We start from the raw sequence: 63,663 nt of genomic DNA, 5'->3' as shown, positions 1-63,663 counted from the left end.
TACAAGATTAATCATTCATGAAAAAAAATTAGGATATCCCTTAACTTCGAATTGTTTTGGTTAAATATTTAATAGTAGAAATTATTGTAAACATGTCAAATAAGTGCAAATGGTGCCAGAGACATCGCCTGACAGAGAGTGAATGATTTTTTTAGAGTACCTTTATATGTAGTTCCTTACTTATAGGCTAAGTAGTTTTACCATTATAGAACTCTAAATTGATACCCAAACCTAAGCAAAAAAAAGTGGAATCACTCAACCTTAGAAGTTGGTACGCTGTATTCTTAGTGCAACTCTAGTACCTTAGCTGTCAAGACACGTGATGCTTCTCTTGGAACAGTGTTGCATGCACACTTACACATAAATGGCCTCATAATTATACAATTTTTATTATCAGATCATATCTATTAATTAATTTTATATAGTTTTTCACACACCTAAACACAAATTTTAATCGACATCAGCCATCAGATGTGAACATATATATGCATGAAGACCTGAGTGCAAGCAGCTATTATTATTTATTCCAATATTCCTTTTATGCGTGGTGCCTAGTAAATTTAAGTAAATTATATTAACATGTGATATTGCCAAATTTCTTTCGATAATAAGCTGTGTGTAATTTCAAATGTAATTTATTCTAAATTTTTACTGCCCAAGTATTCTGGACCTCCTTTAGAAGCCAATACACTGACCAAATGTTATTAGATTCAATTACTAGATCACAAATTCAACACCCTGTTAGGATTGAAAACCCATAGACCATAGTAGTTGTGGAACACCGGTACCGATACACAAACTGTAAATAACTAATAACGCAAATTGTAGGATTCACCCAAAGGTACATCTCACGCTTTATCACATAAGAACACTATTATGGCTCAAGAGAGTACCAATATAATTAGGCCTTTCTACTTTTACACAATCTCTTCCTGCAAACACGTGTCGGAAGTTTCTGTAAATACACCATCAGAATTTGACTTGTGTGGAATACAAAAAGATTCTACACAAATATTTTATGGCTTAAGCAATTGAGCTGGTGAAGAACATTAAGTATGATAATTCAATGGTCTCTTAAACCCTACGTGATCTCTTCTTACTGCTCACAGCTTAACATCTGCTTAGGGATATATATTAAGGGCAAATAAAACGATAAAAGGGATGTAAGGCCAATTGTATAGAAGCTGATATCCTTCCACTAATTCGTATTTTCAACATTTTTTTTGCAAAACATGCCATTTTAGAGTCTAGATTCAAGTCAAGGTTTCCGTTAAGTCTCTACGTGGCTCTAAAAAAATGAGATGAAATGAGAAACTCATAATATTTAGAAGAAGAAAAATTGTGATAGTTTAAAGGAACAAAAAGTAAACAAAATATAATATATATAGACAATAAAAAAAAAAACTATCTGGAACTACATAGGAAATGAATTTACAAAACTAAATTATAATTTATTTTTTTTAAAATGAGGAATCAAAGGAGAAACTCATAATGTAGTATAATGAGCTTCTTCTTAGTACACTGCTTTGAAGTTCTTACAGCTTTTGAGTTGCCCGTACAGAAAATAAAGTGAAAAAAAAGATACAACTATAAAATGTGTGGTCAAGAACTAAGAGTAGCAGGTATACTCAAATCATTAAAAAAGAATTGGGGCAAGCACATATGAACAAATAGCCAATTTACAAAATTAACATGATATTTGAAAAGATCTTGTTGGAGTTCCATTCACACCTTGCCTTGTCCTATGCTGGCTATGCATCCACAAGGAACACGCTTTATTAGCTTCCCACAGGAAGCTGCATACTCCTTCCTGTGGACTCACAGATATAGCACTCCAGAACAGTATGTGGAATTACTTTCCACATTTTCAAGTGCATGGATTTTTGCCACCTGATAGCCCAGTCAGTGTTCACTAGCAGAGTGGCAGTGTTAAATATTTTGTCCGAGTCGATGTCTGCACGTAAGAGCCCTCCACTCTTCAGTTATTGTATCCTTTCTCTGACAAGCAGGGTTTATTGAACATCAAAGACAGATTCAACGAAGATGCCAAGTGTAACATTTTGGCGTCGATTAATTCCAAAACTTGACATCCTGAACAAAGAAAGATGACAGGAGTATAAGCAGTTGAGTGAAACAGTTGTTTCAACAAGGAAATGCTGCTAACATGACAAACAAATACAAAGTCAGACAGAAAGGTGAAGTGTTGACAAGAAAAGTAAAAAACCAATGCTAAAAGTGAAAGAGTATTAATTCAGAACCCAATGCAGCAGAGGAGGGGAGGGGATAAAGTCTCACTATAAATACAAGCAGGATGCATGCACTCTGACTTTTAAAAAACTCAACATGCATATTAATTTGAATATACTCATGAATATCGGATTAAAAGAATGTGAACTGCCAAAAGCCAAATTAAAATAAAGAATGAGAAGAGAATGAGGGAGCTAGCTAGTGCTGGGTCAAGGAAGAAGGAAAGGCTAATTAATAGTTACTGAGAGACAGTAGTAAAAAAACTGACAAGTTCATTCCGAGTGTTCAAGTATGATTTACAAATTACAAAACATAGGGATTCATGAATCCATGATACAGCATCAAGCACAATAGCTGGCATACATAGAGCTTTGGTTCCCTAATACTTGTTCTGTATATTGTATTAGTTAACCACAGCTTTGCTCCTTTTGTTGCTAGGCTGTATGTAAATCAGTACCACCTGTACTGCTTTCTCTATTATTTATAATATATTTATATTTTTGCCAATAAAAAAAAATAGCTGGCATACTAGAATGCATGTAGCCAAATCCCTCTCAATATGACTAAGGATTGGATGCTATTGGTGAAATCACGTTAGTACTACTGTTTATAAGAATGACAAAATTAACAATATATATGCTGGAAGTATTATCTTTAAAGGTACACAAATATAAATTATCATCCCTCTAAGAGCATGTTTGGAATAGCCTTTTTTGAGAGAAATAATTACTTATTTTTCAAAAGCTCTCTAAGAGATAGGGAAACTGAACCAAAGATGAACAGGTTATCATTGTACCATGCTAACTGCTCATGAAAGTCATGCCATCATCTGAATCTGAAATACAGTGCAAACAATCATTGCTGGTTGCCTCGTAATGGCGGTAACTGAAAAGATGGTCATTAGGTATATCATGATGTATATCTCTTGAAGTATTGAGGCAAGAAATAGAGAAATTTATCCCTTTAGGTTTTTGTTGGTTCATCAAGAACTACCTTGCAAAGATGAAACCACTGCACCAAAGCTTGAAACTGAAGCAAATATCCTAATGGTAAAACATTGAATTCTACCCAAAATTGCAAAGAGCACTATATTTTATGTAAACTTTTGAAACACTTCACCCCTATTATCATGATAATCACATCACAAGATCGTCAACTTTCTTAAAAGATAAAGCTAATAGGTGAAACCACATAAATAGTTTATGTATCTCTAATACACTGTCTCGCATGAAACGCTTTTGGGCATGCTAAGTGGACAATGGGCATGCCTTCTTTAATGTTATGCTGAAATTCAACTTGAATGAGGTGGCAGGTATCAAACTCTTCACCTCTCAGCCACAAAGGTTCTGATATCAAGTCAAGGAACTCTACTAAAAGCTGAATTTACAGAGTGAAGTACATAAATGGTTTTTATATGTGTAACAGTCGCCATTCTTCATGTTAGAAGGTGAGGAAAGCAAAAGAACAGAAGAAAAGGGACAAAGTGGTTTACCACCCAAAGATCAAGTATATTAATAGGTTAACACCACTTGTGCAAGCAAGGGAGGGAATCAGGGGACTAAATGAAAAGACCTATATCTAAAATTCTCAATGTGTCAAAAGCCTCTTGAAAGATCCAATTTAAAGACAACATACAATAGTGAGTGGAAATTACAAAACCTTTGTGTTACATTTGTGCTGCTGCATTCATCCTTCCATCATTTTCTTCCTCTTTGTTTGTGTGGTCCTGGTCATCCTGGTTTGAGCCAACTAGCAAATGCTGATTTCCTACAACACTTTCGTTGCTCCTTACTAAGGACAGCTGGTCCATAGGAAGAGAATTCCTTTTGTAATTCCACACAAGCCTTGAAATATAGTCTTGAGGTGAAACAAGACCTTGTTCTCTGATGCAATCCCGTTGTTCCTCCAAAGTTTTTGGATCTTCCAGTTTTATGTATTCTAGCAACAACTTTTCATGGTCAGGCCTCCAATTACTAGGGAACGGGGAGTAATCTGTCTCAGGCACAAGAGACATCCTCGTATATTGTAGCCCGTCTATTGACTCGGCAAGACCCATCCTCAGCAAATTCTGGTACTCAGGAGACTGTCCTTTTTTCTCCTTCAATGGACGGCTCAGGTTACGAGCACCAATCTTGTACACTTTTGCACGTGACCGAAGCTTGTACTTTGCAGCATACAGCTTAGCAAGGGAGCCTCTTATGATATAAGAACAGAAGTTCACAATCTTCTTCCTATTGTCTGCATATCTATACCACTCAACCATTGTTGACAAAAACTTGTTCATTTGAGCATTGGTATGCGCCTGTGTGGCATGAAACATCCTAAAACAAGGCTGGGGATCCGGATCCCTATCCCCCTTGAGAAAACTCAACTTCCTAAACTGCTTAATACATTGTTTCAAGCTTGCCGTGACCGACAACAACGTCCCTACACCCTTCTCACTTATGATCTTACCACCAGTGGCAGTATACCTAAGAGTTGGATACACAACCCTCCTACACAACACATGATCCAAAAACATTATCCCTTTGGTTATATGCTCTATAGGGAGGCTCTCATTATCAAGCTTGAGCATAAACCTTAGATCACAAAACTCAATCAACTGCTTCCTCAATGCAGCCGCATCAGCCCTAGGCCCTCTAACACCAATCAAGACATGCCCTCCATACCTTAGGAAATCCATCTTCCTCGTCTTATCTGGCCCACTCGTGGGCACGAACTCCGGCCACGATGTGTTCCCCTGCTCCTCTTCAGGACTATTCCATATAACATCACTCTTGGAAGGAACATAAAACTCTTTAATCTTCCCCTCCATCCACCTATCCAACTCGTCCAAACAAACATTCGCCAAAAGCGGACTAAGCACCCCACAGTGCCCCCAATTGGGCACCCTCTCTGCCTCCTCCGGCGCAAACCCGAAAAAAGTATCCAACCAATAAGGATCAGGCTTAGGCTCATCCTCAGCCAACACCCTCTTCTTCTGATACTTCCTCTTCTTCTTCTTCTCCTTCTTCTCCACAGTAGTAACAACCACTGGCGTAACCAAAGCATCCTTTATCAAATCAACAACCAACTTATCCCTAACATCTCTCATAACAGAATTAATCACCAACCCCACCTTCATCCCATCTAACAAAACACTAAAATTACCCTTTATATACCACAAGTACCCAGCAAAGCTTCTCCTAATAACCCTCAAAACAGTGTGGGGCGTCCTACCGGGTCGAAAAGCATACGACTTTGGCGAAAACCTCGGCTCGTAGATCGGTTCGAGGATCATAAGGAGAACTTCATGGACAATTCTGTCCTGGAAGGGAGCCGGCTGCGTGGTGGTGAGGATGGTTTTGATTTTGCGCTTGGAGAGGGAGTCGTAGTCGGTTTTGTCCTTGGGGGATTTGATGAAGAACTTGAGCCTGGCGCCCCACTTGAACTTGGCGTCGAGGACGGCGTTGCGGAGGGCGAGGAGGTCCTGAAGAGTGGAGGCGTGGAGGGAGGAGCGCGGCGTGTAGGAGCCGGTGTCGTCGGTGGCGACCTTCTGGTAGGCGAGGACCCAGAGGTCGAAGCGGCGGAGGAGGGGGGAGAGGTTGGTGACGGCGCGGTCGGGGTGGCGGAAGTTGTCAATCCACATCTGGCAGCAGAGGGAGACGCCGTCGTCTTTGGAGAGGGTGGCGGAGGAGAAGCGGCGAAGGGGGGAAGGAGGAGGGTGTAGGATAGAGAAGATGGGGAGGAAGCGTAGGGGATTGTTGTTATTGGTGGGTTTGGAGAGGATGGAGTGGGAGACGCGAGGGAGGCGTCGACGCATTTCGGTGTTTTGGGTCTCTCAGGGCATTGGGTGGGAATGGACTGAAGGAAGAAAGTTGAAGAGCAAAACCCAACAAAAACCCTGCGGCTAATGTTATATGCTCCTAGGACTTTGAGTTTGCTCTTTCTTTTCTCCATATTTTCTTCTTCTTTATTTTTTTTATTTTTTTAAGGCTAAAATACTATTTTTCTCCCCTCCCTTGTGCTTCAATCTACGGATTCTACCGTGAGGGAAACAAAAGATTTATCGCATTTTACCTAACTATATTTGAATTGTTAGATGCGCTTGAAATCAATGTTTAATATTTTTTTTCTTTCCCAATTTATCCTTAACTACTTTGTTTTTTTAATCCCCTAATCTTCCTATCCTCCGTCATTCCTTCTCTCTCTATCACTAATGCCACTTTTCCACTTATAGAACCATTCCTTCTTCATGACCATCAATGACTTTTAAAAAAATAACAAACAACAATGACCAAACATTGAAAAAAAAATCCAACACAAATCAAATTATAATATTTAATTTTTTTCAAATATGAGAAATAGATACAATCAAATTATAATATTTAATTTTTTTCAAATATGATAAATAGATACAAAAGCTAACGACAGAAATTCAAAATATTAGACTCAAGAAGCATATCTAAATCAAATTCTTTTTAAAAAAAGGCTAAACACAAGCACTGTGAAATCCATTCCCAGACGAAAATGACGAACCACTCTGAAATCTTCCCTTGCATGTGAACACGAACAATCATGTGCAGTTGTTGTCAGCCACCCCCTTCGTCTCGTCTTGATGCCTCATTTCAACCAAATCCAAGGGTGAACGAAACCATATCACCATCGCGAACCACAAAAACTTACCGCGAACCCCATAAATTTCACCATGAACAGTGAAGGAAATCGCAAACCACTACAAATCACATCATAAAAATGGAGAAACTTTTGCCAACTGCCATGTGCCTCTGCATCCATCGAAGCCAAAAGTGAAGGAGGTGTGCAAGATTGATCGTTGGAATAGGGGAGTCTACTCAGATCTGTTTCAATCAAAGCCTAATATTGGGAAAAGAGATTTGTGATAAGGCTTCTTTAGATTCGTAAGATGATGGGCAACGGAGATGTGTGGGAGGGCGGTGTGAAGAAAGATAACAGTGGTTCGCACGCCAAGAAAGGTGGAGATGAAAGTGGTTGGGTCTTTGAGGGGAAGAGATGGAAGGGGTTCTCCAAGGGACAAAATTGATAAAAGGAAGAAAAAAGAAAAAAATGAAGAAAAAAGAAAATTTTGAGTCATAGATTTCACGTTAAAAAAATCTAACGACAAAAAATAATATTTGTATTGTGCGAAAGTTATTTTACTTTTGCACGGTAGAATCCGTCTCAATTCCATCACTCAAGTTTAAAATGTATTATTTGTTATACTAAACTCTCTCTCTCTCTCTCTAAAGCCTTTACTTCTAAAAGGATTATTGGGGGAAAGCAGAATAAACTCTCTAATGTCTCTAATATTCGTTTCTCTAGCAATATTGGGAGATATCTTGGATTTAATATTGTTCATGGTCGGGTTACCACGAACATTTTTTATTCTTTATTGGAGAAAATCAAGAAGCAATTTGCTAGGTCGTCTTTTAAGTAGGGCTGGTTACATGGTTTTGGCTAACTTGGTGCTCTCGTCTATCCCTACTTATGCCATGCACATGCAATGGGTGCCCTCAAAGAGTTTGCCAAACCCTTAATATGATGACGAGAAGATTTTTTTAGAGTGGAAGCATTGATCGTAGAGTTCATCTTGTCAACTGGAATGTGCTCACTAGAAAAAAAAAGTAGGGAGGTATGGGTGTTCGTATTGCTCGTTTTCATGATGTTGTCCTCTTGGGTAAACTGATTTGGGACTTGTGTCACAACCCTAATAAGCTTTGGGTTCATCTCATTTCTACCAAGTATCCTTGGGTCCAATTTGAAGATTTGTTCTTATACAAAGGTCTGTATACCATGACTTCTCTCCCTTATGTTTTCGAGGTAATTAAGGATGGCTTCCAGTTGAAGATTGGAAGGGGTGATAGTAGCTTTTGGTATGATTCCTAGATGAGGGATTCATCTCTGGCCAGTAAAGTTGATTTTGTTAATGTAAATATTAGGGATGTTTATACTATTGATGGATGGGACTTTAGCAACCTCTATATTGAAATCTCGCCTTCTATTAGAGATTCTATAACAGTGATGTGGTTGATCCTTCACCATGCGAGTCCAGTTTTGATTGTGTGGTCTAAAGATATTTAAGGTGAGTACACAACTAGGTCGAGGTATGACAGGTTGCTTAACCAAACCTTATTTGTTACTTCTAACCCCTATTATTGAGTTTGACACTTTTCTCTTTTGGAAAATGTGAAATTTTTTATTTGGTGAGATAAGCATCAAGTTGTTCCTTCTAGGAACTTCCTCTGTATCAGACACATCATCAACAATGACCGTTGCCCCCAATGTGGTGTCATGAGTGATGATGTTGGTCATATCCTTTGGCAATGTGGTAATGTTCACAACGTTTGGAATTTTTTCCATATCAACTTACCTTTTTGTTGATGTCGTGGTGATGAACTGACAAAAGTAGGTTTAGGATTACATGTGTGAGGTAGGGATCATGTTCCCTTTTATGATTTGGGAAATTTGGAAGGCTTAGAATGTGGTTATTTTCCAAAACCGTGAGGTCTAACCTTATGCCATCATTTACCACGTCAACAGGTTGGTTCAAAGTGTCCAATGGGCTTTTCTCTTATATGGTGATATATCGGGGTGTGCCACTAGCCCAAGGTTGGTAACTTGTGTGAAAAGCAATGCTAGTCAAGTGATGCTCCATGTTGATGAGAGTTGCCTTTCATATATAGGGCCTACTGGATATGGATAGTGGTTTCTATGGTAATATTGGTGTGATGGATATTGTCAAAGCAAAGCTTGTGACCATGCTAAAAGGTCTGGAAATGGTGTGGGCCATGAATTGTAAGGATGTTATTTGCATATTTAGTTCTTTGAATGTTGTTAGCATAGTCAAGGAGGGTGTGCCTAATTGTCATTAGTATGCATCCATTATTCTTAGCATAAGAAATTTCTTAGAGGAACAATGGAGTCTGGAGTTTGGGCACTCGCTACATGAGGGAAACTTTTGCTCGAATTTGCTTGCTAAGAAATGTTCGAATGTTGGAGTTTGATTTACGAAGGTGGAGAGCCCTCCCATGGAGCTGCATCATAATCTTTTAGTTGATGCTTTAAGCATTCTTTTATTGTGTGTAGTTTGTTGGTGTTGTTTTTCCTTTTATCTATCTCCTACTGCCATAAAAAACTCTCTATATTACGAAGCATGTTGATTGATTGGGATTTTTGTAATTGTAACTTAAGCATACATCTTAATTAATTTCAAGCCCTAATTATGCAATTGTCGTCCATAATGCACTGTCTTATCATGCTCAACATGATTATTTTCAATAGGATACATGTGGTCAAGGCAAAAAACACATTATCCTCTTTACCAAGAAATATGAGTTCAATGGTTATATATTGACTTATATTGTTATCTAATCACATCAATATTGACATATTATTATAAAAATTAACAAATTAGCATACATCTTAAAATAATTATGAATATTTATATATATTTAAATTGATTTTGCACATAACTAACATGAACATAAGCATAAGAAAGTCAAACATCTTATGTTACCTAAAAACAAAAAGACACAGTCACACCTGAAAAATACTAATATATATGTATCAAGTCAATTCAAAGCATATGAACAACATATTAAATTACATGTATTTCAAATCCAATGTTGAATCTAATAATGTAAATGTGTCATATTATAATAGGCTTAAATATGTTTTAAGTTCCTGATTAATGATCGAATTTTATTCTATCCCTAATAAATTTTTTTGTTGTTTTGAGTCTCGATATATTGAAATGAAACTTTTGTCTTGAGTCTCTGTTATTCGTTAAGTAATTATGTGTCATCTTACAAATTGATATTTCAACATTATCAATGGTTGTGATGGTGTCATATCATTACTTAACTGATTACATGGACTTAAAATAAAGTTTTAATATATCATAGACTTAAAACAATGAAAATATTTATTAGGGATTCAAAATAAAATTCAATTATTTATTAGGGATATTAAATATATTTAAGTCATTATAATATTTGGGTTAGGAACTCATGAACCCATATTCCAACCTAATTATATTTGGGCCAACTGATTTAAACCCAAGCCAACTCATTGACCCAATCCAACCTCGTTAAAAATGTAGTTGTGTTGGATTAATCGACTTCATAAATTGGGTCGTCTCGATTACACTCTTATTGCTAACAACACATTTTCTAGTATATTTTTAAAAAATACACACTTTATTATTAATTAAACTTTACTAAAAGTTACAAAATTATGAGAGAGAATCATTAAATAAAAAATAAAACCCATGAAATTATTATTCTCAATAAATTTCAATCAATAATAGAAAACACACTAAAAATTATATTGCTGACATTTCTCTTTAATATTTGATATAGTTGTTTTGTAAAAATAACCATGAATATATTTTTTTAAATTAAAGTACTCTAAATAATTTATTAAATAAAACAACCATCAAAATTAGTTCCAAATTTTGACAAAATAAGACAATTGTATTGTCATTTTAAACAATTAAAAATGTTAATTTATAACCCAATTATGAAATGTCTATACTAGAAAGTGTAGCAACATACATTGAGTTGTTATATGTTAATTGCACTTAAAATCATAATAGATAACAAGTAGCATTAAAACACTCTTCAAGTCTTCCTTTTGTGCTTAATTTTGTAAGCAACGTTTTCTATCTAATATGTTTTCCTACCTTCAACGAGGTTATAATGTCAAAAAAGAGTGTAGTTTTTTTTAAAATCTCCCAATAAGCATGACCTTGCTTGATGTAAATCCATACATGGTATATCACAAGTTTCAAGTTATGCTTCAACTTAGTGTAACTTCCCCAAGATATATAGTGTTAGACACATATTATATTTCCATAAGACTCCCTATAAGGTTGCACCATGTTATACCATTTGACTAGCTATTAAGACACTCATATTTAGGTGTTGCATTAATCTTGGTCGAAATATATTTCTTCAAATAATTTATGTAACTTTCAAGTGACTCTCTTTGTTATTCCAACACTCAATCATGTATAATTGTGGTGTTCATCCTTAGAATAAGAATAATGTCTCTAATACCTGTCTTAGTAAGTACTGTGCACTGGAGGACATGATCTCATTTCTTACATTTAATCTTGTTCCATTACATAATCTATTGGATCAGTCATTGCATTTGATAAACCATATTTTTTGTACACCATATGATATTATATGCCTCATCCTTCAATTCTCCTTTCTTTATTCGCTGGCATGTGGATAAAAAGGTTATATTTAGATGTGGATGGGGTAATATGAGTGTGATATTCCTTTAATATTTGTTCATGTGGGTAAAGAGACTATAGATTTTATGCATAGTCAAACATTCTTTGAAGGAAAGTGTTTTTCTTATGTCATCATAACATGTCCTGGGTAGAAAAAACCCATAAAAAATAGCCTATTATCGACAAGTTGTTGGGACATATTGTTCAACTAAGCCAACATAAGTTTCCTTTAAATGTTGTAGGAAAATGTTTGGAGTATGATGATGTCACTAAACAAGAGTTGTTAGTTGCAAAGATATTTGTGCATGATGAACGATATGATAATTTATTGGTAAGCTTAAACTTAGAAAGATAAATTGCACTCTAATTGCTATTTATAATTCCTAGTTGTTCCAAACTAAAAATATGTTTGACTCACCTAACAATAAATTTAGTTTAATTTTGGAAAGATCGTTCACTACTTTTCGAATCTTATGGAATGAAAAATCACATCTTCTAGTAGTAAAATGCTCATATGTTGTTGTTCACATTGGATTACATTTCCATAATCATATTATTTTGTTGTAATTTCTCATACACAATTTGATGAAACATATTGAATGTAATGAGATGTGAGTTTAAACCTTGTATAATGTTATATTTTTTGTACACTATTGGATCAAGTGGCCTCGAAATAATTAAGAAGGGGGATTGAATTAATTATGAATATGTCTTGACTGATTAAAAATTTATCCTTGTTAATTTTACTAGATTCAATTAGGCTTTACTGCTAAGTTATGAGAAAGTAAAGAACAGAAATAATAACTTAGACAAAAGTAAAGTGAAATTAAAAAATACACAGCGGAAAAATAAAGAGTGTAGGGAAAAAGAAAGCAAATACAAGATTTATACTGGTTCGGTCACAACCCGTGCCTACGTCCAGTCCCCAAGTAACCATCGATTCTTGAGATTTCCTTTAATCTTGTAAAATCCTTTACAAGCAAAGAGTCACAAAGGATGTACCCTCCCTTGTTCTCTTTGAAACACCAAGTGGATGTATGCTCTACTTGAACTGAAACACAAGAGATGTACCCTCTCTTGTTCTCAGTATTACAACCCAAGTAGATGTATGCTATACTTGTACCACAAAGGATGTATGCTCCAATGTGTTAAAACAAATAATTCTTAGGCGGTTAGTCCCTTGAATTTTTGTAAGGGAAAACAAAAGATATCTCAGACGGTTAGTCCTTTGAAATCTTTTGTTCAGAGGGAGGAGGAAGAATCAAAAGAATTCTCAGGCGGTTAGTCCTTTGAATTCTTTTGGCAAGAGGGAGAAGGAAGAAAAAATAGCACACTTTTATTTTTTTGCAGAATTTCCACTTGCAGAAAAACAAAGTTTTGAAACCGAAGTTTAGAAAGCTTTTTGGCAAGAGTTTTTGCAAAGAAAAACAATGGGCAATGGTCAAAAAAGATTTGAAAGAGATATGTGTTTTTGATGATTGTAAAATGCGTGCCAAGGTCTTGCTTTTATAAACTCTTCATGTTTGGTCAAAAAACCATTGGAATAGTTATGACTTGAGAAAATCATGTTAAGAGTTATAACTCTTAACTTTTTCTTCAAAACTATTAACTGGTAATCGATTACCACAATGGTGTAATCGATTGCACAATGTATTTTATGAAAAGTTGTGACTCTTCACAATTGAATTTGAATTCCAACGTTCAGATTCACTTGTAATCGATTACTAATATAGTGTGATCAATTACACTATTTGAAAATCATTTTGGAACGTTACAAATCATTTGAAAATATTTTGAAAATCAATCTGGTCACTGGTAATCGATTACTGTTAACTGGTAATCGATTACCAGAGAGTAATCACTCTAGTAACTTAGAAAATTTGAGAAAATTCTTTTGTAAAACAAAACTGTGCTATTTGGTTTTTGAAAAAATCTTTTAATACTTATCCTATATGAAGTCTTGACTTGTTGCTTCTTGATTTCTTCTCTTGAATCTTGGATTGGATTCTTGATGCTTGATCTTGAAGTCTTGAATCAATCACTTGAGCTTTTGGCATCATCAAAATTGTTTGGTTCATCATCATGAAGCTTGCTTCTACATACACTGTCAAAACAAGTCACTTGTGATAAATGTGTTACCTATCATCACAAAAGTCATATATTACATATAATATTTTCAAACAAAGTAAAAGATGTTCACACCCACTTCTTATTCTCTATTTCTAACTAACATTTTTTTGCCAAAATAATGTAAAAAAATAAAACACTATCAGAGACAAAACTCATGTCTCGTCATGTATAAAATATATGATTTAACAATGACAAACACATAGACATGTAGTATGTTATCAACAACAAAATCAGCCATACAAGTAGTGGCGCAAAAAGCTGCAAAAATATTGTACTTTTGTTCCTCTCTCCTTAACAAGTAGCAAAAAAGACAAATTGTTGATAATTGAATTATTTGAGGAAGTCGCAAAAATCACTCAACAAATATTTTTCTGAAGCTTATAAACGTTACCTTAAGTATCAACAACAACAAAAAAAAAACACTAGATTATTCAACTTCATAACCTACCAAGTCAATCCTTAACTAACAAAGTTGTTTGTTGTATTCAAACTTAATTGTATATTCTCTCTCTCTGAGAGATTTGAATATTGTATTCATTCATATTATTGTTTGAAGTTAGGAATGACTTAATGATCAAATAATGCTTTGGTGTTCTTAATCTCAATGGGAAATTGAGGGTGTGACAAAAGTGGCCAAGAGAAAACTTATTTGTAATTAGTTTGATGAATGGAATGGAACACTTTACATGTTGTAAATGAAAATTTGATATAGTTCAAATTAAGTTAATCATTATAAACAATTTTTTTTACTTTCTCTTTGTTATTTAACTTATATTCTCGTGCATATTTCAACATTCTTGGATGCAAGTCTTTTGTTGAAAACCTTTTATATTATATTAAACCATAGCAAGAACCAACATCTTTGTAAACTTTTTTTTTTTCATATCTATCGGACACATGATACAAATTTGTTTTCAAACATGTTATTTAGCTTCTTCTAGTGTGATATTTGTTATAATTTATATATTTAAATATATTTTTTACCATAAATTTTATTTATATAAAAATAATTATTTATAATGTATAATATTAATATATTCACTAAAATACGGTTTATATACATGGAATATAATTATCTTATATGAAAATGGAGAGTAAATTTATAATTTTATATCATACAATCATACATAAATAATTAAAATTTTAAAATATCAAATCCCTTAAAAAGTTATATATATATATATATATATATATTTAAAAATCCACACAATTTATATATTTTGATCTTAGTAATTTATAATAAAATATAATTATAAATATTTATTCATCTCCCTCTTACATAAAAATGTCTCATTTTTTTTACAAAATATCTCATTTAAAATATCTCCCACATATATATCACTAATAAAATAAGTTATTGAATTAATGGGCAATAAACACCGTCGGTCTAGTGATGTAGCAAAATGCATGACTAACACATGACTACAAATTTTACACAGTAAAGTAAACAAAGCTTAAGAAAAGAAGAAAATCACAAAGGAACGAATCATCCAAAGAATTGAAGGCACGTTTTGAATGCTTCTTGGTGGCAAGTGGACAACAACAACAATCCTCCAACTTTGGAGGAGCAATCATAAATAGTAATATTTTATTTAACTCCCAATTTTTTAACGAATAATTTTTACATAGTTTATAATTATTTATTTTTTAAAATTCAAATTCTTCATATGAATAACATAATTTACATACTAAGATTCAAAATCAAAATCATTTATCACACGTAAGTTGATCGACACACTCAATTATATCGGTTACTAATAATTTTTAGATCTATCATAATTCATAACTGATGCTTATTTTTCACAAAATTTCAATATGTTTTTTCTAATATAAAAAAATTAATAAATGTGCATAAGGAAAAATAAATCGTGGCACCAGCAATTTAAATTTGAATTTAATTAAAATTCACAAAAAATATATATACGACGGTACATGATGATGGTTGCAATGCTTTTATTCATTCATCACCCGTAAACAACTTCTCTCCAGCGATTGAAGGTTGTTTTGGTTGCTCTCTCTCTTTCCTCCGTTTCGATCTTCCTCCGTCTCATCGTTCCCGATTCTAGGGTTTTCGCTCCGATAACGATTCCTTCTATTCAATTTGGGGCAGAGCGCTAGGGTTTTTGCGCTGCCAGATCCGTTTTCGGATTTCCAGTTTCTTGATTCTGAGTCCTTTCGTCAGAAATTCACCATGTTTTGGCGCATGGCTGGTTTGTCCACGGCGTCTCCGGTGAGTTCCGCACTCTCATTCTTCGTTTCTTCGCATAAGCTTCGCGGACACTGATTCTTGTGTATTGGGGGTGGTTTTGGATGTTTTCTTGATGCGGTGTTTGCTTGGATTTGATTTTTCGGTTTGTTTCTTGGGAAAGTGTGACGATACGGAGGGTTATTGTGTCTTTAATTTAATATTCGGTGATCTTAGTGTCGTTTTTTTTTTTTTTATCAAATTTGTTTAATCTAGAATTGGATACTGTGAGTAATTGAATTGGCGCGTGTAACTCTGTGCCTGATTATGCAGCGTTGCGTTTTGATGTTTTGGCCAGTTTTTAGTTACTGTCACATCAGGTGGAGGACACTGAGGTAGCCTCGGCATTTGAGAATTTTGAAAATCTTGGTATAGTAATGAACTGATGAGAGTATGGGATTGTTGTTGGCTGAGATTTCCTTTGAATGATTGTGAAAGTGTTATATCAAGATCAATAGTAGGGACTGAGGAGTGTGTGAATGATCACTGGAGTAGTGTGGAGGGATTAGGATTCCTGTTGTTTGTGGATAGATGAATGAAACTAATGTTTACTGTTTTTCACACGATCCATGTTGGTCACAATTTTCAGTTATGTTAAAATAGCTCAGATGAGGAGCTGCCATTTATTGTCGTCTTTGATTTTAGCAATGATCCATATATCTTTTTTCCGGTCTAAACAACTGTGTTGCTTAGTCTACACACTTATATCTTTATGACTGTAACAATCTGTATATCTTTAATGATCACTGGAGTAGTGTGGAGGGATTAGGATTCTTGTCGTTTGTGGATAGATGAATGAAACTAATGTTTTCTGTTTTTCACGCCATCCGTGTTGGCCACAATTTTCAGTTATGTTAAAATAGAGTAAAGATGAGGAGCTGCCATTTATTGTTGTTGTTGGCATCTTTGATTTAGCAACGATCTGTATATCTTTTTCCCGGTCTAAACATTTAATGTTGCTTAGCCTACACAGTTATATCTTTATATCTTTAACGATCTGTAGATCTTTAATGATCACTGGAGTAGTGTGGAGGGATTAGGATTGTTGTTGTTTGTGGATAGATGGATGAAACTAATGTTTACTGTTTTTCACATGATCCATGTTGGTCACAATTCTCAGTTACATTAAAATAAAGATGAGGAGCTGCCATTTATTGTTGTTGTTGACATGTCTTTGATTTTAGCAATGATCTGTATATCCTTTTCTCGGTCTAAACATTAACTGTGTTTCTCAGTTTATGTAGTTATATTTTTAATGATCTGTATGTCTTTAATGATCACTGGAGTAGTGTGGAGGGATTAGGATTGTTGTCGTTTGTGGATAGATGAATGAAACTAATGTTTACTGTTTTTTACACAATCCGTATTGGTCACAATTTTCAGTTATGTTAAAATAGGGTAAAGATGAGGAGCTGCCATTTATTGTCGTCGTTGATGTCTTTTGATTTGAGCAATGATCTGTATATCTTTTTTCCGATCCTAACATTTAATAACTGTGTTGCTCAGTCTACACAGTTATATGGTGTATTTAGTTGGAGAGAAATGCCTAGACTTTTAATGGTGTTCATTTCTCCTTACTTTTTGTGAAATAGGATTGTGTTCTTGGCCTTGGTTTGGTTTTATTTGCATTGTTGCTAGAAATATTTTTTTTTTCCATCATTGATATGGCAAGAATTTGGAGGGCTTTGTTTTAGTCACTTCCTTATTGTCCACTATAATTTCTTAGAAGGCATTGGGCCACAACTCACAAGTACCTCATACATCTGTAACATTTTCTTTGATATTCCTGATGTCATCTTTTCATGATTACATTTATTGTCTGTTTCTTTGGGGGACTAGAATAGGTTAGTTTAATTTAATTTTTAAAATGATATGTAGATACGTATTGGTATAGCGATTTTACTGTTTATTTGGTGTATTATATTGCAGGTGGAAACCATTTTGGATAAGGAGAATTTTACTTTGGATGAACTACTTGATGAGGATGAAATTATTCAGGAATGCAAAGCTCTTAACAGTCGCCTTATAAATTTGTAATGCTCTTTTTCTCTGCTATTACAAATGTGTTTCTCATTTGAAATTATTATGGCTTAATATTATTGTTTAGAGGTGAGGATAAGATTATGAGGTGGCATGCTTGAAATCACTGAAGCGAGCCATACTTTGTCTTCTAACAAGTTGGACTTTTGCCTTTATGTTCTAATTAATAAGATTAGGAAACAAAGTATTGGTTTCAGTTTCCATTTTATTGACTAGGGAGTTCTCCTAATTTGATTTTTGGTAATCGGATTCAGAACTTGAAAATTGGTCAGCTTGGTTGTGATAATGAATAGGGAATTAGGGATATTAGGGAAAACCCAAGTCCCACATTGGTTAGAGATAAGGCCAATATAGAGTATATAAGGGGGGTAACCTTCACAGTGCTGGGCGTGAGGGGGTGTATTGGGAAAAACCCAAGTCCTTCATGGGCTAGAGATAAGGCAAATATAGAGTATATAACTGGGGGACAACCCTCACCCTTTAAGCTAGCTTTTGGTGTTGAGTTAGGCCCAAACCCACATTCTAAGAATGGATAATTCTCATTTTGCATGTCTTAATTGTAACTATTGTGAAATGTGAAATAACTAACGATTGACATACTACTCATTTACATTACTTGCCTTTATCTAAAAGTCAATCTGGTTCAGGAGTCAGGAGAGGGAACAAAGGATGAAGAGGTTCTTCTTATATTGTAACTCATATTAATGTTAAAAAGGGTGGCCCAGTGCATGAGGCTCATAGTAAACTTATGTTAATTGCTATTTGTTATTTTTGAAAGGAAAAGAATTTCATTACAAATAAAAGATTGGAAATACAATTTTATTAAAAAATAGTCTTTTGGTTACCTGCATTTAAACATAATAATAATAATAATATAAAAAGTATAGCGATGAAATTATAGGGCTTTAGGTATTGATTTTAGTGTAGTTTTGGAAAGTTGTCTATATTTGATGAACTCTGGAGTTTCTTTTTCTACTGCAAGCCTTTTAAATTATAGATTCCTTTGACTTGGATAAGTTGTGTTTGGGATAAATTGTTCCCTTTTTTGTTCTTTTTAACTGTTGTCTTTCATTATTGTGTGATTGGCCGACCACAACACACTTTTAATTTCTTTTGCACTTAATGAAATTTTATGTTGTCTGTTGCAGTTTGTCTGGAAGAGCACAGGTGGAACAATTGATACGTTACATTATTGAAGAAGCTCCTGAGGATGCTGAAAAGAAGCGATCTTTTAAGTTGGTTGCTCAAATTGGAGATTTTGATTAAGTTCCTGTTAGCTGGATATTTGCAGTGATATCTTATTGCTATTAATTTGTAACAGGTTTCCTTTTATTGCATGCGAGATATTTACCTGTGAAGTTGATATCATACTCAAAACTATTATAGAGGATGAGGAAGTAAGACATCAAAAACTCTTGAACCCTTATTTGTTGGTAATATTTAAGGAGTGCTGACCTTATTCCTTCTTGGCAGTTGATCAATTTGTTGTTCTCCTTTTTGGATCTAAATCACTCCCATAGTAACCTACTAGCTGGATATTTTAGCAAGGTACTGATTTATTGAAATTTGAAGCTTACTGCATGTTTATTTAGGCTATAAAATTGCTTTTGTTGTGGGCAGTGTCGAGCTTGCCCAGAAATTAGCCTGCTAAGTGCTAACTCGATTTAACTTTTGCTCTCTGACTCCAAAATTATTTGACTTAAAAACAAACCTGCTTGAGTTGACCACCAATCCTTTCCCTTTGAGATTAGAACTTAGGATTCTGTTTAATTTTCTTTTCCCTTTTAAGTTTTAAAGTTCCTTTTACAAATAATCTTGGCCATTGTACTTATTAAGTTCTTATGCTGCTAGGTAGTTGTATGCCTGTTGTTACGTAAGACAGTTCCTTTCATGCAATATGTTCAAGTAAGTTGAAAACTTCTTAATTATTTTATTTAGAAACATCTTTCTTGCCTTACTGTATCAATATCACATTGAACTGTTCAGTGCAAATGATTATTGCAGAACTGATGCTAGAATGTAGGGTTTTAATGAATTTTCCAGTAGCTTCATTTTTGAATTATTAAGAATTTAAGATTTTTAGTGCATTAAATGATTGGCCAACTAAAAGCAAGAGTAGTACTGTTAAAATTGCAATTAAATCTTGAATTTTGTGGATGATCAGTATGCCCAATAAGCAAAGAAGGGTAATGAATTGAAGTTTCTAAAATAATATTAGCCTTAGCAATACATTAAGGCACTGTGAAAAACCAGAAGTGTGTTCTTTATTATTCATTTGTATTGGAAAAAATGTTGGTGCTTCTTTTTAGAGTGGTGCGTATTTGATTTTGAGTGCAAGTGCTGTCAGTGTGTAGTTAGTGCATATGGCATGTCTTGGAAGAAGGCACTGGCTAGCAGTGAAATGGATTCTGTGGTTCTTGAGGTGTATCTCCAATGTTGGTTGGTGGTACTATTTGGACTATTATTTTGCAATTGATTTGGATAGGTCATCTCTGGCTTGTTATCTATTTAATCTTATAGTTGTGCTGTTAGTTTGTGATAGAACACCAATTGACATCAATAATAAAATATAATATTGAACACTAAAATCGCGCAATACAGCAATACACTTGCTGTCCCAGAGACAAAAAGCCCCTATTATATAAATATGGCTATACACTTGCTGTCCCAGAGACAGAAGTCTCCTACAGGGAGTATTCTCTGTCCGCAAACTTAAAATAACTTCACACACCTGATTACACAACCTACTATCAGATTTATACTCCTAATACATAACTACTGGAAGTTATTTTCTACACAACTGCCATCCTGCAGTTTCTAAAACAAAATTAACTACTAGCATTTATTTTCTACACGTAACTGTCATCTTTGAGTTTCTAACCCACAACTGATTTCTAGCAGTTATTTTCTACACATGTCTGTCCCTGATTATCAGTTCCTATCAGTTTGAAGGCAACCTAGCTAGATAAACTTGTATTGTCTCCAAGCGGCAATACAAGTAGGCTACTTATCTGACAGCAGTGGTATAATGAGTGAATTTTGGTGGTTTCTGAAAAAGAAAGCAGTGTTTTGTTACAACCAAGTAGATTATCACAAGAGGACCAAGCGTATTTGATATTGCTGTTTGGGATATTGTATCACAGGGGACTATTGCAGAAAGTTACACATAACTGCCATAATTGTTCCTGATTATCAGTTCCTATCAGTTTGAAGGCAACCTAGCTAGCTAAACTTGTATTGTCTCCAAGCGGCAATACAAGTAGGCTACGTTTTCTGACACCAATGGCATAATGAGTGAATTTTGGTGGTTTCTGAAAAAGAAAGCAGTGTTTTGTTATAAGCAAGTAGATTATCACAAGAGGACCAAGCACATTTGATATCGCTGTTTGGGATATTGTGTCACGGGACTATTTCAGAAAGTTACTTCTCATGAAAACCCAAAAGGTATGATGATCAAAGCTGGTCCGGTCAGCAACTTTAGGTATTGCTTGGGTTTGGTTAGAATTTGCAGAATTATTCAGTTGTGCCCTTCAAGGGAAAATAATGGAAATCCTAGTTGCTTCATTGTTGATGATGAGGATACAAGCAAATGGATTGAATAATTATAACTGGCTTTAACTTAGTTTTTGGTTTGTGACTTGACATCTGTCTGACCTGGCAAGCCAGCATTGCAATCTGACACAGAATTTTGAAGGAGCTTATGTGGTCTTGAAGAAAGGGACCTAGATGTTTGTGTGCATGTGTATAATGCAAATGTAAATTCAGTATTAGGTTAGGTCTGGAGTGTGTTGGGAAATTTCGTTTATGATGGGTGTTTTGTATTGAGATTAGGGTTTGAGTGTTGGGTGGCTACAAACACATTTGTAATCTTAGGTAATTTTCTTTGTTTTGCTTGGCCATTGCTTCATTGTAAGTTTAACCAGATTATATTAAATGTCTTTTTCTCTTATTCTCCATTGCACTTATGATAATAACTATCAGAATAGATGTTCAGCTTGTGAATTATAAAATTCCCTACAGATTTTCCCTGCTCTTGCCGTCTTTAAAATAGATCAACTACAAAACAAATGTGTGATGTGTGTATTACATGTGAATTTGAAAGATATCCTACAGAATTCTGACTCCCATCCTGTCGTGGCTTTTATATTTAGCTCAACAAAATAAAAAGGTGTGATATGTGTTGGAATTGGAAGTGTGGATATTAAAGGAAGTTACTTGATGGAACATTTTGATGAATATTTCCTAGTATTATTATATATTCTAGTAAAGGACTGAAGGGCTGCTTATTTTCATTGTTGTGTTAAGCATCCATTGGGTTGCACTTATCAGTTTGCTGATGTGTTGTCCTTATGGCTATCCAGGCTCACCAGGAAATTGTGAAGAAACTAGTTGAGTTGATTGGAATTACATCTATCATGGAGGTTGGTTTTTTGACAACATTTATTTATTTTTAAGTGCTGTACTCACCAGTTATGCTTTCTCTTTGATTTGCTGTTAGTTCAAATCTTTTTTATTACTTGTATTTATTTCTGATACATGTGCATGGGGCATAGTATTTTTAAATCTTGAAAAATCAATTACTTTCATTGTTTAGAATTTTATTTCTCTCTATATTCTGTTCTTGTGTGCGTGTTTGTATTTGTTATTTTAGTGGTAATATTTTTCTTCTAAATACCAGGTTTTGATACGCTTGATTGGTGCCGATGAACATATGTATGTAAGTCATGTGGATGCAATGCAGTGGATTGAAGATACTAATGTGCTTGAGATGATTGTGGATAAATTCAGTTCTTCAGTAAGTATCATCAGTTTTCTAAAATCTCTACTGGATTGGATGTTATTATTTCTAAATCTAAAAGTGTTACTGGATTTGGATGGATAAAAATAGAAGTTAATTTTTTTAAGTTGATGTGAATTTTTTTTTTTTTTGCACAGTAAAAATCAAAATATTATATATGAAATCCAGTACTAGGTGTACTGAAAATACAAAGATAAAAGCAATACAAATACAGTCTGCACCCCATTAGGAGAGACTGAAGGCAGCCCACCAAAGTACAAACCCATCCCCTCTAGGAAAAAACATCCTTTAGATTGGTTGACCCAAAAGTAAAGTGCATGTTGAAATCCTTCTCCACACATTTTAGCCAGGACCAGGTATGGAACAAGGCATCATCCATGACCTTTTCAGGAGTGAACGGCTGGTTCTTGAAAAGCATGGCGTTTCTATGATACCAAATGGAGAAGGACAGGGCTAACCACAGAAATTCCCATCTTTTGATTGTCCTAGCTTTGCTATTCCACTGGGTGAATTGTAAAAAGTGATTCTTTGGATCCATGGAATGAGGACCCACTCTATTAACCCATCTCATTGTCTCCCACCAAAGACTCCTAGTCTTTTCACAGTTGAACATAAGGTGATAAATCGATTCTTCTTCATGGTCACATAAAGGACAGCTATAAGAAGGCATTGTGACCTGTCTCTTTCTGAGATTGTCCCTATGTGCATGTTTATGCATATGATCAGATGGAAATATAATCCTTAAGCAACTTTTATTTGCCACTGTCATTTTCTATTAGCTTATATTGTAATAATAAATCACAGTGCCCCATTTGACTTGTATTAACTTTTTAATTATGGAGTGATGCAGTACTACCCTCATCATGCTTTTCTTCTTTTGAGGTATATTTTCTAGTTGTCAATAGCACCAAATAGTGGTGCTGTCACAGAATTGTCGTGAAGCGGCTGGAACATGCTTCAATGGTTGCGCAATAGCAGCAGGCAAAATCATGGAACTTTGTAGCCGGAGCAAGTGCTATTGGTGTGGGTTGGAAAAACATATTTTTAATCATGTAAATGTCATTTAGGGCTGTTTTATGGGGGTCAATTAGGGATTTTGCCCTCTCCTTTGAATCAGAACTGAAACCCTACTCTTTCGTTCATTTGCCTGCACTCTGTTATGAAGTATCATCCACTGGTCTCTGTGACAAGCACCCACCCTTCTCCGGCATTTCTCTGCATTTTCTGGCTAGCTGCGACAGTTGTCCATCCCCAACCTCAGTTCTCCTTAGTTTGATCATCCTGAGACCTCTGAGGCCACTTTCTGGCGAATTTGTCACTGTTTCTGGCCAATTGTGACCTTTGCTGCCTTGTCTTATTCTGTCTGTTGAATATCTTTTGGGGTTTCTAAATTAGATTTGTATGCATCATTACTAAATATTTTTTCCTTGTTTTAGAAGTCAGCAGACATAGGCTAGGCTAGGCTGTCACATAGACTAGGCTGTCACATAGACTAGGCTAGGTTGTCCTTTTCCCCTTTCTCTCTCTTATGCTTTGTACTCTATAAATTGTAAGCTGAAACATGAATATCATATGCCCTGTGAGTGAAATTTCCTTACATTTAAATTCAAGTTGGCATCAGAGCGGGTTTCGACCACCATCGTCGCCGTCGCCACCGTCCGTCGCCGCCACTGCCGTCCGCCACCTCCGGCCACCGTTTGTCGCCGCCGGTCGCCGCCTTCGGTCACCGTCCATCGCCATACTCTGGCTGTTGGAATCCCATCAGAGTTGTCTTAAACGGCGCATTTTTTTTGTTTTTGGGTCAAAAATGACTTCTTCTGGTCTTGTTTTTTCATTTTCTGGAACCCCAACCATTGCAACTGCCAAGCTCAACTGGAAAAATTATTTGTCGTGGTCTGCTTCAGTTGAGTTGTGGTTTCTTGGTCAAGGGTACCATGACCACCTAGAGAAAAACATCAATGCTGTTCCAAACGACAAGAAACCTGAATGGGAGAAGTTAGATTATCAACTATGTGCTGTTCTGTGGCAATCGGTCGAGCTAGATGTTTTGGAAATTCTTAGATCTTTCAAAACATGTCACCTTTTTTGGAAGAAGGCCCAAGAGATCTTCGCCAACGATATTCAAAGCCTATTTGATGCGACTGGGAAAGTTACAGCTCTCAAGCAATCTAACCATGACATGGTTGCACATATGGGTAAAGCTCGGGCAGCAGTAGAAGAGCTGAGAAGGTTTCTCGTGGCTGATTCGTTGGAAGAGGTGAATAAGAAACTGGACAAGTTCTACATGGTCCTTATCTTGAGGAGTCTACACAGATTTAGATCATGTACGTGATCAAGTCCTAGCTGGAGATCTAGTCTCATCGATGGATTCTCTCATTACTAGGCTTCTTCGTGTACCTCATGCGTTGAAGGATGAAAATCTCACTGATGTTGTGGAAACATCAACCATAGTGGCACCTCGTGGGAGAGGGGGAGGCCGTAACAGTAGAAGAGGCCGCAATGGAAGGAGTGGACGTCCTCAATGCACATATTGCAAGAGGATGGGTCACACTCAAGAAAATTGTTACTCTTTGCATGACTTCCCTAACAAAGTGGCACAAGTATCCAAGTCAGAAAAACCTGAGTCTAAGTTTTCTGATGAGGAATACCAAGAGTATTTGAAGCTCAAGTCCGAGAAATCCAGCAATCAAGCATCATCTTCATCAGTACCATGTTTCTCAACAGCATGTGTTTCTCAATCAATCGGAAGTCCTAGCCCTTGGATACTTGACTCAGGTGCCGTTGATGATATCTCTGGTAACAAGTCTTCCTTTTCATCTATTTCCTTTCCAAAGATTCCTCACCTTGTTACTGTAGCCAATGGGTCCAAAGTTGCGTCTCAAGGAAGTGGTCAAGTTTCATTATCTCCTTCATTGAAATTAAATTCTGTATTATTTGTTCCTCAGTGTCCATATAATAATCTAATCTCATTAAGCCAGTTGACTCGCTCATTAAATTGTTCAGTAACCTTTATTGTTGATTCCTTTGTTATTCAGGAACATGGGATGGGTCGACTGATTGGAGAAGGACGTGAATCACGAGGACTGTATTATTTAGAATCCAGCTCTCTGATATCCTGTTTTGCATCCTCAAAACCCAAACTTTTGCATGATCGTCTGGGTCACCCAAGTTTATCCAAGCTGAAAATAATGGTTCCTAGTCTTAAAAACCTTCGAGTCTTAGACTGTGAGTCTTGTCAACTAGGAAAACATGTTAGGTCATCATTTCCTCAAATTGTACAAAGATGTGATTCGGCTTTTTCTACCATTCATTCTGATATTTGGGGACCAAGTCGTGTTACATCTTTTGGTTTTCAATATTTTGTAACCTTCATTGATGAATTCTCCAGATGTACTTGGGTTTATTTAATGAAAGATAGATCTGAGCTTTTGCCCATATTTAAGTCGTTCTGCAATGAGATTGAAAATCAATTTGGAAAAACAATCAAGATTTTCAGAAGTGTTAATGCAAAAGATTATTTCTCTCATGATCTTTCCTCTTTTTTATCCTCAAAAGGTATCCTACACTAGTCCACATGTCCTCATACACCTCAACAAAATGGCATAGTTGAAAGGAAAAATCGTCACCTTCTTGAAATTGCTCATTCCCTAATGTTAAATTCTAATGTTCCTACACATCACTGGGGAGACGCAGTGCTTACTGCGTGCTTCTTAATTAATAGGATGCCTTCTTCTTCTCTTGAAAACCAAATTCCTCACTCAATTATCTTTCCTCATGACCCATTGTTTCATGTCTCTCCTAGAGTGTTTGGTTGTACTTGTTTTGTCCATGATCTTTCCCCTGGTTTAGACAAACTTTTAACTAAGTCAGTAAAATGTGTCTTTTTGGGTTATTCTCGTCTTCAAAACGGTTACAAATGCTATTCTCCAATCACAAGACGATATTATATGTCTACAGATGTAACCTTCTTTGAAGACACACCTTTCTTCTCATCCTCTGTAGATCATTCTTCTTCTCTCCAGGAAGTACTGCCAATTCCTTGTCCTCTAGGTAACTCTGACCAAAATGTCAGTGAAGTCCCATCTTCTCTACCAAATTCAATTGAAGTTGTCTCTCCATCTTTGTTTACATATCATCGCAGGACACAACCAGCTGATTCTACAGTACCTGAAGCCTCTCCTCGTGATCCTCATCCTTCTCCAACTAGTCCTCCAACCATGGATCCTGCTTCCTTACTTGTCTCTCATCACTCTGAGTCAGACTGACCCATTGCCATCATAAAAGGTACTCGATCCACTTGCAACCCTCATCCTATTTATAACTTTCTGAGTTACCATTGCTTGTCTCCTTCATATTCTTCCTTTGTTTTCTCTTTATTCTCACACCATGTTCCTTCTAATGTTCATGAGGCACTTAGTCATCCTGAATGGCGATAGGCTATGATTGATGAAATGCAGGCCCTTGAAAATAATGGTACTTGGGAACTTGTTCCTCTTCCACCTGTCAAGAAGACTGTGGGTTGTAGATGGGCCTAATGGTGAGGTCGATCGGCTTAAGGCTCGATTGGTAGCTAAAGGCTATATTTAGATTTATGGCCTTGATTATTGTGACACCTTTTCTCCTGTGGCTAAATTCACCACTGTTCGTCTGTTTCTTGCTATGGTAGCCATGAGTCATTGGCCTCTTCATCAGCTTGACATTAAGAATGCTTTTCTCCATGGTGATCTTGAGGAGGAGATTTATATGGAGCAACATCCTGGGTTTGTTGCTCAGGGGAAGTATGATCTTGTTTGTAAGCTGCGTCGATCTCTCTATGGGTTGAAGCAATCCCCTCGGGCTTGGTTTGGTAAATTCAGTCATATTGTTTCAACTTTTTGGGTTGAAATGAAGTGAGGCTGATCATTCTGTTTTTTATTGTCATTCATCCCCTAAGAAATGTGTTTATTTGATAGTATATGTTGATGATATAGTGATTACAGGGAATGATGCTACTAAAATTGTTCGGCTAAAGGAACACTTATTCAGACATTTCTAGACCAAAGACCTGGGATATTTGAAGTACTTCCTTGGTATTGAGGTGACTCAGTCAGGAGATGGTGTTGTGATCTCTTAGAGGAAGTATGCCCTTGACATTTTGGAGGAAACAAACATGCAAAATTGTAGACCTGTTGATAGTCCTATGGATCCAAATCTGAAGCTCCTGGCAAATCAGAGTGAAATGTATCCTGATCCCGAGAGATATAGAAGACTTGTGGGAAAACTCATTTATCTCTCCATTACAAGACCTGATATTTCCTTTGTCGTTGGAGTGGTGAGCCAATTTATGCAAAATCCTCGTGTTGATCATTGGAATGCTGTTATGCGTATTCTTAGATACATTAAGAGAGCTCCAGGACAAGGATTACTTATGAAGACAAAGGTAATACACAAGTATCTGGGTATTGTGATGCAGATTGGGCTGGTTGTCCTATGGATAGGAGATCCACATCCGGATATTGTGTCTCCATTGGAGGGAATGCTATCTCTTGGAAGAGCAAGAAGCAAACTGTTGTTGCCCGGTCTAGTGCAGAGGCTGAATATAGATCTATGGCCATGGTTACATGTGAACTTATGTGGATTAAACAACTACTTCAAGAATTGAGATTCTGTGAAGTTGGGCTGATGAAGTTATATTGTGATAACCAAGCCACTCTCCATATTGCTTCAAATCCAGTCTTTCATGAGAGAACCAAACACATAGAAATTGACTATCATTTCATTCGGGAGAAGTTATTGTCCAAAGAAATTGTCACTGAGTTCATTAGCTCTAATGATCAGCCAGCAGATATTTTGACTAAGTCATTGCGAGGACCTAGGATTCAGTCTATTTGTTCCAAGCTTGGTGCATATGACCTATAATAAGCTTGGTCCATATGCCCTGTGAGTGAAATTTCTTGACATTTAAATTCAAGTCTGTCCTTGCGCTTCTACCCTTAAATTGCTTTATTCTAATTGGTTAGAATAGTAGCCATCTTGCTCCCTGCTATCCTGTTTGAGGAATAACAGAATTTTATAAAAATGTTGAATCAAGTCTGAATGAAATGCTACTTAAATTACTATTACAAATATATAAAACATATGGAGATCAACAAAAGCACCTAACTAAACTATGAAAGCACACAGAAAGTATTTTGTTTGAGAGCAAGCAATCATGTAGATTAAAATTGCTAAGCATCTTTGTGATACATATAAACTGCCTCGTATATAGAATAGGATTTTTTTCATAATGTTTGTTGTTCGAGTTTGGGGCTGTTTTGTTGATTAATATCAGTGGCTTTAACAGTTGCAATGATGGAACATTTTTGGCATTGCATGCTTTATGTGGACTAGAATGCTCATGTATTAAGTATTGTATGTTGTCCGTACACTACACCTGTTATGAGTTAGGATTAATTTTATGGCTTCCAGGCTATATGCCTGAATAGTTGTATTGCACTGGTAAGCAATTTCACTTGTACTGTATTTTTTTATATTGCATACGCAAGGATATCTTTGTGTTAATTATACTGCAGTTTTCTCTAACAAGACCTCCTTAAACCCCCCTAACTTACAAAGATGAATACAAAAAGTATGTACGATGAATGGTATGAGGATAATGTATAATGTATTAACCATATCCTCTTTATTAAGCAGGCCAGCAAGTACATTCACATTGACTAAACATTCTTTTGGTGTTGCTTTTACAGGATTCTCCCGAAGTGCATGCTAATGCAGCAGAAACACTCTGTGCTATTACTCGATTTGCTCCTGCAGGGCTTTCTGCAAAAATCTCCAGCCCAAGGTAGATTTGTTCCAGGACTATTTTTTTTATGAGTGCAATCCTACATCAGTTTTCATCGCTTGAAGTTTATGCATCCTTTCCTTCTTTAACATTTTTTATCATCTATTTGCAGCTTTATAGGAAGATTATTCTGTCATGCTCTTGAAGTCTCTCGGCCAAAATCTGTTCTCGTTAACTCTCTATCTGTATGCATATCTTTGCTAGACCCCAAGAGCCATACTTTTGGCGCTTATTATACATATAACCGCCAAATGACTAATGGATCTACTGTGGCTGCAAATCCTGAGACTGTTGAAGGCATGCTAGATAGCCTAGGTAAGACTTCTTCCGTCCACTTTGGCCTTCTAATAACCTGTTTCTTCTAGGTCTCAGTCACGTTGTTAGTGTTATAATGTTGAGCTCTATATGATTTTCTTAATTAGCCACCATGGCAAATGGTAGTGTGCCAGATCTCAGCCAAACTGCTACTGAAATGCCATAGTGCAGAGCCTTTCTCATGGATGGCATCTGGGCTCATAGTGGCATGGGGTTATGGTGCTGTCTGATGAATGCCTCTGAAATTGCAGAGGCTAATGTGGTACCCATGTTTTGGATTATATTGGAGTTTTTAGTAATTCTATCACTAAATAAAATTTCAAAGAAACCATTGAATGAAACAAAATGCCTAATTAGTCAAATGTTCCCAATGGTAAATTATGGATCATAGGTCATAGCTTCAAGCTTCCATTTTGTGTATTTGCTACTTAGACCATCTTTGCAATATAATATGCCTTCTAGGGTGAGTTGACTCTAATATGATGACAATGGTTGATTATGGACAAATTTCTGAATGGTTTGAAAGTATGTTTTGCAGAGAAGAAAAATGCACTCTTTCAAGCACACTCTTATTAATTGAAATTTATTTGAAATCACAAACTTTTGTGGGTCCTACATCGTTATTTAATGAACATCCAATGATTTTTTTTAATTTTCAACTAATTTTAGCCCAATAGAAGAGAGTATATTAGGAGTGTGTTCCTAGTACTCTTCTTGGGGGGCGAAATAGTTTGTCTAAATACATGAACCAAAAGGCCATTTAACTTCCATTTCCAATTGATGTTACATTACATCGTGACGCCATGTGTGTCTGAATGTACATTCTTTTTTCTTTATTTTGTAGTTTTATTGTGACTGGTTCTAAAGGAGAAAAAAATGCCTGATCTAGCTCTTACTCTGCAGGTGATTTACTCAAGCTCTTAGATGTTTCTTCTGCTGAAAATCTCTTGCTAACTACTTTTGGCAAGTTACAACCACCTCTTGGTAAACATCGTTTAAAGGTAAACTAATTATTTGAAATTGTTGCATTTGTCTTTTTGATTTGAGTCTGTTGGAAATTGGTAGGTGAGTTTTGAACATTTGGGTGGCTTTTGTTTCAAGGTGTTGAGCAAGATTGCTGGGAATGTGGACATGGGAATATCACATTACCATGTTTGGTATAAGTTTTGTAAAAACCTTCCTAGGAATGGTTGATTTCCAGGAATGTAAAATACTCTCAATTATCTTGCTTCTTATTCCCACGGAGAATGGTGAGCATATTGGATTCCCATGGGAATGGAAGTTATTTTCTACAAAACTACCTATTCCCACTTCATTCTTCCACATTTCTTTTTCTACTTTTATTTTTTAATTAAATAATGTTTTTTCTGAAATTACTATTGTCAAACAAACATGTTCGTGGGAATAATATTCCTGGGAATTTGAGTCCCAAGAATAAAATTTCATACCTTGAAACAAACACCCCCTTGCATGGTTTGCTTATTGCAATACCATCAATGGTCAGAGGTTCGAGACTAGACAGTCCCTTCATAACCAAAACACCTCCTTGCTGTAATGATTCGTTTTACAAGTATTTGTCTTTTTAATGTTTGGTGTTCATGATATTTGAAGATGTTGAGAAGTGATATTGCAGCTTTGCCATAATATTAACTGAACATATATTCTTTCAGATTGTAGAGTTCATATCAGTTTTAGTAACTGTTGGCGGTGAAGCTGCTGAGAGGAAATTGATTGATCTTGGAGCTGTACAAAGAATTATTCACTTGTTCTTTGAGTAAGTTTAGCGATTCTGTTATCTTGTGCCATGTCATTTGATCTCATGCATTGCTACAATGTTTGAATGTGGTAGGTACCCATACAATAACTTTTTGCATCACCTCGTGGAAAACATTATAATGTCTTGCTTGGAGAGTAAGAATTCTTCTCTTCTGGAACACCTTCTCCGTGATTGTGATTTTGTTGGGAAAATTATTCAAGCAGAAAAGCTATTCACGTTAGAAGCTGATACAAACAAGGTACATGATCTCCCCCCCACTCCTCAAAATTGTATTGCAAAAAATGTTTTGTTTTGTTATCTATGTTTTGATTCAACTATTTAATGAAAAATAAAAAATCTTTTGGGATGAATTAATATTTTAACTTTTCAATTTGTCTTTGCAAATATTCATGCAGCCAACAATACCTGCTGAAGGTAAATCAGCACCCAGGATAGGATGCATTGGACACATAACCCGTATATCTAACAAACTTATCCAGTTAGGGAATAACAACAGTGTGATTCAGGAACATTTGCAGGTCTGTTACTATGTCTCCAGCAAGTTGTGGTAGGACTTTTGAGTGTGTAAACTTATATTGTTAGTATCTGGTATCTGTTGATCGATTCTCTTTCTTTTCCTAGTAAGTAATTGTCAGACGTTTTAACATGTTCTTGCACAAAATGAATGTTAAACATTAACTTCATAATCTTGAAGCTCATTTTCAAACTTCTTAAATTGACAGGGAAATAGTGACTGGACAGATTGGTACTTGAGTGTTTTATCAAATCGCAATGCTGTGGAAAATGTCTATCAATGGTCGTGTGGGTATGTTGCATTTCTTAACTGGCATTGTCTTGTTCTATCCCCTGGTTGATCTGCATATCCAATATCAGAATGAGCTTAAAAATTAAGATTTGCTGTTTCGTTGAATGACATCATGCTTTTAGAGTCCTGGATAGAATCTTTGGAGGTTTCACTCCATATTGAAATCCTATTCTCTTTTCTTGAGCCATAAACTTAAAGACTATTAGAACCATCGGAGTATAATATACCTTCCTTGATCAAGAAAAATGTTTCCATTAGAGGCAAAGACCATTGTTCACTGAACCAAGAGAACATCAAGCTCCAGAATATATAAAAGTGGTGTAACAGAGAGGTGCATAAATTTTCAAGAAAATTTTGTATTTTTTTGTTAAGATTGTCTTTTGGACATCTTTATAGATTTCTTTCAAATTTTTGTAATGAAATTTTTTGTCATGCAGAGGCATTACTGAAATATTGAGCTGATGTTCATTTTGAATTTTATGTCTTGTTCTTTAGTTTTGTTTGTAGAATGATCCTTCATCTTGTACTTCTGTAATATCTAAAATAATATTGAAACTGCAGAATGCTGTATTCCATCTTACTGAAACAAAATTGAGTAAATTGATGCAATAGGCTTTGGAATCATGATGCATAAATAAGATAGGTTTAACTATAATTGTATATTGATTATATTGGGATATTTTAATTTTGTGATGATAGAATTACAACAGTCTTATCCCACTAGGTAGTAATGATGATAGAATTAAAGTCCAATTTTAAGATAATTGTAAAATAACTGTAAAAAGCCTTCTATGAGTAGATATTGCCTAGTCCCTTTTCAAAATCCCTTTTCTTGTGCAACTTTACTGACTTAAAGTGAAACCAGTGCCAAAGTCAACCCATCAACCATGCAAGACAGCAGAATTAGATAGATGTGTTGTACTCGTGCTGATTTGTCGTGTGATGAAATGCAAGCTTGGAGCTGAGCTTGAGCACAATCTTTTCTGTTATTGAATATTTTCTTATTATTGTTGGGACTTGGGATTGAGCATCATATTTTTCTTTTTGTAGCTTCAATGTAGGTCATATCATGTGGTTTTGTTGTGTATTTCCTTAGAGACTCTTTTGATGATTTTAAATTAATTGATTGTTACAGGAGACCAACAGCGTTGCATGACAGAAATAGGGATAGTGACGAGGATGATTATCAAGATCGGGACTATGATGTTGCTACATTAGCAAATAATTTGAGTCAGGCCTTCCGTTATGGCATTTACAATAATGAAGACATTGAAGAGGTACATTCATTTCCAGGGACTACCTGTGTCTACAATCAAATTTGCATTTTGTAGTGTCATTTTTATAGCTCTGAACAGAAGAACAGAAATATCTGGAATTTTTCTGAGATTGATGAAGGAGTATTTATCAACCTCATTTGGAATCACTTTGTGATTTCATGTTAATTTCTGCCCACAAAGGCTCCTAAAGTTGTTTTCTTCATAATGGCCAGAAGTATATGAAATACCTAGAAAGATGATTTCTATGGTGTTATATATCAGAAGATTTAACTGCGAATGGAATGGGCACAGTCTGGCTTTAAAAAAACTAAAAAAAAAGCAATATCTGAAAACTTTTATGTTAGGTCATAAAGGCAGTCTAAGCCTACAACTCTATGAGAAAGTCAAATCTTTCCCATTCTATTCAAATCAGACCAGAGTGAAATGCACATAGCTTTGCCAGAGTTTTTTTGGATTTGCTTGATTTTCCGATGTTATTATAGAATACTTGTCTACAGTTAATAGTTGGTTCTCAAATTATGCACATCAGCTGATCCTTTTTTGCGTAATTACTCATATGAATTTTACAAATGTCCTATTTGTTCTTTATTATGCATACTTGGTGATTGTGTTGACTGTTATTTATGTCATCATTCATGGCTTTTTTTTTTTTTTAATTATAGAAAGATAAATTCCTGATGGCTGATGTCATTCTTACGTGGTGTTATGATATTCTCAGGTTCATGGCTCTCTTGAACGAGATGATGAGGTATGATGTTTTCCTCGTAAATGTTAATCTCTAGTACTGGAATTGAGGTGAAATGAATATATAATTGAATATGTGGAGCATAAATAGTTATCATTATTCATTTGGAAAAAAAGGTAGAGATGAGAGAGAAACACAAAGTGGGTAAGAGAGCGAAACAAAGAATGGGTGAGATAGAGTTCCCGTCTCAACTACACTGGGAATGGGTAAGTCAACATGATGCAATGACAGTGGTGGCACGATGAGGGGAGGGAAGGAGTAGAAACTGGAGGGACGCATCAGATGTTTCTTCTTTCTACTTCACACTTTTTCTGGAAGACACGGGGGAAAATGATTTGTGGTTTGAGTTCAAGAAATGGGGTGATGTTAAGGAGGTATTCATCGCAAAAAACATAAATAGGAGCGATCGGAGATACGGTTTTGTGCGCTTCATATGGGTCGATGACGTTAAGAAACACGAGAGACAATTGGATAACTTGATCCTTGGCGGATTGAACTACATGCGAATCTCCTGAAACATGTAAGGGAGTGGAAGCTGATAGAGAAAATCAACAAGATCAGCACAAGAATGGGCCAATTAGGGAGAACCTAGTTGAGAGAGAAAAAGACAAAGGTAGAGAGAGAACATAACAAACAACCTTGTATGGAGGAGCACAAAAACAACATCCCCAACGATAGCCAGTACATGTTTCACACGTGAAAGTGGTGGTGATAGGCAGCAATACTATGGTGAAGAGGTGGTTATCGAGATATGCACAGACAATGAGAACGACTTCCTACTCGTCAATTAGCTAGCTATATCCATGGAACAAAGGACATGGTTCAGCAACGCCTGGGCCTAGGTAGGTAGAATGAGGAATTTGGCGGCGTTTGATAGACTAGAAGAACTCATGTGGGATGGAGGCACAAATATTAAGCCAAAGAACCTTGATGATGACATGGTGTTACTCGTGGGCCTCACTGATACCAGAGCAGAAGAAATATGTAGGGAAGAAGTTGAAAACGGACTGTCTATGTTCCATACATTGGAGAAATGGAGCCCAAGCCTTAGAGGCATGACTTTAGGTTGGTTTGGATTCTTTGCTGGGGAATCCCATTACACGCATGAGATTTGGAGAACATTAAGAAGATTGTGAGGGGGGTTGGTGAAATGTTGGATATTGATGATGATGTGGAAGACCTTCAACGCTTGGATAGAGCACGAGTGCCCGACAAAACGTCATGACACCCCAAAATCAATCACACTATAAAGCAGCAGGGGGAGCCTGATAGGGTCCTCAGAGGAAATATTTTCCAATGAGAGCAAAGTGTGGTTGGCCTTGTCGTCGGAGAACACATTGTCTGACGGCGAATTTCCGGCAATAGCTAGGCTAGTGGATGAAGAAGGAGGTGAGCAAAACAGAAGTGTTGGGGAGCTGCAATTGTTCGCTGGTCAATCTATCACGTTAGGACCTTTGGTTAATAACCAGGACGACCTACCCAGGTGCGACATGATGGTGATGATTAGTGTATTAAGTAAGTTTTACTTTGTGATTTAGTTAGAGCTACTGTTATTTTGTTGGAACAATTATGATTTGGTTAGAACAATTGTGATTTTGTAATTTTTGTTATTCTGTTAGAAGCTGTTATTTTTGTTAGAGCAATAACTAACTTTGGTTAGTTAACTGCCTTAGTGAGGTTATGTGTAACCATATGTTTTCTATATAAATAGAGAAGCATAATCAATTTGTAACTGCCCTTTTCGTTCTGAATCAATAATAATATCTTCCATCTTTCTTCTTTTTCTCTCAAACTCTATGATGGTATCCAGAGCTTGAGGTCTATCCATGGCGACAAATCAGAATTTCGCTTTTGTGACTCCTTCTGGTGTACATGATAGAAGGTCTACCTCTAGTGCAGTGATTTGCTTTAGTCCTAATTTGGTCTCGTGGTGGTCCAAGAAACAACATATTGTGGCTAGATCTTCCACTGAAGCTGAATACAGAAGCTTGGCTCAAGCCACGACTGAGGTTTCATGGATTCAAACTCTTTTAACAGAGTTGTCTGTTCCTTTTCAGACCCCAGAGATTTACTGTGACAACCAAAGTGCAGTAGCTATCACTCATAATCCAGTTCTTCATTTCCGGACTAAGCACATGGAAATTGACATCTTTTTTGTTAGGGAGAAAGTCTTGGCTAAAGAGCTCAAAGTGTATCATATTCTTGCTATAGATCAATGGGTTGATGCCCTCGCTAAGCCTCTATCACCAACTCGATTTCTCTTTCTTAGGTCCAAACTCATTGTAGTTGAGTTCATTTCTTATTCTCCACCCCATTGAGTTTGGGGGGGGGGGGGGGGTATTAGTGTATCAGGTAAGTTTTACTTTGTCATTCAGTTAGAGCAGCTGTTATTTTGTTAGAACAGTTATGATTCAGTTAGAACTACTGTAATTTTGTTATTTCTATTATTTTGTTAGAGCAGTAACTAACTTTGGTTAGTTAACTGCCTTAGTCAGGTTATGTGTAACCATATATGTTTTCTCTATAAATAGAGAAACAGAATTAGTTTGTAATTAACCTTTTCATTCTGGATGTGCCTTGTGTGGGGAGAAAATTCACCTGATATAGACCACAACCAAAGGCAGATTGGACAGAATTCTTGTATCCACAAAATGGCTTGCCAAATGGCAAGGAAGCACCTTGTTTATCATGCATCGTGATTTCTGAAGCCTGTTGAGATCCACATTTTCTGATTGGGGCTTGAGCCATTTCGGGTTTTGGATTGCTGGTTTGAGGATAAATCTTTCAGGAAGGTAATCTGTGACTGCTAGACAACGAACTCTATAAATTGTTGGGGCGGTTTTGTGTTAAAAAGAAAAGATCAAGGGATTAAAGTAGAGGTTAAAAGCATGGATTAAGACTTAGTTTTGCGATATTCTGCAAAAATTAAGACTAGAGTTGGAGTTGAACAAGCTGGAAAATGAAGGGGATGACAGACAACTGAATGAACAAGAAATAAAATTGCGAAGCAGCACACTTAAATGAATCCATCTTGAGGCAAAAGACTAGGACTAGATGGATCAAGGAAGGATTCTCGGTTATTCCACTTGATTGTATTTTGGAAACGTAGATTCAATATGTTTAAAGGAGTGCTTGTTGATGAGTGCTGGATAAAAGAGTCATGCAGGGTCAAAGAGGAAATTAGACAGTTTTTCAAGAGGAGATTTGAGGAGATTGAGTGGGAGAGGCCTAGACTAGATGGGGTCAGATTTCAGTCCATTGGCTAGTATGATAATGACCTCTTGGTGGCGCACTTTGAAAAGAGAGAAGTGAGTGATGCCGTGTGGGATTGTGGTAGTGCGTAGAACCCTGGACTAGATGGAATAAATTTCAAGTTTATCAAGAAATTCTGGGATGTTATCAAAACAAATTTGCTTCGTTTTTTGGATGAATTCTATATCAATGGAGTTTTTCCAAAGGGAAGCAATGTATCATTCTTAGCTTTGGTCCCTAAGGTCATTGATCCCCGGAGCCTCAATGAATACAAACCTATTTCATTAATAGGATGCATGAATAAAATTGTGGCTAAACTGTTATCTAGAAGGTTGAAGAAGGTGGTATCGACCATTATAGATAAATGCCAAAATGCTTTCATAGAAGGTAGACATGCTACACAACGTGGTAATAGGCAATGAAGTGGTTGAAGAAGCAAAAAAGTGTAATAGAAGATGCCTTGTGTTCAAAGTTGATTATGAAAAGGAGTATGACTCAGTTAGATGGGATTTTGTACCAAATAGATTAGATGGATTGATGACTGCTTGAAATCGACTTCTATTTCCATATTGGTTAATGGGAGTCCAACAACGGAGTTCACTCCTCAAAGAGGACTCAGGCAAGGGGATCCACTAGTCCCATTCCTGTTTAATATTGTAGCAGAGAGCCTAACTAGTCTGATGAGAGAAGCCTAGGAGAAGGATTTGTTTGAAGGCTTTACAGTAGGCAGAAATGTGGAAATCAGTATACTACAGTATGCCGATGACATGATTTTCTTTGGGACCACAATGATGACAAATGTAAGAGCAATTAAGGTGATGTTGAGGACTAAAGCTAAACTTCGCCAAAAGTAGTTTTGGGACGACTGGGATGCCTGAGCAATGGATGAACAATGCCGCTAGTTATTTAAATTGTAGATTGTTGTCAGTAATCTTTTCTTATTTGGGTATCCCTATTCGGACAGACTCATGGTGTAGTGAGATATCAAATCCAATAGTCAAGAGATGTGAGAAAACTATCAAAATGGAAACATAATTATCTTTTTTTCGAGGGAAGGGAGACTTTGATAGAGTCAGTCTTGAACTTGATCTCTATTTATTTCGTTTCTTTTTTTAGGGCTCCGAAGAAGGTGGTAGATAGGTTGGTGAGGCTGAAGCGGTGGTTCTTGTGGGGAGGACATTCGGATCAGAAGAAGATTGCATGGGTGAATTGGGGAACAATCTGTCTGCCAAAGGAGAAAGGTGTCTTGGGCATTAGGGATTTGGTGAAATTCAACTATGCATTACTTGAAAAATGGCGATGGAATTTGTTTCACCACCAAGGAGAATTGTAAGCACAAGTTTTGGACTCAATATGGAGGGTGGAGGAATTTGGATATGACAAGAAGGACTAATAGGAAGTCCCTCTGGTGGCGGGACCTTAGCTTCATTTGTAATTTGACCGAGGAGGAGAGCTGGTTTAGAAGCGGGTCTAAATGGAATATTGGGTGTGGATCGAAAGTGCTGATTTGAGAAGATGGTTGGAAGGATGATGGGGTTTCGTTGATGGAGAAGTACCCAAGATTGTACCATATCTCCCAACTGCAACATTAATATATTCAGCAGATGGGGGCAATATTAGATGTAGGCTGGGAAATAGACATGGCTGGAAAATTTATGGAGGATATAGAAGGTCTGTGAGTACAACTGCAGCGACAAGACACTTGGAGTTGGGAGGGAGATCCAAGTGGGGGATATATAGTGGGGACTGCTACAGGCTGCTTGATTGGGATTCGTCATATGAGAATCAGGATGGAGTGTTTACTACACTATGGAAGTTAAAAATCCCAAGTAAAGTCTCATTCTTTGCATGGGAGATTAATCTGGGACAGATTGCCAACAAAGAGTAACTTGAGATCTAGGAATGTGGAATCAACGATGCCAGTTGTCCATTCTGTAGAAATCATGACGAGGACACATCTCATCTTTTTTTTCAGCCGCGTTAAAATCATGCCACTATGGTGGGAATCGATGTCTTAGTTAAACATTGTGGGTGTATTCCCAGAAACCGAGGGACCATTTCCTCCAACACTCATACTTCAATCTGGTGGGTATTAGGTTACAGCGATGGCAGACTTGGTGGATCTCCCTGGCATGGTGTATTTGGCATCATAGAAAAAGGATTGTTTTCTCAAATGACAGCTTCAAAGGTCACACAAATTGATGGAGGATGCTTTGTTCTTCCGCTGAACATGGCTTATATACAATAGTACACCACTTGTACTGAACTTAATATTATATATAATATAATAATACTTTTACTGATAAAAAAAAAAATTGAATATGTGGAAGTGAATGGTCAGATAAATTTTCTTGTGTAAAAGAATTTGTCTAAAGATGGAATGAGTAATTTTTGCTTGGGTGTCTTATAGTGACTTGAACTCCACCACATAAATTTCGCATATTTTTGCCGAGTACATTGATGGCTTTCATACAAATCTGCACACGTTTATCTTTTTGTTTATTTGGGGATTTCTAGTTTTGTTTAACACTTATGATGTATCTTGGGATTTTTTTGTTGAGGTTTGATTTACGATCATGATAAAACATCTGACATAATATGTATCTTGCAGGATGTCTATTTTGATGATGAATCTGCAGAAGTTGTTATATCTTCTTTGCGGTTGGGAGATGACCATGAAAGGTAAATGGTGTGCCTCTGTTGATCATACATGTGTCAATTTTCTACTTTGTATTTGAACTGTCATGCCTGGTGTCTCATGTAAAGGTCTTTATTCCAATTCTTTCAATGTATACCTTAGATTTTGCTTTGACACATGCAGTGGGTCTCTATTCACAAATTCCAACTGGTTTGCTTTCGAGGAGGGTAGAGATCGAGTAGGCAATGAACGCTCAACAGGTTCCCTTGCTTCTCCATCACCTACTGCTGATGAGGTTTTTGTAAAAGCCAGTGGGGATGATGTTATTGCTGGTGAAGATGAGGAGTTAGCTGACACTGCAACATCTCCAGAAGCAGGACTAAAATTAGAACATGGTGGGACCGATAAACCAGTTGAGTGGGTTGAATGGAGGGAATCTTCAGATGCCAATGACCCTTCTGATGTTCTTCCCAACGGAGTACTTGAGATAGAACCTGGGAGCAATAATCCTGGTGTAGCTGAATCATCATCTCCATCATCCAGTGTTGCATTAACAAAGGATGAGCAGATAGCTACTGATGAGCCATCAGCATCTCTCAATGACTCAAGCATTGAAACCTCTGACAGAAACAAGGACAAAACTGAGCCAACTCAAGGAGTTGAAACTCCAAGCACACGTGCATCTGCCACTTCTGTGGATGACCCAGTCACCGAGGTTGGAGGAGACCGTAACAAGGACACAACTGACAACAAAAAAGCTGTGGATAGGCCTGTCACTGCGGTGGAAGGAGACAGTAACAAGGACACAACTAACAACAAAAAAACAGTGGATGAGTCAGTCACTGTGGTTGGAGGAGACAGTAACAAGGATACAACTGACAATAAAAAAGCTGTGGATGGGTCAGCCACTGAGGTTGGAGGGAACAGTAACAAGGACACAACTGACAACAAAAAAGAAGTCGAGCATGAGTAGGATAATGTAAATTATTGTGTACTGGCTTGGGTGGCTAATCATGCAACATTAATCAGGTGGGAAGATACATCCTGGAATTTGGCAGGGCAAGAGCATTTAGGACCTCTCTGCCCACTGTATGTTTTTTTAATAGGGGTATTGAATTTTTATTCCCACCAACTTCTGAAGCTAGAAATTCAATGTTTGATGAGGCTTTAGCTCATGCATTAGGTGCTACTGAATTCTTCACCTGTTCATATCAATTGTTTAGCTTTTGCCCATTTAGGTGCTACTAAATTTTCACCCTCTTCAACTTTAACTGTTCGTATAAAAATACGTCTCCCCGTTCCGAGTGTGTTGGTATGTGAAGATGAGTTCCTTGATTGACTTGTTCAATTGCTCAAAAGTAACCTTGTATGATGATTTTTATAGGAAGTGGTTGAACTCAGGTTCAGGTCACGTGGGTCTTTAGCATTGCAAAGCTCCATGGTTGCTTATAAGGACTTGCATTTCATAAAGCATACTGAAAAGTGAGAAAAGGCCAAAAATTGGTGGGAAGGGGAGGGACGTTTCTGTAATTACGAGTTTTCGGATGAACAATATTCGTTACATTGTTACATACTTTGAACCTTTGGGTTCTGAAACTTGTATTGACTTGTTCCAGTATATTGTACAAGTTCCCTTCCAAATCACCCTAGTTGGTTTTAGACTTACATTGGATTGCTATGCATTGTCATTTTGTGGGTTTACAAGAGGGGATTAATGTGCTGGTAAGTATTTCTCGATTTTGTTTATATTCAATTATTGATACCCATTTGGTGACTTTTGACTGTAAGAATGAATAATAAATTCGAAAGAAATAAATTATATATTGAGAGCAGTTTTTTCTTCAATTTTGGTATAATTATTACTCAATCAACATGAAGTATTGTCAATGCGGAGTGTAAAATTGTAAGTTTATTAATTTTTATAAAATTATTTAAAAATTCATTAACAAATATTTATGATTGAATGATCCTATAAAATTATTTTTCATGTATTACATTAAACTCTTAAACTTTGTCTTTGTGAAACCCGAAGAACAAAGATTAACTACAAGTCATGTTTGAAAAACCGTTGCCAAGGTCCAGAACGTACGTTGGATCCAAAAACATCACGTTAGTGTCATACTTAGGATCACATTTAAGGATTTAGTAGCGATAGGAGTGACGATATTCGATTGTGGAAAGTCATTGTAATTAGAAGGAAAACGATTTCTATAATTTTTTTTTTGAATTTTGGCATAGTCCTCCAATTTTGTTTCCTTTTTAATTCTTTTTTTAATGATATTCGGATTGCTGTTGCATTTGATCATTAGAGCATCTTTAATGTTAGATCTTGTGCTCAAGGTCTGGTCTTGCAAAGATCTTACAATAACTTGTAGGAGAATCTTGAAGATCTCTACCCGATGTAAAAAAAAAATACCAACAACCAACTCGCGGGAACAATAAAAAAACAATGGAAGAAGGAAAAAAAAAAGAACGACAATGGAAAAACAGAAGAGGAAGAAAAAATTACCTTTGTTGAGGAGGGGGAGGGAGGCCGCATCCGCAACAAAGGAAAAGGGGAAGGAGGCCGCAACTAAGGGAAAGGAAGAAGAAGGCCACGACAACAAGGAGAAAGAAGAAATAAAAAAAGCGTATAAAGAAAGAGGGAGGGGGAGGGAGGAAGGAGAAGGAAGAAGAAGTTAAGGGGAGGAGAAGAAGAAAGGTTGCGAGAGAGGAAGGAGAAGAAAAAAAAAAGGAACTATATTGAGAGAAGGAAATATTAGTTGGGATGGGAGAGGAAAAAAAATTGAAAAGTAAGTTTATGTCTCTCAAAATGAAATCTATCACTAAAGAAAAAAATGAGATAAGTCTTAAGATAAGAGATCTTCAATCTTAGGTAACATTATGATGTCCAAAAAAAAAATCTAAAATTTCAAAAATCTACCATTAAAAATACTCTTAGAGGGATATCAACAGGTAAAATGTCTCTCTATCTGCTTCGCCCTCGCTCTAATTAAAAAAAAAAAAAAAAGAGGAACAAGAGTTAATATTAGTAGACAAATGATAAATTGTCTAGTGTGTTTTGAATACTAGGTTGATGATAGGAGCCGGACGTTTAACTGTATTGAAACAGATGGTATTGGCGTCAAGGAAAAGGATTTTGCACTGTAAATTTTTATATTTGGTTTTAAGTAGCCCTATGCCAAAAAAACCATTTCAAGATTTCAAAATCCTATCTAAACAAGCATAAACTAAGAAATTATCTATGACAATCGTAAAAATAAATGCAATTGATTCATATAATTAAGATCACGGACAGACATTCAACTCAATGTTACATTTCGTATGTCAAAATTGAGACTCCATTTCGAGCTTCAGGGTTACGTCCCCACCTTCCTAGACGAGGTTCCTGCAGACAAATACATCTTAGTTATAGAAGAAAACATCAATTCTAGCAGGGTAGTAATGGCGAGGAAAGGAAGCAACAATTAATTAAAAAGCAATTGGCAGTTCAAGAATTATTGAACACAAGAATCATGTGGGAGAGGATTAATTCAGGATGAATGCACGACATTCTATTATTAGCATATAGCATTACACTGTTTGACAACATGCTAATGAATGCAATTAACCCTAAACAAACAAGATGCTAACAAATGCACTAATTATGTTTTAAAAGTTGAATTCTTTTTGTTCCATAGCCCATCATATGTTCTTCGTGCTCCATCAGAAACGGACCCACATGGAAACTATAGATGTGAATTACCATAAATTTATTCTCAACAATTATATTTATATCAAAATTATTCTCAGACAAAATTCCCATATAGCAGAAAGTGAAACTTCTCAATAGAGGGCAGACTCAAGCATCCAATTGAATATAGCAAAAAGTACTTGGGTCAGTTTGCAAGGATCTAAAGTTTAAATATGAGACATACTCCTTAATTTGACAAGATTGATTTAAGCAAGTCAATATGATTTAAGCTTGAGTTTAACTTTAAAAACAGAGTTATATGGTGGTTTATAATTATGAATTTGAATTTGATGCTGATAAAAAAAAAATTATGAATTTGATAAAAGCTGCAATTATTCTGGTAAAATGTGCAATCTATATCTATAAGAGTAAATAATATCCAATGAAGTGGCGTTTCAGTAGAATTAAAGCAATCAATAATGTTTTCTAATTCTTTCAACTATTCTAATCTCTTCAAGTTCCAAGTTGGTAGCAATCTATTTACAAGATAAAACTAGTCAATTTCATATACTTAGCCAACACCAGGAGAGAAAAACAATGAAATTTGTCTTCATGGACAATCATTATTAAAGGTCCATTTGCTAATGTGGTTATACTGATTTTGGGTTACAGGCTAACACCTGTGGACAGATTGACACCTGACTATGTACAGCAAAATTTGGACCTCCGAAATCTTAAATCTTATAAATTTGCCAGTGAGACAGATACCTTTATAAAAAAATGTTGGAAATAAGAGAGCTTTAGGGGGGTAGGCAGGAGGGGTAAACAAAGGACACAAACATCAAGGGAACATAATAAATTCCCGTATTACTATGAATGAGTATAAATAAGATAACTCCGTATCAATTTCCTTATTATCATACTAATCCTTAACAACTGACAGTCCAACTTTCAAATAGAAAGTTGAAATGCTCAGACAGCTTTTCTGTCGATGACAGTGTTCCAGTGAAATTTCAGTAAGTATACCAAAAAAAAAAAAGCATACAAGCAGGACATAGTTTGAGCAAAATTTCACCTGTCCAACTCCAGCAACTAAGAATTCTCCTGATTTTGCAAAAGCCAAGGAATTCACAAACCCAGCCTGTTATCCAAAAGGTTTAATTAAATACCAGTGGATTTTTCAACTGCAAATAAATCTCAGTACAAATATAAATCCAATATTAGAAAGATGAGGAATTGCATGTTTGGAAACTAGTTTTTGACTTCAAAAGTAAAACTTGACTTTTCACGTAAAACTACAGATACTATGAACAAATTTATAAGTATGCAGTCTCTATTCTGAGCAAGCTTGTTACATCACATGGCACAAAAAAGGTTTGTAAAAAAGGGGAGAGTTATTCAATAAATAACAAGGGATTCACACACAAAGCTACATTCAACATAAACAAGAACAAGACCAAAAGCCTTTTTCAACAGAAAAATCTAAGCAAAAATTATCTAGGAAACATTAACTAGAGTTTAGTTGCTATTCCTTTCACTTACCAATGGCACATTATAAAGAGATTTAATGTCTTTGGTATCACTTTCAATTTCCCATAATCGAACAGAACCATTGCCAGCCCCAGATGCAGCAAGGTCACTGTTTCTACAAACACTGACCGCACTGACCCAAGAGAATACTGACAAACAGTGGTGATTCTCAGGATGGTTGTAACCATTTTCTGCAGAATGTAGACAACAGTATCACTTTAGGATCTTAAGATAAGGATACATATAAGTAGCAAATGTATTACAAATTCATACATTCGTATTGTACAAGTTGCAGTAGTCAAGCCAACAGAAAAATATGATGTTGTTTGTTCTCTCATGCATACATTACAGGAGTAAATGGATGGAGAATCATAGAGGAAATGACATTACATTTTCTGAAAAGCAGGCAAAAGAAAAAAGAAAGAAAACATGTTGCTGTATACATCATATATATTTTTCTCCAACAAAATTTAAAGAACTGAAGGAACTGCCAATATTTTGAGAATTTGACTTGAAAGGAAAATTATATGAACATTATTTTACCTAAGTTACCATTGGGGAGTTTTTCACTGTCCTTTTGGTCAGATTTCATGCTATCCACCAGTAATGCGTGAGCATTTCTCAAAATGTAAATAGGCTTCTTTCGCATTACAGTCCAAAGCTCAATGCTTCCATCATCCGAACCAGACAAGAGTTCATCATTACTAACAAAACAACAGCATTCTAAGGAGGATGCAGGAGCACGAAATACAAGACGTGACTCTTCATGAACCTAAATTAGGGAGAATACACATTAAAAATGGTCAAAAACAAGTCTAAAAGAGAAATGGAAATAACCCAAGAAACAGTCCTTAGCTGATAAAAGTTTCCCCTCAATCACTTGAATATTTTCCACACAAAGATACAAATGGAAAGAACAGAGCAACAGTAGAAGAAAGTAAAGAACATCTTAACATACAAGATAGATGATAGCCAAATACTTCACCATGGTGAAATTACCTTAAACAATTGCATGCTACGATCACGTCCAGCAGTCAGTACCCTTTCTTTGCGTAAGCAATCAATACTTAAAATTTCACTTTGGTGACCAAACAGAGTACTCATGTAAGTTCTGTCTTCAACATTCCATATCTTAATTGTCCGATCAAATGAACCAGAAAAAAGCTCTGAAGTTCCTTGCCTAAAAGTCAGACAAGAAACAGGACCTCTATGACCTGGAAAAGCCTGTAAAAATAAAATTAAAATCCAATAACAACAATGCAAGCCCCAATTCAACAGTAAATGATTCTAAAACAATTAGCTACAAATGGGGCCCATGATTTTCCAAACACCAAGTGTCCTGTGTTAACTACAGATAAATTACTTCATATTTTACCTTGTCAATCACCATGTAGGATCCTGATTACATTCAAATCAACTCACTATCCACTAAAACAAAAAAATCCACAATGAACTTAAGCTAAGCATTTTGGTAAGGCATCGAATACAAAAACAACAGTGAAACATTTTTATACAGAACAAGCAGCAAAATACACATATCCTCAATCACTCCAAACCAAACAATCAGCAAAGTTAACAATCAACTACCCTTGTATCTGTTCAAATAGGCAGCAGCACAAAACATTCATTTAAAAGAATGAAGAGGCAGTACCTGAAGATGCTCTCTGGTGCGAGTATCCCATATATGAATATGGCGATCAAGGCCTCCGGTCGCCAAATAGCGACCATCCGAGCTCGCAGCCAAAGCCAATACTTGTTTACTTTGCCTCGTAGCCGAGCCTTGCGGATCCTTCAAGCCATGAGACTTCAACACCGTATCACTGGGCCACTTATACCTCTCACACTGCCCACTATTCACATCCCACTGCATAATTGTTCCGTCTTTTGATGCCGAAAAGCCCTTCGAATCATCCTCAGACAGAGCCACCGCCGTCACACTATGCCGGTGCTTCACCAACACCCTAAATCCTTCATCACCAGTACCACTCACTTTCACCCTAAAATGACAAACAAGCAAACAACAAAACTTTATGGTTAAATCAAAACCGAAACATAAACACAAACAATTAGTGAGGAATGCATTGAGCTAATGAATCAAACCTTGAAGCAATGCTTCTTCTGACGCGTCCGCTTTCCTCATTTTGCTCCTTCAACAACTTCTGAGCTACGAGCGAGTCTCTTGCTCCTTCTTCGTCTTCTTCTTTATCATCCTCTTCTTCCTCTCCTTTCTGCGCGCTTTTCCGAACCCTTTGGAGAAGGTCCTGTGCGAGTCTCTTCCGCACCTCCGCGCCGGTCTCTTCCTCCTCCTGCTCTTCACCCGAGCCGCCGCCACCGCCGCCGGCGAAGAAGCCGTCTTCATCAAAGTCGCTTTCTATCTCGGCGTCTTCCTCATCTTCGTCGAGTTTTTTATTCGGTTTTTGGCGCTTTCGGGAATCGTTGGTGAAGAATGGGTCGTGAGCTTTCTTCTTGCGCGGCATGATTCAGATTCAAAGGTTCGAATTTGCGAAGCAGAGAGTGTTTTGTTTGTAGGGTTTTTGAGAAGAGACGCAGACAGAGAGACAAAGACGGAGGAAGTAACTAGGGTTTAAGGCGTTTGAAAGAAACAAAGTTCGTGGAATCAAAATATTATTTAATTGTTTTTTTATCATTCAATAAGAATAAAAATAAAATTTGCTTAGTCTTAAAGATTATTTTTTAAGGTTTAGTAAACTAAGTAAAATAAGATGTTTGTTATGAAATTCGTTTCCAGATTTCATGATGTTGTTTTATTTTTTCTTTTTAAATAACTTTATGAAATCGGTTTCTTATAAGGTGTTTTTTTAACACAGTTCGAAATGTGAACTGATTTTTTTTTGTTATTTCTTTTAGTTTTTTTTTATTTTCTACTTTTTTCTTACAGTTTTTTAAAAAATTTTTTGTATTGATTTTTTTATATATCTTAATTTATAAAAAATATTATTTATCTAGAATAATATTTAAGAAAAATACAAATATTTAAATACTCAATATAAATATAATTTAGTTAAATATTTATAAAAAATATAATTTCATATGGTTTATATTGTATTTAAATTTAGTTAAATATTTTCCTTGTTATGAATTATAACTATTATATGGAAAAATATTAAAAAAACATTTTAAATCTTCTTGTTATTATTTACATCATATTTATATTAATTTTGTTACTTATTTAATATATTTTTTCACAAAAAATACATATACTTTTAAGTGATCATATATTTTCTTACTTATTAATTTTAATTCGTTTAGTTAGAAAATTAAATAAACAAAAGAAGATAAAAAAATATAGCAACAAGTTAAATTGAACTAAAATATTTAAATTTAAAACAATACACAAAATTTTTAAAATACAAAAAATATGACATAAATTCAACGTTGTTGATTTGAGTCACACGGTGAGACAATTTTTCTTTGAATGACATGGGATGTGTGACATACGAAACATCGCTTTGGTTGACCCGATTCTCAAATATTTATTTCGATGTGAATACGAGAGGAGACAGGACAACCCTTATAATTTTTTTTCTTGTCTGGGTCAGGCAAAGGCTTGTGACATAGTGGCCAACATGATGTATATAGTTCTTGTACTCATGATGAACATGTTTACAAGCAGCAACAACATGAGAACAAGACATGCACAATTTCTAGAATTTATCGCATTCACACCACCTTTCGTCCAGCTTGATCGTGAAATCTCTAGCGGATTGAACCTATCTCCGGTTTATTGTCTCCTGGACTAAGAATTATGTGTCACATCGACTGAACTCAAGAATAGTGTGAGCGTATGTCTTTCTCTGTGCTAAGTACATCTTCAATGGCCTTGTTTAGCACTTGCGTATAAACTTGACCAGATACAAGGATTGTTGCAACTTTTTTCCCTCTTTTGTTGAAAATGCATTACACCTTAGATATGTTGATTTTACTAGCGTGCCTATTAGTAGATTCCTTGAGTATTGAATTAATCGACTCAACATGATTGGTGGTTATGGTTCCCCCATCTTTGGCCACCATCTCATGCGAGAATCCATTTTCCTCGCAGAATCTCACTGAGAAAATTAATTGTTCGGTCAACATTTGCTTCTTCTCTTAGAATGTTGTATTAGTGATTGAAAGTAGGCTCTATCCTTACATATGGTGATAGTTATAAACATACAATTTTAATATTTTGAATAATACTAAATGAATTGAAAAAAAAGAGTTTAGCACTCACCTATATTGATAACTAGTGTTTTGATGATATTGTTCTTGTACCTCCTTATGTAATTTTGTGCAATGTGTCGAATGTAGAACACATGCACAAAATTTTGTGTCGTCAACCCACTATTATGTCTTGAGTAAACACTTTTTTATTAACTTATGTCTGTTTGAAATCAAACACATATCATGTTGTAGGGTGACATGCCTTTTTAAATTTTGGAGGAAGAAGAGTCATGCTTTTGTTGATTCACTCTTGACAACAACAAAGACTATTGGAAAGATTTTATTAGTGTCATCTTGTGTAATTGCCACAAGGAGGGTCCCTTGTACTTACTATACAATCATGTTCCATTGACCTGAAACACATACTTGCAATATTGAAACCTATCGATACATGGTCTGAAACTCCAAAAAAGATGACAGAACATCACGAAACCCTCTACTGTCTGACCTTCTTATGTTGGCACTAGCAGTGTTTCCTTCTCCACAACATACCAGGAATAAATTGTTGCATAATTTGCAACAATCATAGTAAATCATGGTATGATCTTTCCTAGTTTTTATAGATGTTTTCAATAGTATTTTGCTTTGCCAATCATGCTTTGTGGTACATGGTGGTGTATCCTTTAGTGCTTTTGATGTGTGCTATCAAGATTGACATTGAAGTTGATGGATCGTTTTCAATCAAGTTATGGATGTTTTTACTCATGAGCAAAGACGACAACTTTACATGATCTTGTGAGATTAATGGATTTAAACATGTATGGGATTCACAAAACTTTCGTATTTCCCACTGCTTATTTGCAAGGATGTATGATGCCTTGCACCTCTAAGCACGACTATCATAATCACAAATGACAATTAGCTTTGTTGAGTTCAATAATTGTGTCTTATAATTAACTCATTTGCTCACATGATATTACTGTAAAACATGTTGTACTTCTTATTTTGTTAGAAAACGCGTCCCTTTAAAGAGAGTCCCCATCGGATGTTAGACTTCTTCACGATCTAAGCTATGATCATATTAAAAATCTTGAAAATTGAATTTTTCAAAATTTTGCATGTGTGGTGATACGTAGTATGGTGGTACGATTGTGATTGGTGAAACAGACTCAGCTTCTTCCTCATCATCTTTCTTGTGGGGTTGTTTTGTAAAACTTTGTCCTTGTCCTCACTAAAGGAACCAAATTCTTTGTTAGGCTTATTTGGTCGGATTGATAAGGTAGACTTCAAAAGTAAAAGTTTGAAAATTTTAAGTAATAAAATAAAAAAATATTTTTGAAGTAATAAAATAAATAAATATATTATAGGTATAAAAAAATATATTTAAGCTTTTTTTTTTCTTCTTTTAAGTATTACTTTTAAGTTTCAAGTCTACTTGTTGATACTAGCTGAAATTTTAAAATAATAGAGATTGTGATCGTTCGTGACACGATTATTAACTATATTTCATCCATTGAATCGTATCACTTCCAAACCCATCAACACCAAACAACTTAATTCTAATAATAATATATTACAAAATAAGTAGTTGTTATCCGTAGCTAATACAAGGTACAAACGATATTATGATTCACCATTAGCACACAACATGTATCTTCCTATATAACCCCTTTATTAATGACCTTTCATTTTTGCATTAGGATATCTTTTGTTAACTCATCTAGATTGAGCTCACCATACCATCCTCTGAAGATTTTTTGGTGGCTAGAGTAGCCAGATTAGAAGAATCCCCATTGACAAAGTTACAATGTTTTCGAATTTCTCCTTGTGACCCCGTTAGCACTTCAATGATGCTCATTTTTATCATTGACACCTTAAAATGTTCATAGAAAAGAGTTTGATTACTACCGAAACTATTGACAATGGCAATGGTCTCTGCACCACTTGTAGAAAATAACACTTGATCACTCCGAAGCAAGCCATTTTGAAGTTGAAGATTTGAGTAGTAGTTGGAGTCAAATCTATCAGGAGTAGTTAAGTCCAAATTGGTGAGATTGGTTCCAGGTCCACCATTGGGACATATTGCTCGTAGTGCTTGTGAGAGGGTAGTGTTGAGAGTTGGGTCACTGTTGCCATTGCCACTGAAATTGTATATTCGGTGAGCAAAAAATCTACATTGAGATCTACCAATTGTATGAGCACCTGAAATTGAAACATATATGTGTGATACATCGACAATGCTAGATGGCATGTGAGATCTAAAGTAAATTTTAAAAGAAATATCTTATTTTAAATGAAAAAAATAAATATTAGATTTTTTTTAACATATGTGATATTTTCTTTAACAAATATGATCTTTTTGTTTTATAAAAACTAAAAAGAAATATTTTTTTGGGCGAGCCTAAAACTTGTATTTTAGTTACTTTATCTTGTACACCAACATCAATTCTATTAAGGATATTTCTTGAAATGTAAAATTTTCATACCTGACAAAGCAACTAGATCAGTCGTATTGAGGCCTTGTCTATCAAATGTAGATTTGAGTTGATCAAGGGTGAAATTGAAACCCGGAAGATTTTGAAGAGCAAGAGAAAAACTTGAATTTAAACTATCTCTTCTTCCTAGTGGAACTTTCCAGTCAGGGCCATGAGCCTAATAAGTAATAATAAGACAAACAAAATAAGAAAGAAAGGTTTTCAACACACAAAAATATATGACAAGTGATTCTAAAAAACAATATTTTATAAATGACCTATTATTCATTCAATGTTGACTTAATTTATAAAACTATATTAATAAATGTGCGAGATTATTTACTTAACACTAATTTAAGAAATCTTCAAAATTTTAAAATAGTCCAATAGAATTAAAACAAAACACAGATATTCCTAAACTTGTTTATTTATTTATTACTAAAGAGCTTAAGAAGATTTTTCTCCTCAAAATGGAAAAATATATTGAAAACTGAAAAAGTCTTCCCGATTGGGCTTTAGACTTGGGCTTTAGGGTAAACAATCCTATCACTCAAAGGCCAGTTAATACCTCAGCCCAAATCAAAATGATATTATCTGGGTAAGTGAGTATCTTATCGCCATCGCATGGGACATGTTTCGTTGGATTCTCCTTCCCAACATATTAAGTAGGTTTGTTTTGACCAAATCCCACCACCATTGAGTCGGTAAAAAAGAGATCCCTATTTATTTATATTATATATAATAAATTTTAATACTTATTTTTTGGAGTGAGATAATTGTTTTTTTATATTGTCTGTTTTTGTTTTATTTTATAACATGTATATTTTTTGGACTTTATTTTTATATTTAGTTAATATCTTTTCCTATTTTTATTTAATAAAAATAATTTTAATTTTTCTTAATTTATTTAAAATATTCAATTTTTTTAAATAATATTAAATACAATGAGATATTTAAGATCTGGATGCGTTTATTTCCTTCAGTTATTTTTTTTAAAATACAATTATTATGTAATTTTTTTAGAAAAAGAAAAAACCTAACAAATGTTTTTGGTACTTTTTTTACAAGTTAAATATTAAAAAATGTTTGATGAACACCATCTAGAAAAAGAGAAAATTGAAAAAAAAATATAAATAAAATAAAATTTATGACATGAAGAGAGATATAAAAAAAATGAAAGATGTGGGCAATATATTTAAAATAAATGGTATACGTGTATCATTACTCTTAAATATAATAGTTTATGAAAAAAACTCTAAAACAATTATATTATATAGTCATTTTTTAAAATTCAAAACAAATATAATCTATAATTAAATTGATTTCCCTTACTTTCAAAATTAAAAATTGCAATACTTATATTTATATTTTAATTTATTTTTAAATAATTATTTTTAATATTTTCCCTTAAAATATATATTTTAGACATAGTTATGAATATTCGTGTAATATACTGTATGAGATATGATTGCTAGTACATTTAAAGGAAGGCCTGCCAATTTGTTAAAAAAGGTCCTTCATGTCATGGACTTACTTTATTTTTGGTATAATAATTGATTATTGACGTGTGAGCTTTTAGTACCATTATAAGTACCCGGAAGCTTCCTTCCTGCTACCATGCATGGTCACCAACACCTACCTGGAACTGGGTAATCCTTTGCGATGGGACTTGAACAGGGGTAAAAGTTTTTTCTGTTCATATCGATGCAAGAGGCATATTTTTTGTCTATGAAAAGATATTTATTTTATTGCATGTGTGCAAGTATTTGGCGTGACTAAAATTCATTATTGTGCGGAATCATTAAATTTTTTACAATAAGTACACAACCACACTTACCGTCGGGAGATAGCTAACATTAATCAGTTCAACACTTTTACAATTATAGTTCTTCTTACCTACCTCAACCAAAATTAGTTAATGAGGTGAAGGCTGCTCCCTATATTTCAAAACTATAGATATTTTAATTGTTTATTTATTTTTTATTTCAAAATGATTGATGTTTTACATATGCTAAGTCTCATTAATTATTTTTTCTATATATATATATATATATATATATATATATATATGTAATATGATTTAAATAATTATAATCTATTCGATGATATTATTCTCGTGATGTTAAATGAAGTATTTTAGATTAAATATATAGTTTGTGAGTAATATTTTTTTAAAATTGTGTGCATTAATTTTAAACAACAATTGCTTTGGTCTAAAGGGAGTATTATTTTAGTTATATCATTAACAAATATCAGATCTTTCAGTATATCTCCTGAGAGAATGTAAAATTTGCGAGACAAAACATTTATTTATAGTTTGACGATGACCCAATCACTATAATAAGTGATCCTACTTGGATAATTTAGAATTGTTTAAGTCTCAAAAAGTTATATCCACTTATACACTATTTTACCTATATATATCAGCTTGATTAGGTTTTAGGTGGATATCCATTAACACTCGACAAGAAATTAATTAATACACTGAATATAGGAATATGAGACATGGCATATACATACCAGAACAGAAGATATCTCAGCTGCAAGAGCAAGGATATCAGCGCAAGAAACTATGCCTGGGCAAGCATTTTCCACCGCGGTTTTGATCTGGTTCACAACATCCAAACCTCTTATTGAGTTGTTATTTGGTGGTGCACTTTGCTCGCTCACGATCGTAGCTGTGTCGTTCAACAGAATTGATGCATCACACCCCTGTCATGTACATATGTATAGTAACATTAATTTCAATTATCTAAAAGCATAAAACTTGATAAGTAATAACATTTCAATCTAGCAACAAGTCCTTAGTTCAACTGAAATTGAGTTTGATTTTTTCAGATAAGTTCTCTAGATATCGTAAATGAAAAAGTACAGGTAAGAGGACGGTGACAGCAAAAATAACAAACATTCTAGTGTTTGGCTATTGAGTTGTGTTAAGGAGTATAAACTTAGATTAAGACAAGTAATAGCAATTAAGAACTAATACTACATACTTGAACGAAACAATCATGAAAGTGGAGCCTTATGAGACTGGCAAGAATGCGGGGATCAGATTTGGAAACATTTCTGACAACTTCACGCACAATAGAATGCACTCTTGGACACGTGTCCTTGTAAAAAGAGTTATCTAGCTGTGCATCTGAGAGGGTTAGTAGCATAACCACCACACAGCACAGAGCTACTTTCACTGTAAAAAACCTCATTTTTTTTCTGTTTTGAATCATCAACATGTTGTTGGTGCGAGCTTCCCCGGAATGCTTAGTGTCTATTTAAAGAGAGACAAAAGGAGGAAGAATCGAGATTCCTATGAATGTGCTTGCTTTTCATCGTTCGCTGTTGGTGGGTTCAGATTTTCAATCATGTACCGCGATGATGAGAAAAGTCAAATATGGTGTATTTAAAAATTAGTAATTGTTGATAGATAGATACATACATTTTTCAGATAAAACCTAGACTAGGTTGTTTAAGTGTGTTTGAAGCAGTTTTTTAATTAGACTTGAACACGTTAGTCCTGTTTTTTTTTTTTTTAAATAAAATAGAATATAACACATTAGTCTTTAATAAACTGTAATTTTGATCAGAACAAACAAAACATCTAATAAATTACTGTATATCTTCGTACAGACTACAAGCGATCATTACTATTTTATTCAACATTGAATCAAGAAAGTCATGACGGAATAAAATTATGTTTTCTCAATGACTCAATGTACTTATCAATGCATAAATGATTAATATATAATAAGTGTTTCCTTTATTGGAATTCTAAAAAACTTTAGCTTATAATGTTATTTATAAGAGTAATGATACATAAATATTTTTATTTTATTTTAAACATTTTATTAACATTTTTTACGTCATAAATTCTATTAAACTTATATATTTTTCTATTTTTAGGTGCCTAACAGTACAATGAATGTTTATAAAACATTTTCCTACTTAAAATAAGAGCATATCTCAGTCAAAAAAGATATATTTTTTAATAGAAAGATAAAGATTATCAATGCCTTAAAAAAAAGATAAAGATTGTCAAAGTAATTTTTATAAAATAAATTCTTTATTTAAACTTTTTGCACAAGGATTTGTAATTAAATAATAATTTAATTTTTATACTATTTGTGCATATATTATTTACTAATTTTTTATTTATACAATTAAGAATAAAATATCAATTGATATATTTTTTTGAAGAAAAATTAATAATGAAACTATATTTGTAATATTAAGTATTGGAAATATAAAATACACATATAGAAATATTCTAACAAAAAATAGATTGCCGTACAAAAGCAATACGTGGTTGGCGGGCCAATTTCTTTCTTGATATATAGGTCAGTTTGTTTGAACTTTAGAAAAATAATAATTTAAAAAAAATGTTTTTTTAAAGTTTTCTTTTAAGAAATAGATAAACAAACCCATGAACTTTTTTTTAGTTTACGTTATTAACCTTACTTTTTGTGTCGTGATGGAACTCGAAAGAGCAGAAGATTATTGATCATTGTACTCAATGAGGTATAACTAAGTTTTTTCTTTTTTTTATAAGTATGACGATTTTTATATTTTAAATTTTATAAAACTATATTTAAAAAATATTTATAATTAATAAAAAATAGTATCTTTTTAATAAATAAAAAAAGCAGTTTTAGTCCTTTACTACAATTAATTTTTTTTTACCGAAATCAAAACTTGAAATATGTTATATTTTAAAACTAAAACTATGTTTATGTCAGGTATATTATTCATTGTCATTAAAATTTTAAGTTAAATAATAATATGCAGATATTTTCTTAATCCTACAATATATTTCTAATAGACATTAACATTCAATGTTAAAACATTTAATTAAAATTTGAGGATAAAAATGATATAAACAATTTGATTTATTACCATGATAATAGCTGTCTAAGAAAAAATTATCTAAAAAAATGTTATTTTAAAATTTTAATATAATATTAATTTTTTTACTTATATTTTTATATTATTAATTATATGTACTATAAAAATAAAAAAATTATATGATACTAAAATTGATTTTGTAAAATTATTATCCTTTTTATTAATTTTTTTATCCATTTAAAATAACTTAATATCATAATTATAAAGAGATGGAGGGAGTATTTTATTATTCCAGGAAAAAGATAAGGTGTGCTGCTTTATACCTTAAAGTAAAGCTGTATGCCAACCACCATGCTTTTTCAATCAACGAATCGTGAAACAGTAGCATGGAAACATGGGACCTTGTGAATTTTTTTTTAAAGGTTGAGAGAGATATGTCCAGTTACAATTTTAACTACACAGAATCTTTATCCCAGATGCAGAACTAATTGCTCAATCAATAAATAACATTCCTGTAGTCTAATTCTACTTGTCTCTAACGTTGCGTGTTTGCTTTCTCTAAACGATTTTAAGAAATAATAATATTAAAATTTATTTTATATCAATTTGTATAGGTTTTTTTTATTCAATTACAACTTGAGAGAAAAAAATTGCAATCATCTTTATTGTTATATATTTTTTAAAACATCAAACGGAAGCTAAATAGGTACGATATATATATAAGTAGAGAATAACTTATCCACCACTATATATAATATTAATATTGATTAAATTTTTCTCATATTAGTTTTAGTCACATTACAAAAGAGAAAGATATAAAATAATTAAATAGAATGTGTAATTATTTACATAAATTTATTAATTTTATTTTATATCTTCTTTTCTCCTAATATAATATTTTCACCTACGTTAGTTTCTAGACACGATCCTACCAACATTGGATATTAGTGCCACGTGATAAAGTTAATTTGACTAATATCTATCTTGCTCCCGTGTCGCTTGTTTAATATTTATGAGCAAGAAGACAAATGTAACTATGTAATCGGAGTTTGATGCTTGTTAAGGAAGTGTTAATCACATATTTATTTTTTAGAGTACATCCACAAAATATATACTCAAGATATATCTAGCACAAATAAGATTATTTATTTATTTAGTGTCACCTAATTAAGATCTTAACCTTATAAGTGATACTTGAATATATCTCACACGCGATTATAAGACTAATATTCGATTGAAAAACTTATCGCTCATCTTCAAGAGTATATTTGCAAACAAGATATGTATTATATAGAGAAATTACAAAATAATTTATTCACCAAATTTATATATATAGAATATATGAAAGTCTAATACAAAATTTAAATATTAACATAATTCTAATCTTAAATTCAAACTGCTGACATCTTCAGTTTGAATGATAAGAAAAATTTATCGAGGCTTTTTTGCAACCTTATGCAAAGGGCTTGAGATCTTCGGGAATGAAAATATGAAATCAATAAACCATAGTTTTGTCGGACTTGTTTGTATGCATAATGCTTGTGCTTCATCCAAATAATTAACGTTGACCTGGTGGGAGTTAGTTGGATATACTACAAGGAATTAGTGATAAATTAAGGTTCGGACATTTAGTGAAAAAAATTTATATTTAATATTATATCGTATTTTAAACAAGATTGTTTACAAAAAGAAAATTGTGAAAAGTCAAAGAAAAATGATCGATGATAATTAAGAGTGTGTTTGCTTTGTATTTTCATTTTTTATTATTATTTTTTATTTTTATTTTTTGAAAACTATTTTCATTTTCAAAAGATTAAAATTCTGAAAACATGTTTAATTTCACTTCTTATTTTCTACTTTCAAAAAATAATACACGTTTTCAAAAAAATAAAATAAAAAATATATTGTTAAATTTACTTAAAATTGCCTCCCTTGTCACTGCCCATATTCATCACCATTTCTTTTTCAAACTTTCAGTTAGCATTCGGCCTAAAACCCGTAGACTTTTTGTGCTCGGCTGCGCATGTATTTTAGTCTTAGTTAAGTGATCTAAAATCAAAGTACTTGATAGTATTCGATTAACGTATTTTTTTTTCTTTATTCAAAAACAGCACGTGCTTGTAAAGAAAATGTTATAAAAAAACATGTGTAACAAAAATAAGTTTATTTTTAATTTATTAAAAATTAGTGTATTTTTTTATTGCTATATATAGTTTGTTTGCAAAATTTAGAAAAATGACTAAAAATAAAATTTAAAAGGCTGGCATACGAAAATTCAATAAACCTATAAATGGAAAAGATCAAACGTAATTAATATAAGAAAAATAATGTAGTAATAAATTAAACTATTTTTTCTTAAAAGAAAACACTTATATACCTAGTATTTTATTGAAAATGAAAATCTTCGCTTGCAAAAAAAAATTGTAAATATTTTCTATAATTTTTACAGTTAGCTAAAAAATTATATTCTCAAAATCATGATAGCCACGACGCAAGATAATTAGGAATCAAGAATTCTAGGCTGAGTATGAAATAACTTTTCTTCTACCAAATGTCCTGTAAAGATAAGTTTGAGTAATTAAAAGTCAATTAAAAGTTGTTATAGGAAAACAATATTAGTTGCACCATGAATAAAATATGGAATAATAAATGCTTACTTTTTTTTAATGAACGCTTCCCATGCATTTTTAGTCGTTTATTAGAATCACCCTTTAGTTAAGTATGATATTTGCAATACAGTCACAATCTCCTAAATCACGTTACAATACCAGTTAATGTGAATTTAGATAAATGTTCACACGTTTAGTTTTACATAAAGTATTGATGCTGAGTTTATAAATTTTTTTATAGTGGATTTTTCTATTAATTTCTTTTAGAATGCAAACATTTAAATATAAATTATATCACTTCAAAATTAATTTTAAGAAGAATTAATAAAATCATTTTTTGTCTTCAAACATGCACTTCGAATCTCACCTTGAATCCTCAATTGCATTGATGAAACATTCCAATTCGAGTGTAAATTTCAATTTAAAACTTAATTTTTTATTTTGTGTTTGATTTAAAAGAGAAAAATAAAATATATGAAAAAAGAAAAAATATTTTGAAAAAGGAGACAAGATAGAAATAAAGAGATATATTTTATTGTTTGGTTTGAGAAAAATAATTAAAAATAAAGTAAAAATAATAATATTATAAAATTATTTAGTAGAGATAAAATGAAAAATTAAATGCTCTGAGCTCATAAACTGGTAACTTATTTCTTTTCAAAGTTGTACGCACCAAACTTCATCCCCTTATTTTCGTCTTCTCCCCCTTATTTCCGTTGCATAAACCGAACAGAGCCTTAAGGAATGAAATTTTTCCATCATGTCATCTCAACACTTGGAAAAATTTACAGGGTATATCACCAACGTATATATCTATATATTAAAAGATCTGAATTTGAAAATGGAAGAAAAGAACAAACAGAGATGTAAAGAGAGAAGTTGACTACGAATACAACATGATTCAAAAAACAATAAAGATCTCACACGTCCACAATAAAACATAGCTAGCTGGGGGCACTTATACGGATAATGTGCCTATATATAGCTTCTTTATTGGTAACCTTCAATCACATGATTTCCTAGTGTATATAAAACTCTTCCTAATTCATTCATATTGAGCTAACCAGACCCTCTTCTGATTCGGATGCCACACTACCTATATCAAGTTCCGCAGATTTCTTGTTAACAAAGTTACATTGTTTTCTGATTTCTCCTTTCTTCCCAGTTAGCACACCAATATTTCCCATTTTAATCATGGAAGCCGAAAAGCTCTTAAAGAAAGCTATTTGGTCACTACTGAATTTGTTGACAATGCTGATGGTATCAGCACCAGGTGTTGAGAACAACTCTTGATCACTCTGAAGCAAACCCTTCTTAACCTGAAGATTGGAGTAGTAGTTCTTGTCCAATGTATCAGGAGTGGTTGGGTCAAAATTGACAAGGTTGTTAGGGGGCCCACCTTGGGGGCATATTTGGCGCAATTGTTTTAAGTAAGTTGTGTCAAGAGTTGGATCGGGTCTGCCAGTACCACTGAAATTGTACAATCGGTCAAGAATGAATAAGCAGCGAACTCTGCCAAATGAATGAGCTCCTGAAATTGAATCATATACAAATCATATACTAGTCCATCATTTTCATAAGATGAATTCTTCCAAAGTCAAACCAAGTTAAGATGGTGAATTTAGAGTAATGTTAATGTGTTCACCAGTAAATCCAATATCTTATATCTTACCCTGAATTTCTAAGATTTTTTTTTCATTAGTGTGATATTGATGCGAACTACGAAGTATTCATCATTTTTTTTTAATATCTAATCCCTATTAAGAATAGTGACATTTTTCTTTTTAATCATATTTTTTTTATAAGATTTAAACTCGAGATCTTATTTAAAGGATCTGAGTCCAATTCTACTCGGATCAACTATAGGTGTTTTATTGTTGTTGTTATTATAGGTAGCATTAATTGTTGCAACACATAGGATAATTTGAATTGGGGAATATTTATTACCTGAGAGTGCAACAAGATCGGTAGTGTCAAGGCCTTGAACAGCAAAGGCAGCTTTAAGTTGAGTGAGGTTGAAGAAAGGAGCAGGAAGGTTTTGATTCGCAAGGGTTCTATTTGCTGTTAAACTATCCCTCCTTCCCAAGGGAAATTTCAAATAAGGACCATGAGCCTGTCAAATGATACATGAATATTCTTTCTAATAATAAACAACCTCTATTAAATATATGTTGCAATATATAAACATTTATTTGTTGTTATTTGATTGGACAACTTGATAAAAAAGGATGTAACAAAAGAAGTTGATCTAAGTTTTTTTCTTTGACCTAAAATGAGACATACCAGAACAGAAGATACTTCAGCTGCAAGGGTAAGAATATCAGCGCAAGAAACTACGCCAGGGCAAGCTTTTTCCAACTCTGTCTTGATCTGGTTTACAACATCCAAACCTCTTATTGAGTTGTTGTTTGGCAGAGCTTGTTGCTCACTCACTATGGTGGCAGTGTTGTTCAACAAAATTGATGCATCACACCCCTGCATGCCACAAGCATAAACAACATAATTCATTTCTTGTTCATTCTCAACAAATACACATGACGAAGTAAGAATCAATTTCTTTTCTTGAACATTTGTGTAGTTCCCACTAGAAATTTTCGACATTCCAAAATCCAAACCACTTACTTTTAATTTGAGACGAGACAAACGTTTTTTCTTTAAAAAATAAAATAAAATTCGGGTATAATTTTTATAAGGTCGCGTTCTGTTGTGGGATTTTGTTGAAATAAACAAGGTGTTCCCTGCTTTTATGATCTCATGCATTATTTGAATGTCTAATAGCAAAATATAACGAATTTAAATTACAGAGGAGCTGTGGTTGTAAAGAAAAAGTAAAAACAGTTAGACAGGCAGATCATAAAGTATAAAATGATTTATTTTATTAAAATAAGGATTTTTCTTTAAAATAAACTTAAACAAACTTACCTATAATAACTAAGTTTTTTTTTTTTTTTACATAATAACTAAGTTAAAAGTCATACCTAAATTATTTTTGTTTGGTTAATAGTATAAACAATTTTATACCAACAATACATGAAAATCAAACTCAAATATGACTCATTAAATGTTTTAAATGGAAAAAGAGTACCTAAAGTGATAAAAGAATTCAAAATACTACGAGCTTAATTATTTGAGACTAATAAACCCACTCAGAGATAAAAAAAATAAAATTGGAGCAAGGGATTTATTTTGATTTTAATTGTGGGATTTGTCATTTAAAGCAGGAAAGGATTAACTAAATTAGATAGAAAGGGAGGATGAATAAGCAAGTAAATTTACATACTTGAACAAAACAGTCATGGAAGAAAAGCCTAACGAGACTGGCAGGCATACGTGGATCCGTTCTTGAAACTTTCTCTACGACTTTAAATACAATAAAATGCACCTGGGGACAAGTCTTCTTGTAAAAACAGGGTTCTAATTTTGCATTTGAGGAGAAGGGTAACCCTCCAAGCACAGCCACTAGACCTATCACTATAAAACCAAAACACCTCATTTTCTGCCTAAATTGATTTGAATTCACTCGACACGTGTGTTTGTGTTTGTGTTTGTGTATGTTGCTGCTATGAAACTCACCACATAACTTGCCTTTATTTATAGAGACAAAATGGCCTTGCTTTGTGAATATTGTGATAGACGAATGCCAATGAATTGAACAAGACAACTTCTTCTCAGGCACGTTATCTAGTACAAAATCATGTATTTTTTAAATGATGATCATTTAAGTATTTATATATAATAGATAGGATTATGTTTAGTTAAGAGCCACTTTACGAAGGAAGGTGCAATGATAATTAATGTGTACACCACCCATTTATATAATCCAAGTCCACTGTGTCCTTATTGCAATTCTTAATCAACTCATTTCTATTACCAAGTCAATGCATATCGATCACTACTAAAAGAATTAAATATAATTAAATATCGTTTATAGGCTTCAGTTTTCCTCACACCAAGTTGTCCTGCACGTGACATCATCGTTTATAGGCTTCAGTTTTCCCGCACAAATGTTTTAATATAATATAGATGTTTAAATGTAATTTTGATTATTTGAAT

The 63,663-nt window shown here is 34.3% G+C and overlaps 5 protein-coding genes and 1 pseudogene across 10 annotated transcripts; 1 reads left to right on the top strand and 5 right to left on the bottom strand.

Moving 5' to 3' along the window:
- Positions 1-1,426: 1,426 nt before the first annotated feature.
- Positions 1,427-6,198, bottom strand: LOC114385652 (nuclear intron maturase 2, mitochondrial-like). 2 transcript variants are annotated; one of them, XR_003660983.1, is made up of 3 exons: positions 3,907-6,198; positions 3,044-3,132; positions 1,427-2,091 (listed from the first exon to the last, which is right to left on the bottom strand). XR_003660983.1 is itself a non-coding variant. In XM_028345654.1 (2 exons), exon 1 carries the CDS (start codon positions 6,047-6,049, stop codon positions 3,914-3,916), a length of 2,136 nt encoding a protein of 711 aa, XP_028201455.1. In that variant the 5' UTR covers positions 6,050-6,196; the 3' UTR covers positions 1,427-2,091; positions 3,907-3,913. The 2 variants fall into 2 exon arrangements, 1 of the variants encoding a protein (XP_028201455.1); XM_028345654.1 differs by lacking the exon at positions 3,044-3,132 and having other exon boundaries at positions 3,907-6,196.
- A 9,369-nt stretch (positions 6,199-15,567) lies between these two features.
- Positions 15,568-42,159, top strand: LOC114388362 (serine/threonine-protein phosphatase 6 regulatory subunit 3-like). 4 transcript variants are annotated; one of them, XM_028348795.1, is made up of 19 exons: positions 15,568-15,845; positions 17,790-17,893; positions 19,049-19,135; positions 19,222-19,297; positions 19,374-19,448; positions 19,752-19,805; positions 22,262-22,321; positions 22,579-22,695; positions 29,424-29,518; positions 29,631-29,833; positions 30,737-30,834; positions 31,504-31,607; positions 31,683-31,848; positions 32,006-32,128; positions 32,333-32,415; positions 33,551-33,692; positions 34,411-34,440; positions 40,301-40,371; positions 40,511-42,159. In XM_028348795.1, the coding sequence occupies exons 1-19, from the start codon at positions 15,807-15,809 to the stop codon at positions 41,298-41,300; spliced, it is 2,517 nt and encodes an 838-aa protein (XP_028204596.1). In that variant the 5' UTR covers positions 15,568-15,806; the 3' UTR covers positions 41,301-42,159. The 4 variants fall into 4 exon arrangements, with proteins under 4 accessions (XP_028204596.1, XP_028204597.1, XP_028204598.1 ...); XM_028348796.1 differs by lacking the exon at positions 19,752-19,805; XM_028348797.1 differs by lacking the exons at positions 15,568-15,845; positions 17,790-17,893; positions 19,049-19,135; positions 19,222-19,297 and having other exon boundaries at positions 19,430-19,448; positions 19,756-19,805.
- A 1,406-nt stretch (positions 42,160-43,565) lies between these two features.
- On the bottom strand, positions 43,566-48,135 carry LOC114385809 (U3 snoRNP-associated protein-like EMB2271). Its single transcript, XM_028345875.1, has 7 exons — positions 47,631-48,135; positions 47,182-47,527; positions 46,530-46,754; positions 46,074-46,302; positions 45,543-45,721; positions 45,076-45,141; positions 43,566-43,715 (listed from the first exon to the last, which is right to left on the bottom strand). Exons 1-7 carry the CDS (start codon positions 48,005-48,007, stop codon positions 43,641-43,643), a joined length of 1,497 nt encoding a protein of 498 aa, XP_028201676.1. The 5' UTR covers positions 48,008-48,135; the 3' UTR covers positions 43,566-43,640.
- A 3,048-nt stretch (positions 48,136-51,183) lies between these two features.
- Positions 51,184-55,446, bottom strand: LOC114387887 (annotated as a pseudogene). The gene is made up of 4 exons (XR_003661422.1): positions 55,159-55,446; positions 54,686-54,877; positions 52,178-52,343; positions 51,184-51,893 (listed from the first exon to the last, which is right to left on the bottom strand). The product of XR_003661422.1 is annotated as a peroxidase 53-like (transcript).
- On the bottom strand, positions 51,412-51,942 carry LOC114388174 (peroxidase 54-like). Its single transcript, XM_028348508.1, has one exon. It carries the CDS (start codon positions 51,940-51,942, stop codon positions 51,412-51,414), a length of 531 nt encoding a protein of 176 aa, XP_028204309.1.
- Positions 55,447-60,407: 4,961 nt separating the features above from the next.
- Positions 60,408-63,196, bottom strand: LOC114387886 (peroxidase E5-like). The gene is made up of 4 exons (XM_028348119.1): positions 62,891-63,196; positions 61,894-62,085; positions 61,558-61,723; positions 60,408-61,141 (listed from the first exon to the last, which is right to left on the bottom strand). The coding sequence occupies exons 1-4, from the start codon at positions 63,101-63,103 to the stop codon at positions 60,660-60,662; spliced, it is 1,053 nt and encodes a 350-aa protein (XP_028203920.1). The 5' UTR covers positions 63,104-63,196; the 3' UTR covers positions 60,408-60,659.
- Positions 63,197-63,663: the final 467 nt, after the last annotated feature.

The sequence above is a fragment of the Glycine soja genome, chromosome 15, assembly GCF_004193775.1.
Source record: "Glycine soja cultivar W05 chromosome 15, ASM419377v2, whole genome shotgun sequence".
Classification (NCBI taxonomy): domain Eukaryota; kingdom Viridiplantae; phylum Streptophyta; class Magnoliopsida; order Fabales; family Fabaceae; genus Glycine; species Glycine soja.
The sequence above is the reverse complement of the archived record's forward strand: the minus strand, read 5'-3'. Positions and strand labels throughout refer to the sequence as shown.

Coding starts and splice junctions, on each gene's coding strand:
- LOC114388362 (XM_028348795.1), top strand. CDS start 15,807: ATGTTTTGGCGCATGGCTGGTTTGTCCACGGCGTCTCCG. Junction 19,298..19,373: donor CTATTATAGAGGATGAGGAA/GTAAGACATCAA, acceptor CCTTCTTGGCAG/TTGATCAATTTGTTGTTCTC. Junction 22,696..29,423: donor TGGATAAATTCAGTTCTTCA/GTAAGTATCATC, acceptor TTGCTTTTACAG/GATTCTCCCGAAGTGCATGC.
- LOC114388174 (XM_028348508.1), bottom strand. CDS start 51,942: ATGCCATCTAGCATTGTCGATGTATCACACATATATGTTTCAATTTCA.
- LOC114385809 (XM_028345875.1), bottom strand. CDS start 48,007: ATGCCGCGCAAGAAGAAAGCTCACGACCCATTCTTCACCAACGATTCC. Junction 45,722..46,073: donor ACTCCCCAATGGTAACTTAG/GTAAAATAATGT, acceptor TACATTCTGCAG/AAAATGGTTACAACCATCCT. Junction 43,716..45,075: donor TAGTTGCTGGAGTTGGACAG/GTGAAATTTTGC, acceptor ATTTGTCTGCAG/GAACCTCGTCTAGGAAGGTG.
- LOC114387886 (XM_028348119.1), bottom strand. CDS start 63,103: ATGAGGTGTTTTGGTTTTATAGTGATAGGTCTAGTGGCTGTGCTTGGA. Junction 62,086..62,890: donor TCCATGACTGTTTTGTTCAA/GTATGTAAATTT, acceptor TGTGGCATGCAG/GGGTGTGATGCATCAATTTT. Junction 61,142..61,557: donor CGATCTTGTTGCACTCTCAG/GTAATAAATATT, acceptor ATTCAATTTCAG/GAGCTCATTCATTTGGCAGA.
- LOC114385652 (XM_028345654.1), bottom strand. CDS start 6,049: ATGCGTCGACGCCTCCCTCGCGTCTCCCACTCCATCCTCTCCAAACCC.